General features: G+C 44.5%; 2 protein-coding genes across 4 annotated transcripts; one reads left to right on the plus strand and one right to left on the minus strand.

Moving 5' to 3' along the window:
- Nucleotides 1–14011: 14011 nt before the first annotated feature.
- Nucleotides 14012–39153, minus strand: EXOC5 (exocyst complex component 5). Its single transcript, XM_075614766.1, is given in 19 exon segments — nucleotides 14012–17855; nucleotides 18576–18791; nucleotides 19337–19445; nucleotides 19821–19878; nucleotides 19881–19906; nucleotides 20004–20124; nucleotides 20514–20622; nucleotides 26012–26159; nucleotides 26644–26853; nucleotides 27774–27856; nucleotides 28563–28703; nucleotides 28816–28860; nucleotides 29428–29537; nucleotides 29653–29681; nucleotides 30507–30571; nucleotides 32431–32625; nucleotides 34237–34384; nucleotides 36387–36481; nucleotides 38945–39153. Coding segments are annotated over 19 exon segments (2124 nt in total). The 5' UTR covers nucleotides 38972–39153; the 3' UTR covers nucleotides 14012–17666.
- AP5M1 (adaptor related protein complex 5 subunit mu 1) lies at nucleotides 39013–59838 on the plus strand. 3 transcript variants are annotated; one of them, XM_075614768.1, is made up of 9 exons: nucleotides 39015–39320; nucleotides 40503–40759; nucleotides 42153–42798; nucleotides 51489–51716; nucleotides 55388–55527; nucleotides 56792–56877; nucleotides 56956–57074; nucleotides 58713–58809; nucleotides 59702–59838. In XM_075614768.1, exons 2-9 carry the CDS (start codon nucleotides 40692–40694, stop codon nucleotides 59782–59784), a joined length of 1467 nt encoding a protein of 488 aa, XP_075470883.1. In that variant the 5' UTR covers nucleotides 39015–39320; nucleotides 40503–40691; the 3' UTR covers nucleotides 59785–59838. The 3 variants fall into 3 exon arrangements, with proteins under 3 accessions (XP_075470884.1, XP_075470883.1, XP_075470882.1); XM_075614767.1 differs by having other exon boundaries at nucleotides 39015–39284; XM_075614769.1 differs by lacking the exons at nucleotides 58713–58809; nucleotides 59702–59838 and adding an exon at nucleotides 58291–58706 and having other exon boundaries at nucleotides 39013–39284.
- Nucleotides 59839–72089: the final 12251 nt, after the last annotated feature.

Below are 72089 nucleotides of genomic sequence, written 5' to 3' on the forward strand. Positions count from 1 at the left end.
CCTTTTACAGTAGTTAGCTACCTCTTCCCAAAGGACCATGTTTCAAATGCTTGTCACTGTAGTAACAAAACAAAATCCATGCTGTCTAACATCCCCAAGCATCCACAGTACACCCCCAAACCTTAATAGATCCATCTGTGCGGCTGGACCATAATCAGGCCCACCCTTAGGGTATGTGCTGCCTTTAGGCAAGCCCTATTAATGATGCCCCCTCCTTCCCCCCCCCCCTACATAGGAAGCATGGAATCTCCAGATCTGAACCCCGTCAATTTCACCTCCAGGGACCCCCTGCTTCCTGAGATACTTAACGCCTTAGGGGGTGCCGGGATCTCAGCGCAGGTGTAGATGTCCCATCACATGGGCCAATAGGAAGCCGTGACGTCATATGCTTCTTCTTATTGCCCCATGTGACCGGGGCTTTAAACCTGAGCAGGACATCCCAGCACCCCCTAAGGAGGTAAGTATTTTAGGAAGCAGGGGGTCTCTGGAACTGAAATTAGCGGGGTTCAGCTCCGGAGACCCCCTGATTCAATGCTACATAAATTAAAAAAGTAAAGCAGCAGCGCTGTTACTGTCTCCCACTTGCCGCCCCCTGAGTCCTGCCGCCGCCCCTAGGCAGTGCCTTACCTGCTTCCCCCCTAGGGACGGCCCTGCCCATACTCCCTCCTGAGACACACTCCGTCCCACAATGAGCAGCCACTCTACCTCTTGTTTCAGCATGGCCGCTTATCCCCTCTAGAGTGTAAGCTCCCAGGATCGGGGCGCTCATTACCTTCTATATCTGTTTGCCCTTATTTGTATTGGTAGGTCATTCTGTTTTATGTAGCATACTCTGAAAAAAACCATGTACAAGCTCTAAAGAGTGACGGTCAATGTTGCTGGCAGCAGTCATAAATCATTTTAAAGTCACAGGAGTGTACACCGGATAGTGCGGGTTGAAGGGGTGCACGCAGTGCAGGATAACAGGGAAAGCAAGGAGGGCTTAACGGAACACATTACAGGGGACAATGCGTGAGAAAAACCACTCACTCAGTCTCCCTCGGTTCACCCGGCTGCGCCCGGTGTGGAGTACACGTTACTCACAATCATACACCGCCTGGCTCCCTGGAAGTCCCTTGATACGGGCTGTGACCCGTGCCTCAGGGCCAACTTAATCACACTTTGTGGGCCTATACCAACCATCACACTGTACAATAGATTGCATGTTCACATCACGGTTGTTATTTTGTATCTTTAGTCTAGCTATAAATTTGCTAGTCTGATCCCTGTGATGTGTACCGAGTGTTTTCTTTAATTCTGATTACACTTGATTGTAGCACGGAGCGCTCAAGCATTATGACTGTTAGCCTAGATACCTGTTTAATTGAACACAGGTCTTTTAATTAGTGCTGGAAAAGAGACCTGGTGTATTATATCACTGTGAGCTCTTCTCACAACCATTGAGTACTTACCTATAGTCTCTCAATAGTCTCCTTCTCCAGTTATTGTGTGTATATATATATCTGTGATTGCTGATTCATTGTATTTTTATGATCTCGATCAATTTGTTTATGGAATTATTTTTAATCAAATGAAATAAAATAATAAGTATTAATTCTAATAATCATATCAATTATGACACCGAGTGCAAGTTAAAGGGTGTTTCCTTTTTCCATGATCTATCGTTTGTTATAACCACAGATGAGCATATAGATGACATGATCCGTATTGCACGTGATACATGATAAAATATTGAATACCCTATTATCATCTGTGCCTGAGAAAGTTTTGGTTTTAATCAGATATCTACACATTTTGCAATGATGACAAGGGTAGCAACCATTAAGATTAGGAAAAAATTCCCTGATAGGCTTTTGAGTCAATCTAGGCACACTTGGTGATAATAGGTTACCCATTGTAGTTGACCTTTGAAAAACTATTCTAGGATCATGGGCAACCATATCTTTGAAAAAAGGATCTGTGGCCAGGATGGACCAGTACTTTTTGATTATCCTCTTAATGTCGTAAGCCTGATTGCTAAACCTTGTAATAAAGAAAGGCGGTAAATTCTTGTTCTCTTTTTGATTTTTTTGATCTCGTGAATTTAGAGTATATTTCCCATTCTGTTTATGTAATTGATGTCACTCTGTACCTCCCATTGTACCGCGCCGCGGAATATGTTGGTGCTTTACAACTAAATGATAATAATAATAACTATCTCTGTTATAACATAGATATCCTCTCATTGTTCTTTTGGTTTCAGTTGTAGGCTGCCATGGAGGGATTAGTAACAAAGGTGCCACTGCCGGGACTGTTCCTTTCAGTAGAAATAAAACAGAGGTTTAAATCTCCCATGTCCCCCGGAACAGCAGGAAGGCGCCACACCATCCACCGCAGCTTCTTGCTGGCCCGCGTGACGCAGAGGATTTAAACCTTTATGAAGTCCCGGCCGCCCCTTCCCTCGTAAGTATGGCGTGGTCCCCGATGCTGATACGAATGCAGTTCAGCTCTGGAGACATCCGGCTTCCTATACATGTTAAAAAATAAATTAAAGGTGGTGGGTGAGGGAGTGTAACTGTTTCTTTAAAGAAAATGCATTGAGACTTATCAAGCACGGCCTTCCATACAATATCTTTTTCATTATTATTATTTTTTTTTATCTATTGGATTTTTCATTTATAATAGAATTCCTTTTCCATTGATAGCTCTTCCTATGTTATTTTAACAGGTTTTTTTTTTCTTCCCACACATTATCCTCTTCCTCAGCTATTCTGGGTCACGGGTGGCCAACACCAGTCCTCAAGGGAGGGCCACCAACAGGTCAGGTTTTCAGGATATCCCTGCTTCAGCACAGGTGGCTCAATCAGTCTCTGCACAGGTGGCTGAGTCAATCCCTGCTTCGGCACAGGTGGCTCAATCAGAGGCTCAGTTGACTGAGCCTCTGATTGAGCCACCTGTGCTGAAGCTGGGATATCCTGAAAACCTGACCTGTTGGTGGCCCATGAAGACTGCAGTTGGTCTGCCCTGTTCTGGTGAGTTGACCCCTCACAGAGTTGAGATATTGCCGCTATGCCTACGTTTGACATGCTTTTTATATGGGTGTTTGTTTTAAATGTTTATACATATTAATGAATCAGCAATAGAAAATAATCTTATCTTGTACTTGTAGTTCTCCCTAAAGATTTATTCAAACTAATTATGCAGCCCTCATTAGCCAAACAAAACAAAGGGGGGAAAGTCTGGATCAATCATTTAGCAGAATACACAACAGTTTACAAATAGTCTTAGGTTAACATGGATATAATAAACGCTTCAAAAAGATATTTAAAAAGACTTGTAATGGTCTCATTTGTTTATAAATGGACCACCCAATTAAGAGGTGTCTTTAGGGTATTCTTTCCCCAGTTTCCCCTAATTATTTAACTTTGTGTATCTCCTTAATATAGAGAGGTCAACCCCTTCTCAACTATGGTTTCAACTGAATAAACATGCCACTGCCATTAGCTCACTTGGGTTCTGTCCCTTTAACTGCTGTGGCTTCACATCATACATTTGGTGATTAACATTTTGTTTTTATTCTTTACAGTGAGTATCTACTATTGTGCCGTGTTCAGTTTCTGGGCACCATGGCCCACATGCTATAGTCTTTTAATACATTTTAAACACAAGCAAATGGAGATGGATGGTACACTTATAAATTCAGGATTAACATAATATTGAATAGCTCTTGAATGTGCCGTGATTTAAATTGTATTGAATGCACTGCACTTCTGTTGCTACCAACAAAAAGCATTTTAATTGTACATTTGGCTGCTGGAAGTGGATCTTAAAATTACAGAGAAAGGGGAAGATGGATTCAGAGCGTTCAGTAATCTGTAAATAGGCCCATTGGTCCAGGAGATATCTATAAAACGTGGCATCAATTGCACACGCTCCCATGAAGTTTTCGTTGAATAAAGCCATACTAGATACACAAATAACATCAAACTTGCTGGATTAGAGAGGGGCAACTTGTACTTTAAATCATGATTGTCAATCATCACCCAGGATTAAAGGATATAGTGTAAAAACCTAAAAGCAAGCACTTCCTTTTAGCTTTCGCCTACTGGGCATTTTGGATCCGTGCCCAGAAAGAGAATTACTTGAAACAAGACTGCCTCCCTTCTACCATGTAAGAGTATTGCATTGGTGCCATCTGGTAGTATGTGCTTGGACTGAAACCAGCAAGACATACAATTTACGGTTAAGATCCCAAGGCCGCCGGTTGCAATAATTACGATTCGTGTTTCACGTGCAAACTTGTTATTTTTATTTGTTTAATAAGTGGTTACTAACATACTACACCAGAGGTGGCCAACTCCAGCCCTCAAGGGCCACCAACAGGTCAGGTTTTCAGGATATCCCTGCTTCAGCACAGTTGGCTCAATCAGTGGCTCAGTGGAAGATTGAGCCACCTGCGCTGAAGCTGGGATATCCTTAAAATTTGACCTGTTGGTGGCCCTTGAGGACTGGAGTTGGCTACTCCTGCTCTAGTCGGTTTATTACTACTCTGAGATATTGCCGCTATGCCAACGTTTGACATTGTTTTTATATGGGTGTTTGTTTTAAAGGCTGATACATATTCACGAATCAGTAATAGAAAGTAATCTGACTTTTTGTATTGATAGATTACTGTAGTACACCTCCCTGGTACACAGGGACAGACAGTTATTCACAAAGCAACTATTCTATATTTTGTGGGCAGGCACCCGTGATGTAAGACGTTATTTAAATGTAGACATGTCGTCTCAGACAGGTCGTCAACCCTGCCCTTCCCCATTATCTCTTAGCATACACTGTTTCCACTGCAGCCAGGGATTCTGGGAAATGACATGCAAATGAGCACACAGTGTCACCTTTAACTTTATACCCATTTCACCAGACTGCACAAGACACTTTTTTCCTTTTGTTTACACTGCTGGTCGTGTTTGTAGCACAACATACAGAATTTTGCCAGCACCGTGAGTACTTGCCTGAAGAGCTTACAATTTATTGCCGATGCCTGGGGCACAGGAAGAAAAGGTGATGCTGGGATGTGGACTGGGGATTCATCTGCTTCTAAGGCCGTGATTAAAGTGCCTGCTGCAGGGTGCGCGCAACCGCGTGACGTCACTTGCGCGAAACCAGCACTGTAGGCAGGGGGGCAACAGGGTGGCGTGGCCATGACATCACGCGAGCGGTTTGCCCTCATTGGCTGAACCGCTTCACGTGATGCTGATATCACGCGGCCGTCGCTTGGAGAGACCAATTCATTTGTCGCTCCTGGATTCTGCCTCCCCATCGCGCCTCCGCTCAGTCGCGCGCACCTTCAACAGAAAGCAGGTGTTTGTTTTGGAGGCACGCGCCATTGCGCCGCCCGCCCCGGGCACTATAATCACGGCCTAAGGCAACATTCTTACAACTAAGCTACTCCACTTACTCTTCAGAAAGAGTATTAAACCTCAAAGCATTAGTACACTGTCGTCCGGATCTGAACCTTTAAATGCTATTGTTGCTTAAGGAAAAATAGTTCTGGAGGCGGGAAATAGAGATAAACAGTCTTAATACACTAGTGCTTGTTGGTTTTAAAGCAGCAATTCCTTCCAGAAACCTATATGAGCTTAAAAAGAGAAAACCCAGTGCATTAAAAAAAAAACGGGGACCCCCTGCTTCCGGAGATACTTACCTCCGTAGGGTGCGCCGGTAGCCGCTCCGGCTAAGCTAGCTGGGGTTTAAAGTTTAAAGCTCCTGCATAATGTGATCCAATAGGAAGCCAAACCTAATGACATCACAGCTTCCCATTGGCCCGCAGGACGCTGGAGCTTTGAAAAGCGCATTTATATGAACCCTAGTGGCCGAGCACCTACCCGCACCCCTTATGGAGGTAAGTATCTCTGGAAGCAGGGGCTCCCCGAAACTGATATTAATAAGGTTCAGCGGCAGACACCCCCTGCATCAATCCTGGGTAAAAATACATGAAATAATAGAATGTTGGTATCTTACCCCCCCGAGCGTGCCATTGCTAAGGGAAGAGCTCCATTTTAACCTCCCAGACAAATAACATTTCGAACGCTTATATCTCCTGATTAAGCATCAGATTTTCTTAAAATAAAAACAGCGTTGCAAAGGGCAAGAAGAGACCTCTTCAAGTAAAACAATAACATGCACAAAACTAAAAATGGCGCTCAGCGCGGGTTGCTGCTGTAACAATAAGAACGCCATCTTCATCACGTGAAACGTTCCAAGAATGCAGCCGTCCGTAACACTCGGAAACATTTCAGATGTAGATTTCCCAGACAACGAAGACAATACACCCGGGCACTTTGTGTTCTAATATTTCAGATCTAATCTTCAAGAGAAAAATAAGACTATTGAAACAATGTGTTAATTTCTGAACAGTTCAGCAAAAACAACGCCATAAATTACAACCCAACAGGTAGCTTTGTTGAATTCATAGAGGCGCTCTTGGCGAAGGCATTCCAAATTTAAACTTAATTAATAATCCTACTTCTGGTTTCCATAGTTTCTCTTTAAACATGAGTACCGGTATAAACTGGCAGTAACTTTACGCATATTCTCAGCCATATACCCCCTCCGGCTGTCAATATGTACGAAAAGAGAAACATATTCTGCATACCCGGAACAAACTGTCAATCTAAGGCCTTTTATCAGAAATATGTTGCCGTTTTTTCCCCCCCTTCCACAGTCTAATGCAGGGGTAGCCAACGCCAGTCCTCAATGGCTACCAACAGGTCGGGTGTTCAGGATATCCCTGCTTCAGCACAGGTGGCTCACTCAAGTGGCTCAGTCGAAGGCAGCCACTGATTGAGCCACCTGCGCTAAAGCTGGGACGGATTGAGCTACCTGTGCTGAAGCAGGGATGGATTGAGCCAACAGTGCTGAAGTAGCAATACCCTGAAACCCTGACCTGTTGGTGGCCCTTGGTGACAGGAGTTGGCCTAATGGGTTACCCTTGATCGTTACGTTCTTCAGGCTTTGCACTGATTGAGATCGGTTACTGAATGCGGCCATAAGCCATCGTGCTGTGACACGTGCAGTGACAATGCATTGTGGGTCACAGTCATCAAGTGCAAAACATCTTACAGACCAATCACTTGAGTGGGTTATATAAGGAGTCTCAGAACTTGACAAAAAAGAGGGTGCAAAGCTTGCACACACCTTTACCCCTATCCATATGCACGGGAGCCGAGGCGTGCTAAAGCTTAGCTCACCCTTTTGGGGATCTGGGCCTAAGAAGAGACTTGAGCGTTACAAACCCTTCTCGTCATGAAGGCTACAAAAAAAGAAATGATGGATTTCAGCCCGAAACTCAATTTTCCTCCCATTTTGTCTGCCACCTGCCTTTTGCAGTTCAAATTCAAATGTCTATTTGCTCATTTTCAAAACCAAACCTAGTAAATGAGGAGGTGGACAGAGGGTAAGAGGCTGGCACTGGGCCTCATGTTAACAATTGTGCTTTGGGGACGGGGGGCTCAACTCAAGTCCTCAAGACCCCCCTCAACAGGTCAGGTTTTCATGATATCCCAGCTTCAGCACAGGTGGCTCAATCAGTGGCTCAGTCGAAGAGCCACCTGTGCTGATGCTGGGATATCCTTAAAACCTGACCTGTTGGAGTGGAGTTGAGTACTGCTGCTTTAGGGGGAAAAAAAAGAGAAACAGGAGACTCTCAAAAATCTGATTTGGAACTGCACAAAAGTCTTACTTAAATCATACGCTGCACCAACAGCTTTAAGAGCACTTAATCCATCATCCCAGCGCATTTTATTGTACAGGGTTTTTTTTAGAGTAGGTGACAACTGCAGGAACCTTTTTGGGTCTTAACTATGCATCATGCTATTTTATTGTTCCTGCTTTCACTTTACATGTTGACATTCATTGCTCTTTACATTGTTTGACGTTTCTGTACGTTTTTTTTTACGATGGTGACCTGTGGTAATTATGGGATTAATGCACACGATATTATAGTCATTCCATTACAGAGAATAGAGTTCTGACTTTAGTATAGGGGATCCACAGGAAAAGTGTGTGCTGCCCCCGTATTGTTTGGACTAATCATTACTTTGGAAATGTAGAAAATAAACTTATAAAGATTAGTCACGAAGAAAGCTAGAAGCTCATATTATAAGAGTAACATGCGTACGGGCTGCCTGAATTGTGAATTGCAATTGTCAGAGCAACCTGTTGTATTTTTACCACCTTACTTATTGTAGGGACTATCTATTAACAGCTAGTCTCCTGCATTCTACCCATAGCTGTCGCCTTTCCACCCCTTTCACCTCTACTGCTCTCTGTCACCTTAAATCTGTTCCCCTCACTGCCCCTTCCCTGTGGAACTCCCTCACACTCAATATATTCCAAGCACCCTCTCTCCCCACCTTAAAACTCAACTTACATGAAGCGCTCTAATAGACTAGACTCAAGGCTACTGTCCCACACCCACAGTCACAGTCACTCCTACCAACCATTGTGGCCAAGCACGCCATCTACTGCATTTATTTCCTTACCTGCTGTCTCTGCCAGTCTCCCATCATACCACATAGATTGTAAGCTCTTCGGGGCAGGGATTTCCTTTCCTATTGTCTGATCTTATTTGTTGCACTTACTGTACTGTCTCTCCTTTAAAGCACCAAGTACAGCTGTGGGCAATATATATATATATATATATATATATATATATATATATATATATATATATATATATATATATATATATATATATATATATATATATATATATATATATATATACAGTGTACGACAAACCTATACATTTGCTCCCCCCGGGCGAGTGGATTTAACCCCCAGGCGAGTAAATATTGGCCCAAGCAGCACACGTTTGGTACTAGGTGGCGAGTAGATTTTTTGGTGATTTGTCAACCACTGTAATATATATATATATATATATATATATGTTTTACCAGGAAGCAATACATTGAGTTAGGCCATGATTATACCCAAAAAACGTGCCCAGCGTTGCATGTAGCGAGGTTGCGTGGGGCCAAAACAAGCAGTGTAATTCCAATGAGTCCTCATACCGCAAGCGATGGTCGCGATGTGCCGTACTGCAAAGCAGACGGCTGGGGAAGAAACCGAGAAAAAAAATTCTGGCGTCAGCCGTGTCACGTGAGTCGTTCAGCCAATGAGGTCCCTTGGGTAAGTAAATAAAACGTAGATCTCAGACATGAAGAAAAAAATGTCCTTATCCAATGAATGCAAACTTGTATGAAAGGCCATTTTCATTGGTATTAATACCAGATCTAAATATGGACATTGGGCTCACTACTTGGTCACACACACATGGCTTCAGAGTGGCCCTCATCTTGTCATCAATCATCAGGTACATTGTATGCATGTCTCAATATTGAACATAACACAGGAATTAGAAAATAACAAAGTTCAGGCAGCCTGGCCTCTGTCACATCAAATCTTACCCATCTCCAACATATGTTTGTTTCATTAGGAAGGACATTAATGAAGTGAGGGAGCACAAAACGCATTGAATTTGGATTAGGACTGGACAAGATTTGGGGACACATATACCAAGACATTCCACTTCAGTCCTCAAGGGCCACCAACAGGCCAGGTATAAGTAATACCCCTGCTCAATCAGTCCCAGCTTCAGCACAGGTGGCTGTCTTTGACTGAGTCACTGATTGAGGCACCTGTGCTGAAACAGATCTTCTTAAAACCAGACCTGTTGGCCACCCCTGTTCTATACATAATACACCTTTCCCCACCAGAACTTATGGACCATTTAAGTGGTATAGAAATGCATGTAGATAGGGGCTTCGATGCCTTATCTTTGTACTTTTTGTAATGTGCTAATAAGCCTGAAGAAGACACCAGCATTTACTGAAATGTAATGCAACTGATCCAAAACTCAACAAAAAACTAAGCCCTCTTCTTTAACCAACAATTTTTGTTCATTTTGGTATGCAAAAACTTGGTAAAATGTACCCTCGGGTTAAAGCTATGCAAATGTAATTTCTACTAAAGAAATTGAAAAAAGTCGTTTTTGTTCAAAATATTGTTTGCAGCTATATCAGCAAATCAGTGAATATAAAGGGGAAAAAAATAATTTTAATTGGAACAAATAACAAAATATTAGGTTGTTTTTAGTTCCGTCAGGTGTCCCTATAATTATTTAAAAAAAGGCAATCTAGTAAGGTTTTTGTTCTATGTGCTTTTGGCGGAGCATTGAAATATAAACACTGCTATCTCTGGTAAAATGAATTATTGACAATATTTATACATGTTGCATTGCACATATTAATTTAGGAAAATGCATGTTATCAGCATTTTAATGTTGACTGTGTACTAATCCATTCCACCTGCTCAAATATTAGTGCAAATAATTATATAATATTTGTAATGCATCATTGCCGTCTACTTTGAACCAATGCTTTTAAAGTAAATGTTTCTTCTCTGGATTTGTTTGCAGTTATGAGTGAAACGTTATGTATTCATACACAGATTGCTTCTTCTACTTTCTGATGCATCGAGCCAATCTTCACAAGCTACCTGGCTAAGACTTAGCAATTTATATTAATTAATTTTGTGCAGCCACCAATAAAGACCCACAAAATGAGAACGAATGTTTTTCAGTGGAGGATCAGCATTACCTAAATCTCTCTTATGTTGGTATTTATTTTCCATCACATTTTTTACATGTAGAGACTGTTTCGAACACTTTGCGGATCCTGTGCATGTGCAACAAAACAGTAAGCTGCTCATTACAACGCAATTACCTGGTAACCTTTTACTTTTAACGACTTAATTACTTAGGGAGAATAGAAACAAACCAGCTGCTTCAACCTTTACATACGGGACAGATACTCAACTGTCCCGGAAGTAACACACTGTAAAACACAGGTACAGTTGTGTTTCCAGCTAAGTTTACATGGAGAGCAAACAAAAAAATCACAAACTTTAGTGGACAGGGTAGTACTGTCTGCTAGATCTCTAGACTTTTACATTGCAAGAGTTGGATTCACACCATCGCATAAAGCCCGTAATATAGTGCGAACGCGCGTGCACGTGACACACGCTTTTTGTGTGTATGCTGCGAGCGAGTCTTGGAAGGGTGTGTGTGGTGTGTGGTGTGTGGTGTGTGTATATGTACTTGAGAATGTAAATGTGTTTTTACCCCAGCATGAAAGGATGTATTTTATTAATTTTACTTTATTAAACCTTTCTAAACAGCACACACATACATACAGATACACATACAAACACACACATACACACACACAACAGCGGCGCGAAAACGTTTTTTCCCAATCTTCCCCCGTTGTCCGGTTCCGCGCTCACAGCCGTGCGCACGGCCCTATTATAGAAAGGCTGACTAACCACAGCCAACTATAACTGCCGCGCTCACGCACGGCGCAGCAAGCGCACACAGTAGAACAGCCCTAACACATGGTAAACCAACCAGATTGGTTGATATATCAGATTGCTGCTCATACTGTACCAATGACCTCACATGTTGCTGGGCCATTTTTCTCTATGTGACACCATCGTTAAGAGAAAATATGTGGCAAATCAACCAATCTGGACACATGGACATCTACCACGTTTATGTGATGGTGACATGCTCTGTATCGGGGTTGAGTCCCTGCATAACACCTCAGTCAATGTAAGGGATGTGACAAAGGGTATTGGATAGGGGGGCTGAAGATATATATATATATTTTTTTTCTTCTCAATATGGCCAATTATTTTATAAGCAAGACAAGACAATGAGCTTTAAGCAACATTGAGGATCGGTAATCAAGGGGCATGGATGGTGGCAGATAACAGCAGGCCATCACACTGGGGATTAGGCCTCAGGTTTTATTTTTAGTCATGTTATTTATTTCCCTTTCATTTTGTCTCTGAGCCTTTAAGTAGAAAACACTATATATATATATAATATATATATATATATATATATATATATATATATATATATATATAGTTTTTGTTTTTTTAATATAACTGGTATTTTGTGGGGACCTTTTATTTTATGGTTGAGCATTGGCCCATTGGATTATCAATGGATTAGTCCAAGGGGGTTATTGAACCTGAAAGCCACGGAGGAACAAAACATGAATGGAGTAATTGGTTCCATTTTATTATTAACCCCTTTGGTGAGGCAACCTAGGCTCTCCTTCAAAAAGGGCTTTGGTTGTATCACTGGCCCTCAAGGGGTTAATGACCACTAATAAATATCTACATTAAAATGTATACTTTAATTAGAGGTGATTGAGCCTGGATTGTGGAAATCTATCCCCCCCATCCCCCAGAAATTCCACAATCCAAACAATTTAGCGCCCGACTCGGATCTGCACGCTAAGCCCAAACGAGGCATCGGCTCTCATACATTTCCCTATACCAATAAAGCGGCCCCTCCATTTTGTGTCGATGTCGGAAGGGAGAAATGGGGTGCAAAGGTGGGTACAGTTGCAAAGAGAGGCCGAGAAAGACCTAGGCACACAGGTCACCAGCTGACCTGTCTCAGCCAATCCATTCGGGTTTTATGAACTGGGAAGGGGTATTTATATTATTTGTTTTATTCAAATTACAATGGGTTAGTATAGAGACACCTAGTACCATCTGATCTGTTTCTACCAGTAATATTATACCAATCAGTTCCAGTTGAGTAACACCACCCTTATCTGCCGGGTAAATGAGGACGGACACGTTTATTGGAGGTAGGATTAGAGAAGGCGATTGCACCATCGGACCAATCTCTACTCTACCAGTGAAAATGTCTTCCTCATACTACTTATTAATCCATCTTATTCATCATAAAATCACGTTTGCCAACTAGTGAGCATACTTACACAGGAAACAAAACCATACAGATTAGATCATTTACATTTTTACATAGTCAGGGTTCTGTCAAAACCCAAAACCCCTTTTTTAGACCCAATCACGAAGTCAAGTGCACATCTTGGTTTTTTTTTTTACTACATTTTTCATTTGTACAATGACCCACAGCAAATCTTCAACTGGTTCTCCAAAGGGACCAGACTAGAAAAAAAACATTTAGGAGTAGACGGGCCACTAGCTTTATTCAAATGCAAACGTCAAATATATTTAAAATACTTACAAATTATATTTCAACATTTTGCCGGCATTTATAACATCTATACCATATATATTTACAGTACCTCAACTTACAAGTGACTTTCAGTGTAAAAAAAAATTGCACTTTGTTAATTTCCTATTAGTTGCTAGGACAGATGAGTCCATTTAGGCTGCCCAGAGCCATAATAATAATTATTATTTATATAGGACTTTTCTCCCAATGGGACTCGAAGCATTTCACAGTTGCAAAAAAGGAAAAAGAAGAAAACATTTAAGGTTATAAACAAGGCCAAACATAAGGAAAGGTACAATACAGGATGGGACAGTAATAGAGTTAGTCAATGCCGGACAGGTTGTAGGTTTACATTAAATGCCTGGGTAAACAGGTAGGTTTTGAGCCTGTTTTTATAGACTGATCCAAAGAGTGAGAGCAGCGTGGCTAAAAGCTCGGATGCCAAAGGAAGACACAGATTCTGGGAACGGTTAGGAGTCCTTCACCTGCAGATGGAAGTGTGCGAATAGGAGTGTAGGGAACTAGAAGCTCTCTCTGCTAGCTGGGGCCCTGGGCATGTAGTGATTTGAATGTCAGCAAGCCAATCTTGAAATAAATTCGCCATTTCACAGGCCGTTAGTGCTGCAGGCCAGGGCTCCTCAAGCTATTAGCCAGCTTTGGCCAACAGGGCTGTAAATAATTCTTATGAACGTTGAGTTGATAAAGGTATGCATGTAAAACTATACATTTCCCACAACTTTTATTATTTCTGATAACATTGCAGACTATACCTTCTTCCCAGCTCTACATGCCATGGTTATAGACAAGCCATAAAGAACCTTCACATATGTATACAAATGGTCACATAACCAGGAACAGCCAAGCCAACAGCGCACAAGAGTCAGAATACGATGAAAGTAAGAGCGGACATGGAGGCAATTAGTTTATTGAACGAAAATGTTTACAGGTCTGAGCTCCAGGGTTAAATTTGCAGCTATTGTTTTTATTGGACATAATGAAAATATTGCACACAAAAAACCCAACTCATGCACAGAAAACAATAGCTAAATATTTAAGAAAGATACAGTGATTGGTACAATTTATACAACTTTAAAATGTCAAAACAAGATACAAAATATAAAAAATTTCAAGCACTTCTGTGATTTACAGTCTTAAATGATGTCTATTTTTATGCTGTTAAATGATTACTAAATGACACTTTATATGGTTAGCAAACCCAATGTGTTAATTTTGGATTTATTACAGAAGGTGTCATTTGAATACACATCAAAGCTTCTCGGAAATGGCATTAGTACAAGCTTTTGCCTTCTCTGGTGCCCAAAATACTTTGGGACTCTGCCATATTCAAGAACAGCAGTTATGCAATTGTCAAAAGCTATATTATTCTTGTTTACTTTGCTGCCTTTAAACTTGAAATTCTATAAGAAAACGTCCTTCCAACATGAGTTTGCTAGGGAATAATTTGGGATATTTATATTAATCCATGCAGTTCTAGAGAGACCTGCAACACACTGTTCATAAACACAAGTCCCTGTAGCATTTCTGGGGACATTATGTGTTCTACGGTTAGTTTAATAACGGAGCCAAGGTGGGGGGGAAAAAAGCAGATTTAATGGGGTTTAAAGCTCATACATTTTAACCCATTTAGTCCCAGAAGTCGATCAATACATGAGCTGTAGGCCTCTGACAATGGTTTAGTTTGATTACATAAGAAGAGGGGTACTCAACTCCAGGCCCCACCAACAAGTCAAGTTTTCAGGATATCCCTGCTTCAGCACAGGTGGCTGTCATTGACAGCCACCTGTGCTGAAGCAGGGATATCCTGTAAACCTGACCTGTTGGTGGCCGTTGAGGACTGGAGTTGAGAACCCCTGCATTAGAACCCCGTCTTGCCAACATTTGCTAGGGAAGGTTTCTGAAAGGTTATAGCACACTGACTTTAAATGCATATAAAAATACATACTTTTACGATCTAAACCCCCCTACTTCCTGTATACAATTCAACAATCCCCCCAAAAAAGGTAGTAAGAAACCCAAGGCAAGATCAAAATACGTAGCTTAGATCTTTACAACGTACATCTCAAAGTTCACCTGCAAAAGTTCCCCGAAGAGTTAAAAAAAAACAAAAAAACGGACACCATACATCATGAAATGAATCTCACAATCACACTTTTCACATAAATGATTTCCTATAAGTAAAATTCAGTTTAACCACCATCCTTCTTTCCTCCTCAGGAGCTCTCTGATGGCCTCTTTAGCGACAGGAATCAAATGTGCAAATACAAATGGAATTGTGCAAACAGCTGTTCTTCTAGTTACGCAAACGGCATCTCGTTTGCAAGGAAATCCCTCCCATTTTCTATGCAACACAATTCCACTTTTCACCTCTGAAAGGCAGAGGGGGCAGAGTTAATACGGAAGAGAGATGTCGGCTGAATTAAAATCGATGCAACTTTATAGCGACTGTTCCCGTAAGTGAAAACCCTCAAAAACAAATAGGAAAAACACGGAGGAAAACAATTTAAATTATTTACAACCAGGCAGATTTAACATTCGAGTTCACTGGGATCACACATGTGTACTGACACCCACACTTAATTGGCGAAGAGGACCTTGGAAATATACATATATTTTTTTAAAGGGCGGTGATCTAATGATCTATGCTTCCTGCAAGTTGTTTCTTGCTGTCTGATAGTAAGGTCCATGTGTGCTAAGCCAGCGGTGCTCAACTCCAGCCCGCAATGCTACTTTTGTATATTTGTTTTCTTATTTACCCAATTTCCGTGGGGATTGCTTTTTTTATGTTACTAGTTCAAAAATAAATGTGCTGTTTGGTGTTTAGCACTTAATGAAGTTTCCCCAACTTCTCAGCGCTGAAGGGTCCTGCACATATTGTTTAGTGAGGTGTTTAAACCTGTTTGGCACTGCAGAGGATTTGCGTTTTAGGGCATAGCTGCTCAACTGCAGTCCTCAAGACCTCTCCCTGGCGCGCCCCCTCCCCCCCCCCAGGTCAGGTTTCCACGATATCCCCGCTTCAGCACAGGTTAATACATTGGTCCCAGCCTAGGCGGCTCAATCAGTGGCTTAGTCTTCGACAGCCAACTGTGCTGAAGCAAGGATATCCTGAAAACCTGACCTGTTGGTGGGGTCTTGAGGACTGGAGTTGAGCACCCGTTTTAGGGGACTAAGTTTTAGGTTGTTGCTCAAAACGCAGTAAAAAGGAAAATATTTCTGAGATCTTCCCGTCAACTAGTCAAATCAACGAGTGATGTCGCGCTGTGTTTCACCGCGGGCAGACTCGTTCATCCCGAACTGCCACATCCAAGCCATCTACAGTTAAAAATATAAATCAGAGCTTTAATGATGTGTAAAGAGTATTATGCTCATCATTAAATTGAGGCCACATATAAAATGGACAATTCCGAATCACATGGACACGTTCTGTGCTGCTCCTGAACATTGCCGGCATACAAGTTGTACTAATTTAGCTTAAAGACCTGTACAAATAAATTAACTCTTTCCTAGGAGGAAATGAGACAGGACCACTCATTTGAACAGGACACATTTTTCAGAGGGAGATATTGTGGCTAATTTGAGAAGTGTACTACCAACTGAAAGCAGAGTGACTATGAAATAACTGAGCACATCCGCTTTCAGAAGCGGAGAACAAAAGAACAAACGCCCATTGAGAAAAGTGAGCAAGGGAAGCAGTACAGCGCTCCATCTTAACTGTGCAAACAGACCACAAACTGCAGCTCTGGCACTGCTCCCAACGCTGTCGTAGCTAGCAATAAGCGTCTTCCAGGAAGCTCCGCAGAGGCAGGGGGGTGCTGCTTTAGTTTCTCAGAGCCCACACTGCAGCCAGGAGTCCCGGGAGAGTCGCCGGTTTTAGGCTGCCCAAGTTTAGATTAAAAAAAAAAAAAAACCTATACTTACTCGGCCACTTATCTGTAAACATTACTTCGACTTGAGAAATAAAAGCGATGAACATGCTGCAAGTATTTGCTATTTCCCCCTTGCAATAATTATCGGTTCCAGTACAAAAAGCGTTGATATATATTTGTTGCAAAAAAAACCAGAAGATTAAACTTCTTTGCTTCCAATATTCTAATAAAGCCTATTTTAACCCTGCTGCTGTTAGAGGGGACTGCAACACATTGACTGCGAAAGGGTTAATGATGGCCTCATTGTGGTCACTGTCCTGTAAAAAGTAGCGCAGCCTCTGTGTCAGGGGTGGACAACTCCAGTCCTCAAGGGCCACCAAGTGGTCAGGTTTTCAGGATATCTATCCCTGCTTCAGCACAGGTGGCTCAATCAGTGGCTCAGTCAAAGACTGGGTCACCTGTGCTGAAGCTGGGACTGATTGAGCCACCTGTGTCTAGGCTGGGACCGATTGAGCCACCTGTGCTGAAGCAGGGATTTCCTGAAAACCTGACCTGTTGGTGGCCCCTGAAGACTGGAGTTGGCCACCCCTGCTCTATGTACTAAGGAGCAACTCACTGTGCTTTCTAATAGCCAAGGCTTGGCTTTGGGGTAGCTCATTGCAGCTCTGGCGGTCGGAGCTTCAGCTGAAGTGCCGGGCGAGGCGTGCAGATCTGTAGTCCACTCGCAGCTGCACAAAGGAATGCAGGATGTTCTTGTCCAGGTTGGCGAGCTGTTCTCCTGAGCAAACCTGCTTTAAATTGTCGGGGGCCACCACCAGCAGATTGCAAAGGGAGTGCAATGTATCAAAAAGCTGCAAAACAAGGGGAATCTGCAGGAAGACACAAAAACTGGAGTCAGCAACATGCGCTACTAATGAAATGAAGCCTCTGGAAACCATGGTAGGAAATGTGTTATGGCCTTTACCCACTTGTACTAAATTAAAATGCAATCATACAGGTGTCAGAAGCAGTAAGCGAAAACCTTGCACCTGACATCTCAAGGTAAGACCAGATACATTGTAGGTCTTCACAAATGTCAATGAGTAAAACAGAAAATACACATGTGAAGTCAAATAAATTCTGTAATCACAATATTAAAAAAATAAGGTATTAACCCCTTTAAATAAATGGTGTCATATGTTCAAAGCTTGATCGCTGATTTGGCACTTATTTAGGCCAGTCCCAGGTTGTGATATGCTTTGATAGTAGCCAACAAGAGAATTCTTCACGGAAGTCAACGTGCAAACCATATCAAGGACAGGGCAGGATACATAGAAACCTAAACTAATACAGGGGTGCTCAACTCCTGGACAAGACCCCCGCCACACATCCCCAACAGGTCAGGTTTCCAGGATATGCCTGCTTCAGCACAGGTGGCTGAATCAAAGTCTTTGACTGATCCTCTGAGCCACCTGTGCTAAAGCTGAGATATCCAAAAAACCTGACCTCTTTTCACCCATGAAAAATTAGCATTGGTCCAAATCAAAAAAATCTGCACATTTATCCAAGACCAATGTGCTACCAGATAGCACCATTATGTATCCACCAACCTTGAAGTCTTTGGCACACTTTCTGTATTCAGCAACATCACAGATGGCGAGCATGCCTCCCATAGAGCTGTAGGAATACTGCTGGAGATGCTCATAAATAAGTCGATGGAAGCGCACCCCCAGTTCCATAAGTACGGTGTCCACATTCTTCCCATCCATTGAATTCCTGATCTTCTCCACTTGCTTTCGGATGTAAAGGCAGACTTTGGAGCAGGCCTGAAAAAGACGGGACTTCAGGCTTGGGCTCATGAAGTTTTATTTGGGGGGACGCATTTTTTTAGAACACAGTTAGCGGTGAATCAATTTTCTTAAAGCACCTGTACCTTTAAGGAAAACCAATAACCCTCCACCCTACCCCCCCCCCCCCCCAGTAGGAAGGGGTCTCCGGTGCTGAACCACTTTAGGTTTCTGCTCCCTGAGATAGGTACTACTAAAGGTGCTGCCTGTATCTTGGTTCAGTTTAAAGGTCTCACGGGCCAATAGGAAGCTGAACGGGATGATGTTGCGGCTTCCTATTGGCCTACGGGACCGTTAAACCTCCATATTGAATGCCCAGCCGAAGCTGCTACGCGGCAGCACCTTTTGAAGTTAATTATCTCGGGAAGCAAAGGGGGGGGGGGGGGGGTGAGGGAAGAGGAGGGGGTCCGAGAGCTGAAATAAAAGCGTTTCAGCTCCGAGGACCCACAACTTCCTACCAATGCTTCTTAGATACTAAGAGGTTAAAAAATAGATGTAAAAAAAGCTTGGAGTATATCACTTACATTGGTGTACTGAATCAATACATTGTCCTCGTTTTCAGGTTTGAAATCAGTCTTTTTTTGTTCAGCAGCCAAGATCTGCTTCATCTGCCCAACCATACAATTTAGTGTCCTTTAAACAGGAAAAACAGGTGACGTTCCCTCTTGCAGATAGAGGACATACAGTGCATTGCTCCTCAGCACAGGGCTAAATATTATTAATAGAAGGAGCAGCCCCCTCATACTTCCCTTTAAAAATAATAAAGAATTCACATTCGGTCGCCTTCAAATGTTTTCTACATCAGGAGTCTATTTTTTGCTGCACCCCACCCATAGACATTGGCTTGTAAATTCACTGCTATTTGATCTTAACATGTAGCCGTTGCCTCAAAAATAAAAAATTATGGCCTCAATGATTACAATATTGTAGAAGTCAGTGTAAATGGCAAATAGGCACGCGAGTCACACCCCCGCCCCCCTCTCCTCCAATAGTCTTGCATTATCTTACCGGTCAATGCCGGTGTCCAGTTTCACCTCCATCTGTTCAATAATATCCTTTTTTTTTGAAGACACTCTGTCAGTTTTGGAGAGGAACTACATAAAAGGAAAAGGGACTGTAGAATTAACATGACAGTCGCTGCATCCTGGTATGCAGCATGAGTTAAGACAGACACACACACACACACCTTACCTAATTAAGGGCATGAGATGATCGTTAAACTGCTTATCAAACAAATGGAAAATTGTATTGGCCTGATGCACAACATCAAAGAAATATAAGTTGGCATTCTTCGAATCAGGAGAAGGAATGGCTGAAAAAGACAAACAGTTACTGTTTTACCTGCCAGGACATATTTTATTGTATTACACGGTCCCTAGGTTTCTATACTATTGGAATTAGTGTCACAAAACACACTCTATGAACACACTTTGTTGACTTTGCTTAAATCAGAAGTGGCCTACTCCAGTCCTCAAGGGTCACCAACAGGCCAGGTTGAGGATATTCTAGCTTCAGCACAGGTGTCTCAATCAGTAGCTTGGTTGTTGACAGCTACCTCTGCTGAAGCAGGGATATCCTCAAAACCTTACCTGCTGTTAGATCTTGAGGACCGGAGTTGACCACCCGACTCATACACTACCAAGAGTTTATTTTTTTTACCATTACTAGTACACAGTGAGAAGAGAACATGTGAAGTCTTACCTACGAGTCCTATTTCCAAGGCATAATCAATGTGCTCAACGCACAAATAGTCCACGAGAAGTAAAAATATTCGAAACGCATTCTTCGGGAGATCCGACAGATCTGAAAGCTAAAAGAAAGGAACATGCAGTGATTATGTGCCAAGGAAGGAGCCACACGGCAGCTCTGCTGCTCGAGTTACTCGCTTCTTCAAGTTCCTGCACCAGAGATCTTACAATCTCATTTCGGTCCAGAAGCTAGGAAAATAATGTCATTTTTCCAATGACAAAAGTATTTATTTATAAAATGTGTTACCAGGAAGTAATACATTGACAGTTACCTCTCGTTTTCAAGTATGTCCTGGGCATATATTTATGACAGATACATGGTTACAAATACAGTTACATTAAGTGAACAGGGGTATCTACTATATATTTCTGAAAGCACTGTATGTCTGCGTCCCTAGCGGCAATCTCATTGGTCCCTTGGTCCCTTGGCCCGCCCGCCCCCGCACACCTCTCATTGGCCTGAGGCGGAGTGACGGGCCAAAGGGGACACACACACACACACACACACACACACACACACACACACGTGTGTAGGGGGGTGTTACCTACATTAGCGGGGCTCACAGTGTTAGCAGCACCCGCGCGCACCTCCTCCTCTCCCCGTGTGTCCCGCGCTTTCACCCCGCCCCCCCCCTCCCCCGGCGCCGCTACAGTCAGCGGGACACACACACTATTACCCCTTCAGCGCCCCCCCCCCCCCACCCAGTGTCAGCGGCCGTGCGAGACCCCCTTCTATATCTCCCACCTCTCCCCCCCCCCCACACATATACATGCCCCCCCCTCCCCGGCGCTACAACTCACCCCTTCCCCGGCGGGGGAACAGCCAGTGGCCAGGCAGGCTGCCTCGCGGCGCCGAGTACCCAAGATGGCGGCGCCCGGGACACAGCGGGGGAGCGGCCACAACACGCTGCCTCCCGCCTCAGATCCACGTGGGAGCTGCCGGATGGGTGAGTGAGCGGCCTTCACCTCCCTTCCACCCCCCTTCACCTCCCCTCCACCCCCCTTCACCTCCCCTCCATACCCCCCTTCACCTCCCCTCCACCCCCCCTCCCCTCCAGTGTCAGTGCCTCCCCGATACCACCCCCGGCGCCGCTACAGTCAGCGGGGGAGCGAGCGAGCGCCCGGGACACTGCGGGGGAGCAGCCACAACACGCTGCCTCCCGCCTCAGATCCACGTTGGACCTGCCGGACGGGTGAGTGAGCGTCCTCCACCTCCCCTCACCCACCCCTCACCCCCGTTCACCTCCCCTCACCCCCTTTCACCTCCCCTCACTCCACTTCTCCTCCCTTCCACCCCCCTTCCCCTCCCCTTCACCCAGTGTCAGCTGCCGTGTGAGACCCCCCTTCTATATCTCCCACCTCTCCCCCTCCACACATATACATGCCCCCCCCTCCCCGGCGCTACAACTCACCCCTTCCCCGGCGGAGGAACAGCCAGTGGCCAGGCAGCCTGCCTCGCGGCACCGAGTACCCAAGATGGCGGCGCCCGGGACACAGCGGGGGAGCGGCCACAACACGCTGCCTCCCGCCTCAGATCCACGTGGGACCTGCCGGACGGGTGAGTGAGCGGCCTTCACCTCCCCTCACCCACCCCTCACCCCCGTTCACCTCCCCTCACCCCCTTTCACCTCCCCTCACCCCCTTTCACCTCCCCTCACCCCCTTTCACCTCCCCTCACCCCCTTTCACCTCCCCTCACCCCCTTTCACCTCCCCTCACTCCACTTCTCCCCCCTTCCACCCCCCTTCACCTCACCTCCACCCCCCCTCTTCACCCCCCATTCACCTCCCCCCCCCTTCACCTCCCCTCCACCCCCCCCCTTCACCTCCCTTCCACCCCCCCCTTCACCTCCCTTCCACCCCCCCCTTCACCTCCCCTTCACCCCCCCCTTCACCTCCCCTTCACCCCCCCCCCTCCCACCGCCTCCCCCACCCCTTCACACCGCCTCCCCCACCCCTTCCCACCGCCTCCCCCCCTCCTTCCCACCGCCTCCCCTCTCCCTCCCACCGCCTCCCCCCCCTTTCCACCGCCTCCCCCCCCCTCTGCCTTTCACCCACCGCCTCACAGCCGCTGCACGCACTCAACAGACACCCACCACACTCGACACATACCTGCCGCCACACACACCAGCTGCCTCCCGCCCCTACGCACCGACATCACTGACCCACCGCCTCACACCCTAGCAGGACCCCCACTCACAGACAGCACTCACAACCCACGCGCCACCCGCCGCCTCACACCCTAGCAGGACCCCCACTCACAGACAGCACTCACAACCAACGCGCCACCCGCCGCCTCACACCCTAGCAGGACACCCACTCGCAGACAGCACTCACAGCCCACGCGCCACCCGCCGCCTCACACCCTAGCAGGACACACGCCTCACATTTTTACATCACTTATAGCACCAAAATATACATTGTACTGTGGTGTGGTTACAATAAACCATTTTTATACAACATCGTATTACATTTTCTTCCATCTTTCTTTTCAATATTATTATCCAACCTTTACAACAAATACTCACCTATTGTTCCGCAATTTATAAATAATACTACCTATTACGCATTTACATCCCGGGCAACGCCGGGTCTCTCAGCTAGTACATTATATACAAGACATTGCATGCACAGTTAGAGATAGTATATGTTATAGGCGTATGTAACAGTTACAGACCCGATTACAATGTGACAGGGGATTGAAAGCTCGTGGCTGGACTATTAAGACTGCAGGTGTGCAAGCCACAAATATTTTTGGTGGGGTCCATCAATACAGTAAAGTTAAAGTCTTCTGCTTCTGCCCATACAGTTTGGAACGCACAAAAGCAATAAACTGATTTAGTGTAGAACCACAATGTAATCTCACAGTTTGTATGAAGTTCAATGGAATACGAGCCCCATACTAACTGCAGTAAAGACTGACATTAAATCCAATTTTGCAGCAAGTAACTTAATTCACTGAACAAGGACAGTAGTAGAATAGATATGAACAACAATTACTGTGATTACAAATGACTGCGGTCATAGATGTTAATATGTTTTCTCTATATTCTGTCTTCATAAATACAGGTAATTTCATTCAATACTTTGGCCAAAATATTTTTATTTTTTTCGCAAACATTTTTATTGGGCAAAAATAGTCAAACAACATGACAAAATATATACATAGCCTAAAATAAAAATTTTCCTTTTTAGAGCATCGCTGAGAATGGCGAGGCCTCTAGACCACTTAGTGGACCTCGACTGATAAGGGGAAGGGAGGGGAAGGGGGAGAGGTGGGGGGGAGAGGAGAGGGGGGGGGGTGTAAAGTGTTAGCTCGACTTTATATCTTTAGAGTACAAATATCGTGGTAGGGGGCAGGGGGGGGGAAGATATAGGGAGTTCAGTCGAGAAAGAGGCAGGAGAAAGAAGAGAAGAAAGAGAAAAGATGGGGGGGGGGGGGAGGAAATAAGGTAACGTCACCCCTCAACCGCCAGGCACCCAAGCTTGAGTGTCAGTGAACAAGGTGGCTAGATCTAAATAGCTTCTGCCGACGGATAGTCCCATAACTAGGTTCTGAGCATTAGCCACGGCTCCCAAGTTTGGTAAAAGTCCGGTAAGGACTGTTTTAGAAACGCGGTCAGTTTTTCCATCAGCATGACCTCGTTGATTAGCCTTTTTACCATTTGTTTGGCAGGCAGGGACACCTTGTTCCAAAAAGCCGCTGTCGCGCATCTAGCTGCCATAAGAATGAAGGAGAATCATTTCCTTATTGGTCTGCCAATATCCTCGATTGGCTCTGCCAATAGGTAGGTCAGAGGATCAATGGGGATGGTGAGGTCCTTAACTTCTTTTATAAGCGTTTGTATAGAGGACCATTATTTCCGAATTTTTGGACATGACCACCAGATATGGGCCATATCCCCCCTTTGTCCGCAGCCTCTCCAGCATAAAATCAGAAACCAGGGGGTAGATTTGTTTCAGTCTCACTGGGGTAAGACACCAGTGAAATAGGATCTTGTAAAGATTCTCCTTCGTAGTGGTGCATATGGAAGTCCTTGCCGCAAATTCCCAAATATCTTCCCAGTCCTCTCTGTCTATATCGGTGCTCAATTCTGTCGCCCATTTAAGCATGTACTCATGGACCGGCAGGTCCGCTGATATCTCCAATTCAGCATATATTTTGGTAATTGGACCTTTTTGGTGAGTGCTATTCTGGCATAACTTCTCGAACCTTGTGAGAGGGGAAAATTCCAATTTTGGGGATATTTTTTGAAGGGAGTATCGAATTTGGAGATATTTGAACATGTCCAATTCAGGTATTGAGTATTTGGTTCGTAGATTTTGGAAGCTCAAAAGCTTTCTATCGCTCAATAGGTCGGCAATCATCTCAATTCCCCTCAGTTTGAGTTGGTCGAATTGCTTATATTCACATCCAGGGGGAAATTTGGGGTTATTAAAAAGTGGGGTGAGCTGTGAGCTAATGGACGAGAGGCTGAACTTAGACCTTGATTTCGTCCATACTTCCCAGGTGAGTCTCATTGCTCCAAGCTCAAATCCCTTTGTTTGCACCTCCCACTTATCAGTACCCCGAAGACAGGCCGGCAGAGAAGGTGTTTTTGCATAATAGGACTCAATAGCCAGCCAACAATTTAGAGTTGGTTCAGCTTTCCATAACACTGCCTGTCTCAATTGGGCTACCTGATAATATTTTGAGACATCTGGAACACCCATCCCTCCTCTTGCTCTCGAGGACAATAACACCGACCTAGCTACTCTGGGCTTCTTGCCTTGCCAAATAAAATGAAACATTTTGTTTTGGATGTTTCTCAGTTCGGAGCCTGGGACACGGACTGGGAGAGTCTGAAAGTAATATAATAATCTGGGGAGTATATGGCCAAAATATTTTAAGCCCACGGCCAACATTTTACTGTAGCTCATATAGTCCTTTAAATGCTTCTCAAATTGTAACCCATTAGGCACTGCATGAATGCCACACTCTCCGTGCTGTAGCGTTGGTTTTCCCTACTCTCTATGCAGTGGAAGAGATATAAGACAGTATAATATTGGGAGTGTAGGACCTACTGAATGGGGTAACCCGTGGCATGGTTGTCGGCTTAAAATATTTTGGACAAAGTATTGAACTAAATAACCAATATTTATGAAGAATATAAACAAAACATTAATGTACTAAATGTTTTGTCAAATTGGATGTCATATTGGGGCCCTTTGTCAGATTTATTTTACCCCATCTTAACACAAAGTGTATTATTTTCAGAAATTAAGTTTACAGAGCTAATGATTCGAACTGCAGTAAAGACTATGACGGGTGGGGTGCTGCTGCGCTAGCTACTAACATCTCATCACGTGTAAGGTGGGGTGCTGCTGTGCCAAGTACCAACATCTCATCACGTGTAAGGTGGGGTGCTGCGCTACAGCACAGAAATAACACAGAACATGATGCTGGATCTCACCTTATGACATCTTTCAAAGGCATGTTTGGTTTCTTGCAAAAGGTTAACCACCACTTCTTGTGCCAAAAAGGTCTCTCCGTGGGTATCAATACTAGGTCCCAGAGGAAAGTTTGTACGCTGCCTTATCCTCTCTTTCAGGTCTTGAATGCTACCATATAATATACAAACATAAATCACATGAATGTGGGTTGGTCTAACCTAAAGTTCAATCAATCAAGATTGTACCACATTTTGTGCAATATTTCTCCTACAATGTTTTACCGTAAATTTCAATTATTTTTTCACCTCAAGTTATTCCGGTAACACAGAAATCCCCCAATGCCATGTATTTAGAAAAACTGGCAGATAATTCAGAAATGGTGTATCCCCAAACTGGGACCAAAGCCACTTCGTCATCACTGGATCAGCAACTTGCTGGATCGTAGTACCGCAAGAGACCCCTCAATTAATGTATGGGGACCCATATTAAAGCTTTCTGTTAAGTCATTAGTATTAACAAAAGATGTGTGGTATTTTTAAAGCATAAACAGTGGGGGGAAGAAATAATGGAAATAAAACGCACTATTGTAGTTTCTAAAAGTAATGTTATACAAGGTTACTAGGATATTAAAGAAAGCCGTTAAAACACCTACCCGCCGGTTCCAATAGGCCTCTTCTGGTGGTTCTTGGAATCATAGTAACGCTGTAAAATCATTGAACTGCGGCTTTTCAAGTAAGCCGTCTCAACGTCAATATAGTTATCCAGGTAGGTGATGAAAATGGATTTGATCAGCTTTGACAAAAAAGTCTGTTTATCCGTTCCCAAGTTGAACTCCATCAGTTTACTAGAGAGGCTCGTAGTTCTTTATAAAATAGAAATGTGTATTGTTACCTTAGAAAAAGGTTACCATCAATTAAAAATATCCTTCATACCTTAGAAACATACAGAACTTCCTCTTAAAACCAGTGTGGTTTGTACAAACGAAAAGATGAAGCTTTTAAGTGTAATGGGCCGTAGCGGGTCTTCCAATGCCCAATGGTGTCGTATCAAATAGCACCGTTTGGCAGATATGGGCCTTCACACTTCCCTGCACGTTAAAGTGAAGGCGCGCAAAAATGGGTTCCAATAACACGGTTACCACGTTTCCAGAGTAACACAGTTATCGGTTTATTCTATATCCTCCAAAGCGATGGATTGGGCTGTTTTTTGGGCGAAATCCCCTATGGACTTCAGTGAGGAATTGCGGGTTAAAAACAGCGCAATCGGTTAACAAACAATAAAGCCCCATCAGGCTGTAAGGGGTTAAATATTTACAACATGGCCCTACTTTGCAGTGTAACTGAATTCCTTTCCAAGACTTTACCAGATCATTAATGTGCCATAGGGGAGCTACCAAAGTGCCCTGGCTATGCCAGATATAAAAGGGTAGAAAACGAAGGAATTCTAGGACCTACGTGCCGTTATGGCAGCGGTGGGAAACTACAGTCACCACGGGCCACCAACTGTTCAGGTTTTCAGGATATCCCTGCTTCAGCACAGGTGGCTCAATAAGTGGCTTAGTCAGACTAAGCCACCTGTGCTGAAGCAGGGATATCCTTAAAACCTGACCGGTTGGGGGTCCTTGAGATGTGGAGTTGCCCAACCGTGTTACGGCATACTAACATAGTGCACTGTTACAGTGTCTTCCTTTATTAGATGCCACAAAAATACCCTCCGAGTATTTCATCTCCTGTGCACAAGAGTCCACAAAAAAAACAAAAACAGAAGCGTTAAACACAGTACCTTGTGTACAGATCGTAGAGATTTTTGAGGTACTGTTCTGCATCACGTTTTCGACTTTCTTCCAATTGGTCTTTTACAAAACTCTGAGAAGAAAGAAGAGATATTAACAGCTGGCGATAAGATTATTATCTGCAAGTTTGTCACGCCCAGCGTCAACAAAATCCAGAATTACGTTTTTTCCTTTTCATCTCCGTGTAAACAACTTATCATTGGATCTTACAGATTTAAATCAGTCTACCAAGGATACGTTCCAGTCATAGTTAAAAACAAACCGTCGCATTAGACAATAAACAAAGTTATTTTTCCCAAGCTGCCAATAAAATGAAGGATGAGATGGTGTACATAGCAAAGTTAGACCAGGGGTGGGCAACTCCAGTCCTCAAGGGCCATCAACAGGTCATATTTTAAGGATATCACTGCTTCAATACAGGTGGCTCAATTCATCCCAGCTTCAGCAAAGGTGCTCGCTCAGTTGCCCAGCCTTCGACTGAGCCACTGATTAAGCCGCCTGTGCTGAAGCAGGGATATCCTAAAAACCTGAATTGTTGGTGGACCCCTGAGCAAGACTCGTGCAACAGTATGAAAACAGTATGCAATCCATTTATCAAAGTAGAACAATAGAATTTAGACAACAACATGTTACAGCAACAATAACCTCTGCACACGTCTCAAGTTTAACCACCATGGGCAAGTGCAACCTTTATTTTGACACCTGCCCAAGCCTCATCTATGTACAGCCCCTCGTCCACTGCAGAGAATATAGGACAGAAAGGTATTACAGTTGCATACCTGCAGCTTGACTTCAAAAACATTTTGTATAAGTTTGGCCAGTACAACTTCTGGACTGCTGAAGATGTCACCGACTTCTCTATTCACACGCTGGCACAACAAAGCAGAATCGTCAAATATATCCTGTTTTATGTAAGCCCCCTAGAATACAACAGGACCGTGCAAAACAAGATTTAGACCGTGCCTTATCAAATCTTAAGCAAAACACAAAGAGTTCAATAATTAGATACATTTTAAATGTGCAATACATTACCTCCTGACACTGATTAATGTACACATCAACACAATGGGAATAGCCCTAGGAAAAATAGGAAATACGCATTCAATATGGAGTCATCTAGTTGTATGAAATATTGTACTTTTTGCAATGACATGGCGGCTTCCTATTGGCCGGTGAGATGCAGTGACACCTTGTTGTTTTTCCTGGAAGTTTTAAAACCGGTTCCTTCACCGCCATCACTAGAACCAGGGGATCTGGAGCTGAAAATATCCTGGTTCAGCTCTGGAGAACCCATGATTAAAAAAAACTATATTAATATCTCAAAAGTTTGATAAAGATCCCAGCAACCACCTGTCCAGTACTAATATAATATACTTTATTAATTACATCAGGGGTGCTTAACTCCAGTCAAGACCAACCAACAGCTAAGGTTTTCAGGCTATCACTGCTTCAGCACAGGTGGCTCAATCAGTGCCTGCTTCAGCACAGGTGGCTCAGAGACTTAGTCAAAGACTGAGCCTCTGATTGAGCCACCTGTGCTGAAGCAGGCCCTGATTGAGCCACCTGTGCTGAAGCAGTGATAGCCTGAAAACCTGACCTGTAGGGCGGGGGAGGGGGGGTTTGGGGAACCCCTGCCTTGCATACCTTGAAGTGGAGTAAGACTGCAGCCACTTCTCTCATACGAGAGATTTCTCCTTTTCTCTGGGCGCTGGTGAACTCCTGGATTAGCTGGTGCTCCAGATCATGGTATTTACCTGCAAAGAGTCAAAGTTCATCCTCAGTACGTAACTTGGTATAAACGACGAGGGGAACGTGATAAATTTATTATTTTTATTTATTTTAAAAAGCAGAGAAACATGTGAAACTCACTTGCGATTTTTGATTTTACTTCTGCAAACCTAAAATAAAATAGTCATAGTAAATAAAACGTATCTTGATCAAAGTGGACATCATTATATACATTTCATATATTAATTAAAACAAGAACATTCCATCAACATATAGACAGACATGGCCACAGTGCTGCCAGCATCTACCAGATTAGCAGTTAAAGCAGCAACATGTAAAAATCTTTTTATTATAATTTTTTTAATAAATCCGTTCTGTAGCATTAGATACTACGGTTCGGTTCGCATTTCTTTTTCTTTTCTTTTATTTTAACTCCTAATGCAATTTTTTATGTAGTGATCATCCTTTGGTTGCTACAGCAACCATTTAGAAAGTCATATCCTTTTTGAGCGCTGTCCTTTGGCAACAAAGTATCACAAAGATCTGTTGCTGTGTTCCAAACAGCAGACTGTCTATTACTTTGAAAGCTGTAAAAATAATGTGTTACACTTAGTAATATAATGTTACATATCAGCTGCAGCATTTCACTGACTGCAACAGTTAGAAGGCAGCCATTTCGTTAGGCACACAAAGAATTTTCAAAGATTTAGAACAGGAGCACCAAACGATGGCCAGCTGAGGTAAGAATGTACAATTATACATTATCACATGCATTACACATACATACATACATACATACATATAAAAAGGAGGGGGGGAATGTAGTATTGCTGCTTTAACACCAATTTATTTTTATCAAATTACTGTTAAAAATCTTCAATACCACCACGTGGCCCTAATGAAGTGGGCAGACTGCGTGGAACGTGGCTCTGATCTGCCATCAAACTCTGAGTAAATGTACCTCAACAAAAATAATACAAAATAAAATGTTTTACCTGTCAAATGGCAGCTCTTGAGCAATCAGATGTAATTTCTGAATGATATCAGCTGCCTCTTTGATCTGCCAAAAGAAGGGGGGGAGGAGAATGTATAATGAAGCATAAATGACCAAATACTTGTGAAAGGGTCACACTCAATACCACATGTAATACAGACAGGGACAGGTCATCCGGAAACTGGTTTGCTATTTTAATACATAGTACCAATACCAGGCAGCCAACGTGTCAATAAATTGTGGTCAAATACTTTTATCCATTAATCTGCATTAGTATTACATTCTAAATAAAAGGGTATTTTCACACGTTGAATGAATGAGCACCAAATTGAGGCACCAAGTCAAATATAAATAGTGTCTTTCAGACACCAGGAAATATTCATTGTTTTCAAAATCACCATTCATCTATTTCTGTGGTGGGCAACTCCAGTCCTCAAGGGCCAGCAACAGGTCAGGTTCTCAGGATATCCCTGCTTCAGCACAGGTGGCTCAATCAGTGGCTCGAGAATTGGAGTTACCCACTGCTTATCTATTTGATGTATAAAACATCAAGCTGAATGTGAATTTGGCACATTAAAAGTATAAAAGTAATTCTGGGTGCTTTTATATATTGTCATAGAGTGAAAAATTGAATGTATTATCAGTACACGTACAAAAGAAAGCTGCATTGTTTTTGTTTATTCTGATCATTTAAATATGTGAGAAACAGAGCCTCATAGAACTTAATATTTCATGCACGGCATCAAGGGCACTAGCATCAAAAATAGGGCGGGTGAGAACATGAGGTCTGTTCACTTGTACATGCAGGCTCTCAAGAGTCCTTTGCAATAAACAGATCAGTATGAAGATAGGTACATCTTCAAAGAAGGGTGTGCCAATTTACACAAGAAAACTATTTAATGGCGCAATTCAAGTGGGTTTTTTTGTTTGTTTTTTAACATAGGTTTGAAGCAGGGGGTTTCCGGGCATGATCCCCGCTCATCTGCACTCCGGGGACCTCCTGCTTCCCGAGATCCTTATCTTCAAAAGGGAGGGGGGCAGGTATGTCGGCAACGTTTAAAAGCTCCTGCGTCACATGGGCCAATAGGAAGCCGCACCTGATGAAGTCACGGCTTCTTATTGGCCCGCAGGGCGCGGAAGCTGTGAAACTGTGCTATTACGTGATCCATGCTAGCCGAGTGGCTACCTGCTTCCCCTATGGAGGTATCTCTGGAAGCAGGGGGTCCCTGGAGCTGAAATTAATGGGGTTCGGCTCCGGGGACCTCCTGCTTCAAACCTATGTTAAAAAAAAATTGCTAGCTTGGATTGCCTCTTTAAACCATGTATAAGCTTCACTAATTTCCTTATTGACAAGATCTGTACATTATTTGTAAGAATAACCTTAACCTTTTAGAAGCTTCTGATGTTTTTACATGCTGCTGTAAGAGAGACAATTAAGAGCTTGGTTACCATTTGGCCTAAGGGCCAATATGTTCCCAAGCGGAAAATCATAAGATTATCCAAGTTCCCATAGCATTTATATATGTCATGTCGTATTACCACCTGTTGTTACCCTGCACGCCGAGAACGTAGTTATCATCAAGTAACACCCTGAAGAAGCAGCCCTAAGGCCCTGTTGCAAAGCATTACATGACGGTAGCCAAATGCCAGCCCTGCAGCAGGGCGAAGAAAAAAAAAATAAGATTAAAAAGGCATTTAAAAAATAAATAAATGACCACATTAAGAAAGAGCCAAATAATCTAAATGCTTTATCAGCACTCGGCAGGATAATATTGTTCATTTACATTTGTGCACAATGAAACTTTAATGAGTCAGGTCTCTCCGCGGTTTCAAGTGTGACCGCAATAAGTCATAGCAACAGCCTGTAATTAGGGCAATGCTGCTTATTGCTTGGAACCCCTCCATGTCCCGCTGACAGCTCTTACCTTCTCAGAGTTGGTAAAAACATCGGACTTCAGCTCTCCGTCCAGAAACTCATTAAAATAGGTCATCAGTTTCTGAGCCTCCACCGCGCGCTGCCGTGGCGTGTTTACCCCCTCTAGCTGGTCACCAAGGTGACACACCTTCGTTGCCACATAGCTGATGTGTTCGTCCAGCTCTTGGAAATGTTGGAACGCAACCTGGAAGATTATTATTTCACAAGGTGCCCCCATAATCCACAAAACATTACTGTTGCATTAGCATGAAGCACAAGCTAGCATAACAACAGAATAACAGCGTTACGAACTGACACAACAGGTATGGAGATTGCTGCCAAGAGATAAAAGGAGATATGAAAAGCAAACTAGAGTCGAGAAGAAGACAATGTTTCTAGGACAGTGGGACGAGGGATTGGTGGAAAGGGAAGATTATCAGATGGCGGTGGAGGTGCTTGCCACTGTGAAAGTACGTAAGCAGTTGTACTCAACACCTAATGTCATTGCCAAGCTAAATGAAATCTGCCTATAGCTACATGTACAGAAGGAAATGCTTCATGAGGATGAAACATTGTGATTTATACAAAGATACAATATAAAAACAGGATCCTGTAGCACCAATCCTTTCGTTTCATAGCCAATCAAAAACGCATTTATTTTAGAAGACTCGCTTAACAACGTGGTTTTTGGTAATGAACGGCTAAATAAACTGGGATATTGTGGCAAATTGGGGGAGATTTACAGTGACTGCCGAAGATGCGACTAAGGCCTGGAACATGGTGCAGGGAGCGGCGCTGGGCAGCGCTGACGCTCATGCTCACGCAGGAGATTTTTCTTATCCCTGCATGAGCGTCAGCGAGCGCGCTTGTGTGCAGGGTGGGAGCCGGGCGGGAGGCGGGGCTAGGGCGCCACGTCACAGACTGCCATTGGCTTCCGGCAGTCACGTGACCGGCCCTGCGCTTGCATGAGTGGCAAAATTTAAACTTGCCTGTCTCCTGTATTTCCACACGCCTCCGCACGCCTGCGGAAGCGCCGTCTAAAGCCGCGCTGATAAGGATAATGTTTCCCCTCAGCGCGGCAGAGCGTGCCTCAGCACGGTCTTTTTGACTATGTCCGAGGCCTAAAGGCTATAGGCAACATTATCGTTCAGGTCATGGGACGCGGCCAGGGACACCATGTTTCTTATGTCCCAGAAACACACACTGTATAAGTTTAATAACATTTTACTGTCCTAAAACAAACCTAGCACAAATAAGCCTTCCAACGAGTTCCTGTCTCAAATACAGTACTACATTTGCATACTGTTTCCTAAAGTCAAAAACAGTCACTTTTTTCTGCTGCATAGTAACCCAAGTGAAAGGGTCTCTACTGCTCCTATGTAAGTAATACAGCACACATTATAAACGTATTTGGGGGGCTGGAAATTGGCTCCTGCAATATCCGCTTGTTAGTGCAACAATTGGGTAACTGAAACATCCATAGCACAGAGGACCAGAAATAGATGCAACCTCAACTGCATTTTACTACACTGTGGTCAGAAAACCCCTCTGGCTAAGACAAATAGAATATTAGCCAACCACTCTCCAAATACTAAAAGGAAACAATGTATTGGTTTTGCAGATATATCGTCCATCTGATATTAGGACAATGCAAGAGGATTGCAGCAGCACAATCTATATTAGGTCAAGTGAACCAAATGGCCAGTTGCACAGACACAAAACAATGAAGACTTTGCATAACGAATACTGCAATTGCTTTTGTCCAATCACAGAGTTGGGGCATGCGACAGACCGGTCACTGGGCTTACGGACTTACCTGGTTGCTCTTCTGTAACTCCTGCACCTTCTTGGCAAATTCTTTGGCTTCTTTCTGGCATTGATGCTCTAACTTCTCTACTTTCCTTTGAATCCGTTCATCCATCAACTTCAGTTCTTCAATATGATTCACAAACTGTTCCAATAATCTATAAAAGATCGGTGCAGAAATGAGCACGCTCTCCCAGTAATGACTAACCATGACGTTGTGCTCATCCGTTGCACTACACTTTCTAATTCAGTCTCGCTGACCTCATGTCCCCCACCCATACAAAATAAACATTGGAAATCCGCCATCGTTAAGAGCACAGACTAAAAACATTCATATGCGTCATATACATACACCAGGGGTGGCCATCTGTAGTCCTCAAGGGCCACCAGCAGGTCAGGTTTTCAGGTTATCCCTGCTTCAGCATAGGTGGCATGACTGATTTAGCCACCTGCGCTGAAGCAGGGATATCCTGAAAACCTGACCTGCTGGTGGCCCTTGAGGACTTGAGCTGCCCACCCCTGGCATACCCTGAACCTCAGAAAGCTTCTACATCTTCTTACAAACTCCTCGTTTTAAACTCCCCCCCTCGTTTACCCAACCTGTTTGGCAAGAACGCAATGTACATTGTGGGAGAAGGAGCGGCTCCGTGAGTAAAGACACTGACTGGCACGGAGTTTGAAGCAGGGGAACCTGGTTCAATTCCCAGTGTCTCCTTCTTGTGACCTTGGGCAAGTCACTTTATCTCCCTGTGTCTCAGGCACCAAAAAAAACAGATTGTAAGCTCCACGGGGCAGGGACCTGTGCCTGCAAAATGTCTCTGTAAAGTGCTATGTAAAACTAGCAGCGCTATACAAGGAGATGCTATTATTATTATTGTGTGCTTGGATATTATGTGAGCAAATGTATTCCTTGTACACCACTCACTTATTTTATAAAAATTCATGCATGCAAATTAATTTCCTCAGCTTGACAACGCGATTCGTAATGATCTTTTTCCATTGGGAATAGTAGTGCAGTATTAAGGAAATACAGATTGTAAGAAGTTAAAGCAGCCCTCTCATTTTTATATGTAAAGCGTGCGACAATGTATAATTCTACAGTCTCACCTAATCATTTGGTGCTTGTTATAAATCTGTAAAAATCCTGATTGTGTGGCCAACATAATGGCCGCCTTTCAATTTCAATCAATCCTGCAGTCTGTGTAACTCAGTAGCCACAATGTATCCTCACATTGCTACGGTGACATTATCTATTTATACAGTTCGCATCAAACAGCTGGGAACATTGGCAACACATGATAAACAGGAAAGTGTTGCAAAGATCTTGCACTCTAAGGCTGAGTCCATGATGACTTCAGGCATGCGGAGGCGTGCTGACGCTGAGGGAAATCGGGTGCTTTCCCTGGCCTTAGTTCGCGCGCCGTCCGGGGGCAGGCCAGTGACGCCATGGAGCTGGTTCGCCCTTATTGGGCGAACCGCTTACGTGACTGGCCCTGCGCTCCCGTGAGCGCCGAAACTAAAATTTTCCTGTCGGCTACGCTTCCAAGAGCCCCTGCTAAAGACGCTCTCATTGCGGCTGCAGGGGCTCACTGCCAAGCGTGAGCGCGGCTCAGCACGGGTCAGCGCCTAAGCGCTGACCATGCCCGCGGCCTTAGAGAGGTGGGCTAAAGCCTGCTATAGAATTCAAAGGAAGCTCAGTATATTAAAACTTATTAAAAAATGGCATTTAAGAGTTGAATAAAAAAAACATTTTTTAAATAAAAATAAATCACTATTATCTAATACTACTGAACTCATTTATTTAAAAAAAATAAAATAAAAAAACCCCTATAAGATTTCACATGTTTTGCGGCTTTAAACAGACATGCTGTTACAAGTAAAAGAAACCAACTTATAGGAAAAGTTTCCATTTGGTTTCTGAAAATAATTCAAATGAAGTTTTAACTTACTCCTGGCAAAATGGCTCCAGAAAATGATTTTCTAAAAGGAAATTATTCATATATGTATAATATTTTTAATGGCTTGGGAAGTATTAAACTATGACTAGCAGCCTATATTTCAGTTATGATACCTGCAAAATATGAAACCCTAGAGAGCAACACATGGCTGTCTCTTCTGTTACCAAACGCAAACCAGAAAAGATACGGACTGGGCCTCTACCTTTTAGGATTAAAAGCTTCGGATCCTGATCTGGAGCCTCCTCCCGGAGTTCTCCACGCCAACCGTTCAATATATTCATCCGCAACAAATGGCTCCTGGACCCGGAATAAAGATGCAAAATATTACTTATGGTTCCAGCAATGTTCACTTATGTAACCATGTATTATTTGTCATCTTAACACTGTGCCCAGGACATACTTGAAAACGAGAGGTAACTTTCGATGTATTATTTCCTGGTAACACATTTTTATAAATAAATAAGTAATGCGTTTAGTGACACACGGTTTACCCAATAAGCTCTTTTTGCATTGATTTTCTGATGAGTGTGCACTATGCCATTCACCTTCATATCTGCATTTACATAACGGAGATTTATTTGTGGGGACCCGTCTGGTCCATATAAAGCGGTATAACCATGTTCAATTTAACGACTACTTTCAACAATGTAAACAAATACTTCAGAGTGTAGATTAACATCTTTCAGTACAAATGAAGGAGAGAGGCCAGTGAAGTTTTGAAAGCTCTGAACACGGTCAATTTATATCTGGTCCATCAATAGGTAACACAGCGAAAGATATTACTATTGTGGAAGTTTTTCCACAACACTATTATCACAATCTACAACGTAAAACAGTATATGGAAACTAAATAAGAACATTAACACAATATTTAGATCAGTCCAAACGCTCCAGAAATGTATATAGCTGACCCGATGTTTCTGCAAGAACTAAAAAAAATAAAGACATTAGAAGAGTTATTTTGTACACATCACATTGCCAATTCAAATCAGAGACAGTTTACTGATTCACTTTGTACTAGTCAGAATTAGGTGAACATTGTATTTTATATCACAACACTTAAAGGCCACACACACACACACACACACACACACACACACACACACACACACACACTAAATAAAAGCACTTCTAAGTGTATGGCTGGGATGGCCAACTCCAGTCTTCAAGGTCCAACAGGTCAGGTTTTCAGGATATCCCTGATTCAGTACAGGTGGCTCAGAGCCAGTGATTGAGCCGACTGCGGAAGCAGGGATATCCTGAAAACAATACCTGTTTATTTTGGGGGGGGGGGAGGGAGTCTTGAGGAGCGGAGAACCCGTCTTTGACTCAAATCAGTGACCGAGCCACATTTACACAATCCGCTCCTATAGGAATGTATGTGTTCTACTCTTAGGAGCTCAATCTTTTAGTACCAACACATTCTGTGGCTGACTGATCAATACAATGATTGCAAAAATGTTGTCATGAAGACAAACATAGCTGAATGGTTAGACTATACAGGGCTTCTTTTTATATTCGTCAGCTATACTCCGTGTCAGAGCTTTATAAATGTATCTTATACCGGTATATTCTTTTATTTAAAATTTACTTAAGCTGTGACATTTTCCAATTTTTTTATTTTTATATCCTCAGGTTTGTTTTTTCCCAACCTGCCACAGTTTTGCTATTTCCTATCAATTCTTGCTGGTTAAAAGGTCGTGACACAGCGAAGTGTCACAAAATCCTGATTTCAACCCTTCATTTTTCCCGCAAGTCATACTGTTCTATCTATAAAATGCAACGGGCGATACCGAACAAATACATAACAAATTTACACTGATACAAAAAGGTAAGGGGTCTCTACCGTAAGATAACAAACAATAAAATTAATTCTAGCGCATTCACCCTCTTCAACATACTAAAAAAACAAACAAAAAAAATATGTCCCACTCATGCATCCGTCAAGCCTCTTACAATCATATTTATAACACGCCAAAAAGGAGGTGCGCAGGTAAAAAAATTAAATCCTCCTCCTGCGTATTTGCACACACAAACCGTAGAGAAATAGCAGCTGCACCAACGTACATACTGTATACTTATATTTTGTGTACGCAAAGATAACAGACTACAACGCTATTTTTCCTTAACCCCTCCATTGCCAGCCTCTGCAGTAGCAAAGATCTTAACATTTAAGGTTATCACTCTTAACATTTCAGGTGCACCCACAAACTTTATATTGCCTCCCCCCCCCCCCCCCCCTCCTCCAGGACATCAGGTACCTTAAGGAACGTAATGGGCTCCCTTAATATGAAATTCCCCTACATTACATTGCAGGGCATCACCCTCTTAACCCCTTGAGTGCCACAGGGAGGGGCTCCCCCATTCCTTAACTTTAGGAGAATCTCCCTTTTTAAACACTGGGTGCCCCTACACACTACAGGGGGTGTCCCTGTTGAAAATTCGGGGTCCCCCCTCCTGAGATAGGAAAGGGAACAGAACCCAGATCACTGAGGCCTGTCATGTACCCGAGAGCCCTCCGCCGTCCCGGTGTGAGGGGAGCAGGACGGGGAGCAGGCCCGGTGTGTGTGAGGGGAGCAGATCCGGTGTGTGTGAGGGGAGCAGGACGGGGAGCAGGCCCGGTGTGTGTGAGGGGAGCAGATCCGGTGTGTGTGAGGGGAGCAGGACGGGGAGCAGGCCCGGTGTGTGTGAGGGGAGCCGGCCCGGTGTGTGTGAGGGGAGCCGGACCGGTGTGTGGGGGGGGAGCCGGACGGGACCCACCTCGAAGAGTTCCGCAGTAGTGGCCATGGCGCCGGGATGTGACGCTCCGAGCACTGGAGAAACGCCGGTCACATGCCGCGCTGCGGGCCGGTTCTCAGTCAGGCCGCCGGGCGGGGATCAGAGCGTCGCTCCCATTGTCACCGAGCAGCGGCCGCGGCGCCGGAAGTGGCAGCTGTGCCGTGACAGGAAACAGGAGGCGGTGCGCTGACAGCTGCTGACCTCTGACCTCCCCGGACCGGAAGCGAGGAGAGAGGGGGTAGCAGTGACAACAACACCGGGGGGAACCGGAGAGGCTGCTGGGACAAGTCTGACCTGTTATAACGAGAAGCTACTCATTGGGGTGTGTGAGATACAGGGAGTGAGGCCTTGATACAGTGTGAGTGAGATACAGTGTGAGTGAGATACAGTGTGAGTGAGATACAGTGTGAGTGAGATCTTGATATAGTGTGCGAGATATAGGGAGTGAGGCCATAATACAGTGTGTGTGTGTGTGTGTGTGTGTGTGTGTGTGTGTGTGTGTGTGTGTGTGTGTGTTTTTTTACAGGGAGTGAGGCCTTGATACAGTGTGTGTGTGTGAGATACAGGGAGTGAGGCCTTAATACAGTGTGTGTGTGAGATACAGGGAGTGAGGCCTTAATACAGTGTGTGTGTGAGATACAGGGAGTGAGGCCTTAATAGTGTGTGTGTGTGTGAGATACAGGGAGTGAGGCCTTAATACTGCGTGTGTGTGTGTGTGTGTGATACAGGGAGTGAGGCCTCGATACAGTGTGTGTGTGAGATACAGGGAGTGAGGCCTTAATACAGTGTGTGAGTGAGGCCTTAATACAGTGTGTGAGATACAGGGAGTGAGGCCTTAATACTGTGTGTGTGTGAGAGAGATACAGGAAGTGAGGCCTTAATAAAGTGTGTGTGAGATACAGGGAGTGAGGCCTTAATACTGTGTGTGTGTGTGTGTGTGTGTGTGTGTGTGTGTGTGTGTGTGTGTGATACAGGGAGTGAGGCCTTAATACTGTGTGTGTGTGTGATACAGGGAGTGAGGCCTTAATACAGTGTGTGGGATACAGGGAGTGAGGCCTTAATACAGTGTGTGTGGGATACAGGGAGTGAGGTCTTAATACAGTGTGTGTGAGATACAGGGAATGAGGCCATAATACAGTGTGTGTAGATACAGTGAAGTTTAATTACTGTGCATGAAGTCTGAGAGTGTGTGTGTGAGGTCTTATTATAGTGTGAGATACAGTGTATGCGGTCTGAGATACAGTGAGGTCCCATTAAAGAGTATAAGGTCTGAGATACACTTCAGGAGAACCTCACTAAATGTATGAGGCCTGAGATACATTGAGTGAGGTCCCATTAAAGTTTATAAGGTCTCTGATACAGTGAAGGGAGGCCCTAATGAGGTTGGTTATGGAGTAAATAAAACTGCCTTACACAAACTAGCAACTATACACGCACAACTTGTTTTCTGGGCAGACTCTGGCCTCGAGTGTATGGTGCAAACAGACAACATTCTGACACACAAACATATGGACTTACTATACACATTATATATTTGCAGCACACAGCTGTACACTACCTAGATCGGAGATCCCAGAAGGTCCATCTCTCACTCTACAAACTTGGAAAGACCACAAGCAACTGTAGCTCAAGCCCTTTGTATATCTGGGTTCAGTGTTTCTCTTATTGTCCCTGGTAAAGTAATCTGTACAAGTCTGGTAGCTTTAAAGCCCCCCCGCCCTCCTCCAAAATGCCTATCCGTGGACTATGGCTCCTAAGTCACAGGCAGGAACAGTGTGGCATGGTGAGGTTCTCAAGGTAAATATGTTCCTTACTGTTCAGTTTATGTATACACCTGTACAATGCTTTTCAAGACCATCACTTTCACTCCAGAGACTTCATATCAGTTCTGTTTTTCTATATTAATTAAGGGCTGTAATCAACTCAGTGGGCTTGTCCGGTAAAGGAGAATCTTACGTTCCTAAACCTGTGGTTGATTTCACCTTGGTGGTTCTAATCATATTTTACGCAATTCCCAATCCTATCACAAGAACGCTAAATGTTCATTTTAAAGCAGCATTTTACATTTGATATAGTTCTCTCCCCGAACATAAATACGTGAGTCTATAGCCGTAATGAATATGATCACATACTTCCTACTACCGGAAACGTGTTTTACTTACAATGACCAGAAACATTGAAGCCCAAATTAGATTGTAAGCTCTTCGGAGCAGGGACTCCTTTTCCTAAATGTCACTTATGTCTGAAGCGCTTCTCCCCTTTGTGTTATTTGTATTATGTGTTATTTATATGATTGGCACGTGTATTACTGCTGTGAAGCGCTATGCACATTAATGGTGCTGTATAAATAAAGACATACAGTACATACATACCTCAAGAGCTGGTCCTACAAGCACACTAATGATGTCCCCTTAACCCCCTCCAAATGTGTGTGTGACAACATTGTTACGAAAATACATTTTGTATGCAAAAGTAAACGACCCGTTAGGCTTGCTGGATTACATACGCTATATTGCTGCCTTCTGCCAGAGCATTTAATTACTCAACCGTTTTCTGTAACGTGCCTTGATGCAGACATGTTAACTCGGTGGGGCTCAACTCCAGTCCTGCAGCCTCCCCTTCAGGTCAAGTTTTCAGGGTATCCCAGCTTCAGCACAGGGTGCTCAATCACTGATTGTGCCACCTGTGCTGAAGCAGGGATATCCTGAAAACCTGAGTTGTTGGGGGGGGGGGGGGGGGGGGGCTTGAGGACTGGAGTTGAGCCCCCCTGTGTTAACTCACTGATTTGATGCTGCACAAAACTTTAGATTAGATTGTTTGCCAGTCAGGTCAGTCGTCCTTGCCAAACATGGCATCATTTAGCAATGTACTGTAGGCTGGAGTTGTATACAGTATAAGTGAAAGCCCTCATCTTCCATGTAATATCTCCTCTACCACTTGTTGTGATTCTACATGGATATCATGATTCAAGATATGTTTGACTACATCTTAAGCCGGGGTTGCTCAAGCCCCCCCGCCCCCTCCCCTCTTGCTGTTGCATGTGCTTTGCATATGAAGGGGGTCAAATAAGGAAAGAGCAATTATATAGTACATTAATTGCAATATGTGAGCGTTGCTTTTTCAGACCACACTGAAGTATGTAAAATAATGTAAATACGACTAAAACATATCCGTTGTTGTTGTCCTGCAGACGTTATCCCACGGTAGAGAAGCGAGCGCAGGCCTTCAACAGAGCAAGCTATGTGAACATCCCTGGGGATGACGATCTCCTTAAAGCATTGCTTCTTGAGCTGGGACTGACAGGCGAGAATAACAACTTTGTGGAATACAGGGACAGTTGTTCCCGCATCAGTAAAACGAACGTGTACTCTGTGTCTGTAACAGCAGGAAAACTGTGGCCTGTGCTGGCTATTCAGCAAGCTGAATTTATATATGTGTGTCTTCCTTTGGTGGAACAGTCACTGACACCACCCCCGTCGCTTATAAGCATCAATGGCATCTCGGAGGCCTTTGCTCTTTTATCAGGAGTCATGTTGTTTATCAACTCTGGGCAGAATAATGAAGCCGACATTTCGTCCAAGCTGACCCAGCTTCCTGTTCTGATCACGCAGGCTTGCCCACTGGGTTCACCCATAGACACACACTTGCTTGCTTTACATGGTAATACGAACAGCTTTTCTGCGAGCCTGACACACAAGCCCCCAGCATGGAAAACCAGCAAACACAAAGGCAAAGCTCAGATTGAGGTCTGCATCACAGAGAAAGTGAAGTCGACACAGTATGACAAGAAAGACGATACCGACATGTGGCAGGTGTATGGAACTGTGTCTTGCAAGGTGAGGATGTGTAGAAAAAGTACCTTTTTGTACGAGTGAGTAATATACCTGTTGTGCAGGCAGGTGTACTTTTACATGTGCACTAAGGGTTTCCAATTTGGAAGTCCTTGTTTACCCGGCAGCCGGCTCTAAGACATCCGACCTCTCCCTTATTTAGCCGACAATTATTTTCTCCCAGATTATTAGGACTCGGAGAGTGCTGTTTAGGGTAAAGGTTACGCTGGGTTATTAGGGCACAGGTTAGGCTGGTATATTAGGGTAATGGTTACCCTGGAGTATTAGGGTAATGGTTAGGCTGGGGTATTCGGGTATGGGTTAGGCTAGTATCTTAGGGTATGGGTTAGGATTAGGGTAATGGTTAGGCTGGGGTATTCGGGTATGGGTTAGGCTAGTATATTAGGGTAATGGTTAGGCTGGGGTATTCGGGTATGGGTTAGGCTAGTATATTAGGGTAATGGTTAGGCTGGGGTATTCGGGTATGGGTTAGGCTAGTATATTAGGGTAATGGTTAGGCTGGGGTATTCGAGTATGGGTTAGGCTAATATATTAGGGTAAGGGTTAGGATTAGGGTAATGGTTAGGCTGGGGTATTCGGGTATGGGTTAGGCTAGTATATTAGGGTAATGGTTAAGCTGGGGTATTCGGATATGGGTTAGGCTGAACTGGTCTTTTATGTCATCAGCTGCCAGTTAAATACAACTGATCCAGTCCCTTATAAATCCGTCTGTCCGTTAAATAAGGCTGAACAAGTGACGTATTTAACTGGCTCGCCCGGTATATAGCCTCTACCTTACAATTATTATATGTTTCATGAATTTATTTTTTGCTCGTAGTATATACTGTACTGTATCTCATATTTAAACATTTAAAGCATAATAACTTAGTCATTTAAGAATCTAAAATTAGGTGTCGTTTGTCATTAATTAACATGTTCTATTCATTGTTTATATTGTCATAAAAGGACATTTTAAATAGTTGCATTGATGTTGTTGATTAGTAGGTAAGTATGTTGTCTTCAAACAAGCGTAGCACACTTATTAAACATTGGGAATAAGTGTGTCTCATTTCCCTTGATGTTTATGCCATGTCTAATGGGCTATCAGCATTGTAAATGAAGCCTGAGAATAATGCAGAAACCTTGAATCTAATGCATGACTTGCTATTGAGTGCACGTCTCTTTATACTGCCTCAAAGTGTTATCTGTGGAACCCTTTGTGACCACATAATACTTTCTTGCCATACCTTTTAATATATGAATTGAAAAGAGTTATTAAACAGCACACTAATATTATAAATGATATGTAACATCGAAATCTATGTATTCTCACAGCAATACCGTGTTTGTGTACATGGGGTAAGTGAAATAGAAATTACAAAGAGAAAATAAATCCTTTCGATCAGGGATGCTCGACTCCAGTCCTCAAATCCCCTCCCCTCCCCGGGTCAGGTTTTCAGGATATCCCTGCTTCAGCACAGGTGGCTCAATCAGTCCCTGCTTCCGCACAGGTGGCTCATTCACAGGCTCAGTCGTTGACTGTGCTGAAGCAGGGATATCCTGAAAACCTGACCTGTTGGTGGCCTTTGAGGACTGGAGCTGACCACCCCTGATCTAGACTGTCTTTTTGAGAAGTAAAGTGTCCCAGTTTCCATTTCTTCCTGCTCTCGAGAACTGGAGTTGCACACTCCCGGCCTAGATGGACCTACATCCTTCTTCAGGCTTAATACCCTCATGGACTTAATGAGGTTTTTAAAGTGAACAAACCCTGCTCATTTTCAATCCAATACCTATTGGTAACGAAATGGTTAAAACAGACACACTGCTCTGTATTGTGCTTTTATCTTGTGTTTTATTATGTTTTTTATTTGTTTCAGTATATCTGTCATCAGTAAATTGATTGCATTTTGACCATTGGATTCTGGGGATTTTTTGTTTGTTGCTTTTCTCTGTTTGAATTAGGTTTTTGTGTCCTCGTTTTTCATTGAATAACATCTAGTGGGTAGATTCTATGTTATTGTACAGAACATCATCTTGAATTAAATGTTTAATGATTATTGTTTCTTGACGTACATAGCAATACTGTAATGACAAAATACAGTTGAATTCTAATACGTTTTATATAGCACTTTTCTCCCAATGGGATTCTCTGTGCATAACACATGTAAAGCTAACAGATACAAAAAAAAAAGGAAAACATTTGAACTATAAAAGAAACCAATAGATATTTGGAGTGATAGCACCACCAATTAAAAAATTAATGTAATCATTTATTGGTGCAAAGGGAACAGGTAACGCAGGGTGGCTCAAGCCCCCCCCCCCCCCTCCCAAAAGGTCAGGTTTTCGGAAAATATCCCAGCTTCAGCACAGGTTCTGAGCCACCTGTGCTGAAGCTGGGATATCCTACAAATCTGACCTGTTGGGGGGGGGGGGGGGGCGCTTGAGGACTGGAGTTGAGCACCCCTGAGTTAACGGACCCCTTATAATCCCGAAGATATGTATACATATGGGGTTCCCCGCACTCAGAATGTTGAAATATAAAGCTGTAAAGAGATGCCAAAAATATAAAGATTTTAATATTTAGAGAAAAAAAACCTCATACAATTCGTTGTGATATATACACAAACAGTGCGATAATAAACAGAAAGCAAAACGCAGAGACAATGTATCAAAATGGTGTGTGCGTCCCCACAGAAAGAAACCAGACACAAGATACAAATATAAAATAGGATGAATGTAATGATTCTGTAAGTAATGAATGCTGGATAGGTGGTGGCTCACTCATAAAATCCCTGGCTGAAGAAGCAATGGCGGAACTACCGCTGATTCGGCTGCACCAGGGCTCACGGCTTTCAGCGTCCCCATCGTCCCGCGCTCCGCCTGAACACCATCCCGCGCTCCGCCGGAACACCGTCCCGCGCTCCGCCGGAACACCGTCCCGCGCTCCGCCGGAACACCGTCCCGCGCTCCGCCGGAACACCGTCCCGCGCTCCGCCGGAACACCGTCCCGCGCTCCGCCGGAACACCGTCCCGCGCTCCGCCGGAACACCATCCCGCGCTCCGCCGGAACACCATCCCGCGCTCCGCCGGAACACCATCCCGCGCTCCGCCGGAACACCATCCCGCGCTCCGCCGGAACTCCATCCCGCGCTCCAGAACACCATCCCACGCTCCAGAACACCATCCCGCGCCCCGGAACACCATCCAGCGCTCCAGAACACCATCCCGCGCTACGGAACACCATCCCGCGCTCCGGAACACCATCCCGCGCCACGGAACACCATCCCGCGCTCCAGAACACCATCCCGCGCTCCGAAACACCATCCCGCGCTCCGAAACACCATCCCACTCTCCGCCGGAACACTATCCCGCGCTCCGCCGGAACACCATCCCGCGCTCAGGAACACCATCCCACGCTCCAGAACACCATCCCGCGCCCCGGAACACCATCCTGCGCTCCAGAACACCATCCCGCGCCCCGGAACACCATCCTGCGCTCCGGAACACCATCCCGCGCTCCGGAACACCATCCCGCGCCACGGAACACCGTCCCGCGCTCCGAAACACCATCCCGCGCTCTGCTGGAACACTATCCCGCGCTCCGCCGGAACACCATCCCGCGCTCCGGAACACCATCCCGCGCCACGGAACACCATCCCGCGCCCCGGAACACCATCCCGCGCTCCGAAACACCATCCCGCGCTCCGAAACACCATCCCACGCTCTGCTGGAACACCATCCCACGCTCCGCCGGAACACCATCCCGCGCTCCGCCGGAACACCATCCCGCGCTCCGCCGGAACACCATCCCGCGCTCCGCCGGAACACCATCCCGCGCTCCGCCGGAACACCATCCCACGCTCCGGAACACCATCCCACGCTCTGCTGGAACACCATCCCACGCTCCGAAACACCATCCCGCGCTCCGCCGGAACACCATCCCGCGATCCGCCGGAACACCATCCTGCGCTCCGCTGGAACACCATCCCGCGCTCTGCTGGAACACCATCCCGCGATCCGCCGGAACACCATCCCGCGCTCCGCCGGAACACCATCCCGCGCCCCGCCGGAACACCATCCCGCGCTCCAAAACACCATCCCGCGCCCCGCCGGAACACCATCCCGAGCTCCGCCGGAATACCATCCCGTGCTCCAGAACACCATCCCGCGCTCCAGAACACCATCCTGCGCTCCAGAACACCATCCCGCACTCCGCCGGAACACCATCCCGCGCTCCAGAACACCATCCCGCGCTCCGCCGGAATACCATCCCGCGCTCCAGAACACCATCCCGCGCTCCAGAACACCATCCTGCGCTCCAGAACACCATCCCACGCTCTGCTGGAACACCATCCCACGCTCCGCCGGAACACTATCCCGCGCTCCGCCGGAACACCATCCCGCGCTCCGGAACACCATCCCGCGCCACGGAACACCATCCCGCGCCCCGGAACACCATCCCGCGCTCCGAAACACCATCCCGCGCTCCGAAACACCATCCCACGCTCTGCTGGAACACCATCCCACGCTCCGCCGGAACACCATCCCGCGCTCCGCCGGAACACCATCCCGCGCTCCGCCGGAACACCATCCCGCGCTCCGCCGGAACACCATCCCGCGCTCCGCCGGAACACCATCCCACGCTCCGGAACACCATCCCACGCTCTGCTGGAACACCATCCCACGCTCCGAAACACCATCCCGCGCTCCGCCGGAACACCATCCTGCGCTCCGCCGGAACACCATCCCACGCTCTGCTGGAACACCATCCTGCGATCCGCCGGAACACCATCCCGCGCTCCGCCGGAACACCATCCCGCGCCCCGCCGGAACACCATCCCGCGCTCCAAAACACCATCCCGAGCTCCGCCGGAATACCATCCCGTGCTCCAGAACACCATCCCGCGCTCCAGAACACCATCCCGCACTCCGCCGGAACACCATCCCGCGCTCCAGAACACCATCCCGCGCTCTGCCGGAATACCATCCCGCGCTCCGCCGGAATACCATCCCGCTCTCCAGAACACCATCCCGCGCTCCAGAACACCATCCTGCGCTCCGCCGGAACACCATCCCGCGCTCCAGAACACCATCCCACGCTCCGCCGGAACACCATCCCGCGCTCCAGAACACCATCCCACGCTCCGCCGGAACACCATCCCGCGCTCCGCCGGAACACCATCCCGCGCTCCGCCGGAACACCATCCCGCGCTCCGCCGGAACACCATCCCGCGCTCCGCCGGAACACCATCCCGCGCCCCGAAACACCATCCCGCGCTCCGCCGGAACACCATCCCGCGCTCCGCCGGAACACCATCCCGCGCTCCGCCGGAACACCATCCCGCGCCCCGAAACACCATCCCGCGCTCCGCCGGAATACCATCCCGCGCTCCAGAACACCATCCCGCGCTCCGCCGGAATACCATCCCGCGCTCCAGAACACCATCCCGCGCTCCAAAACACCATCCCGCGCTCCGCCGGAACACCATCCCGCGCTCCAGAACACCATCCCGCGCTCCGCCGGAACACCATCCCGCGCCCCGCCAAAACACCATCCCGCGCTCCGAAACACCATCCCGCGCTCCGAAACACCATCCCGCGCTCCGAAACACCATCCCGCGCTCCACCGGAACACCATCCCGCGCTCCGCCGGAACACCATCCCGCGCTCCACCGGAACACCATCCCGCGCCCCGCCGGAACACCATCCCGCGCTCTGCCGGAACACCATCCCGCGCCCCGCCGGAACACCATCCCGCGCCCCGCCGGAACACCATCCCGCGCTCCAGAACACCATCCCGCGCTCCGAAACACCATCCCGTGCTCCGCCGGAACACCATCCCGCGCTCCGCCGGAACACCATCCCGCGCTCCGCCGGAACACCATCCCGCGCCCCGCCGGAACACCATCCCGCGCTCTGCCGGAACACCATCCCGCGCCCCGCCGGAACACCATCCCGCGCTCCAGAACACCATCCCGCGCCCCGCCGGAACACCATCCCGCGCCCTGCCGGAATACCATCCCGCGCTCCAGAACACCATCCCGCGCTCCGCCGGAACACCATCCCGCGCCCCGCCGGAATACCATCCCGCGCTCCAGAACACCATCCCGCGCTCCGCCGGAACACCATCCCGCGCCCCGCCAGAACACCATCCCGCGTTGTGGCAGTTGTACACTACCCCTGACTCTAGCAGTGAAAATGAACGTTGGCCTGACAGAGGACAAGAAATAGACCACCACTTTTAATTATTTTAACTTATTTCTCATCTTATAAATAAAAGCTATGTTTTCATTATGGTCGCCTTGCCTGGTGAATATGCCCGCGGGGGGGTTTATTGTAAGAGCACATTACTTAAAGGATTTGTTTTCTCTTTGTAATTTCTACTTTGTTTCTATCAAATGCTGTGGTGGCATTACCGAATCTCCCTGTCTAATACACACACAGATATATACATGCAATTCTGATTATTGTACATAGGATAGATAAGGGGACTAGTGTTCCACAAAGTCACAGTACATTTTTAGGCGTTTCCATGGAGCCACAATCCATTCCCAAAGGGTTCCACAGTTCACAAAAGGTTAAAAACCACTGCAATGTTTGGGTTTCCCAGGCAGAATGTGCAATGCAAACACACAATCCCTACAAGCTCAGAACCCAAACACACCACACACATTTGTTTTTGTGTCAAAAGGAGTGCAATTGTTTGCAGGGTTTTGACTCCTCCCTGGTTTTAATGCTGCACACAAAGCAATAGTGTGTGTGTGTGTGTGTGTGTGTGTGTGTGTGTGTGTGTGTGTGTGTGTGTGTGTGTGTGTGTGTGTGTGTGTGTGTGTGTGTGTGTGTGTGTGTGTGTGTGTGTGTGTGTAAATCAGTTCTGTGCTATGAGAAAATACTTGAAGCATTTTTTTTTATTATTTATAAACAACTCTAAATGATTGTATTTCTAATGTAACAAGCATTTTTTTGTTTCTATAGCAACCATTTACAAAATCATATCCCCTTCCTCTTCTGAAACAGGTGCTGGCACACTCCCGTTTGAGCCCTGCCCTCTCTAGCAGTGTAACAATTGTATCTAGTGACTGCCTGGTCACGTGATCTCCCCCACAGAACTTTGCATCTTTGGTCCTCTCCTGCAGCACTGACAGCCATTTAGTGAACCCCCGAGCCGAATCTTCGCCAATCAATCGGCAACTTGGCTAATTACCTACCATTGTGTGGATTGTATGGATGCACAAATTAAAGGGGAAAAAATAGAATTAAAATAACCGTCAGCTTGGACTGCGGCTTTAATCTCACCCATCCCATTTTTAAATAGCAGGTCTTATTATGCACCTGTGAATGATCAGTCTATTGAGACGTTTCTCCCTCCACTAGAGAGGCGAATAGAACGTTTGTAGGTAGTGTTAGGGCCTTCCAAAAGGGGCTGCCTTCGCTTGGCTGCAGGCTTATAACGCTTTGGCCAAAGAATTTAACTAAATGACCCTTTCTTATAAGAAGAAAAACAGATAAGTATTTAACTATACAATTTGTCGTATTTGATGTAGCATTGGGGCTTTTTGTCTTTTTGTTTCAATGCAAAGGAAACCCAATGATGCCTTCTCTATAGCAGCTTATTGTTATATTTCCACGTGGTACAGCAGCAATACTAATAATGGCCGCCTTCTGACTCCAAGCTGCCTGCTGTGAAATGCTGCAGCTGATATGTAACATTATATTATTAAGTGTAACACATTATTGTTACAGCTTTCAGAGTACTGGACAGTCTGATGTTTGGAACACAGCAACAGATCTGTTTGTGATACTTTGTTGCCAAAGGACAGCGATCAAAAAGGTGTGTGTGTGTGTAAGATTGTTTGAAAAGAGGAAGTGGATATGACTTTCTAAATGGTTGTAGCAACCAAAGGATGATCAGTACATTAAAAAAATTATTCAAAATGGCAGGAGTTTAAAAGAAATGCAGACAGTATTATCAAATACTACAGAACTGATTTATTTAAAAAAAAACCATATAGGATTTTTCATGTTTTGCTGCTTTAAGGATAGTGAACATAAATGCAGGCTTTCAGAGGCTCACACAATCTACACGTTTGCATCTGTTTCATCCAAGAATCAATGCATGGATGTTACCAAATAGCTGCACTGATTAACCAAGAATAAATGAAGTGATTGCAGAATGTTTTCAGGGTTATTTGTCTTTCTGCCAGAAAGCTTTTGCAATAAGACCAACGTTTTTAACACAGTTTGCTCATAGTTGAAATGTATAAACAGTATTTAGAAAATGGTTATGTGGGGAGAAACCCGAATTGAAGGGAGGCAGATGTTTGTGCAGGTGGTGGTCAGTGTACATGGTGGGAGTCAGAAAGATTTGGTTTGAACTCTTGTCCTGCCGATTTCTTCTTTTGTTTATCTTTGCACAAGCTACATTATCTCCCAGGGCCTAACTCATTCAGCGGTACCTAAAATAATAAATGTCTGATTGCAGTCATCCTAAAGTGGCTCAAGGACTTATTTGCATGTCCCGACCTATGTGAATTATTATTATTATGCAGAAAGTACATTTGATTGATTTAATGCCCAAATTCCACAGGGGGGTCATTTAAAGCTTGTGTTGCTGGTGTGGACATGTGGCTTAAAACCCTTATTTTAAGTATTAAAACCGATCTAATTAACCACATTTCTTTATTTTTTTCCTGAAGTGCAATTTGGAAGCAATCACTGCGAACGTCATGGTGAGCTTGAATCTTCCTGCCAACGGCTCCCCACTTCAGGATATCCTGGTCCATCCCTGTGTGACGTCCGTTGACTCTTCCATGTTGACTTCCAGCAGTGTTGGTGTCGCAGACGATTCTGCATTCAACGGACCCTACAAGTTTCCTTTCACCCCTCCCTTAGACTTGTTCAATTTGTGCTACTACACGTCACAGGTAAGAGATGCTGTATGACACCCAGCTCATAAGCATGCATTTATATGATAAATAGATAGATATAGAGAGACACAGAGACACACACACACAGATGATTGAAGCAGGTTTTTTTTCGGAGTTGGGCCCCATTAATTTCAGCTCTGGGGACCCCCTGCTTCTGGAAATACTTGCCTCAATAGGGTGTGCCGGTAACCTCTTGGCTTGGCTAGCTGGGTTCAGGAAATGGCAGCATTTCAAAGCTCCTGGGTCCTGTTGGCCTATAGGAAGCCGTTACATCATCGGGCTCGACTTCCTATTGGCCTGCATGACGTGGGAGTTTTAAACTTCGCTGAGATACTTATCGCAGGTATCTCGGGAAGCCGGGGGTCCCCGGAGCTGAAATAAATGGGGGTTTAGCTCCAGAGAGCCACAGCTTCAATCCTCCTGTATGCTAAATAAATAATTAATTCAAAAAATCATGAATTGCTCTTTTAAAGAGGCAATCCAAGGCTGAAATATATATATATATATATATATATATATATATATATATATATATATATATATATATATATATATAAATAAAAAGAAAACAGGCGCACTCCTAGTGTATTAAAGTTTTACAATTTATGTAGGACTGAAAAATATTATAAAATGCGCACTCACAAATAGAACAACAGCATTTATGAGATATAATCTCAAACCCCAACACTTGCAGCAGGGATCCAGCGCAGCTTCTGATGTATATTTGGTGCCTCACACGCTGTGTATACAGGACCGGGAGATCTTCAAACCCTCCGTATATCGGATATGGTGTTTGCACGCCGTGTGCCACTCCACTCACGTCCTTCCTCTCACAGACACCTCTCTTCTGATATGGAAAATAGCTGAAGCGCTCAAATGCAGGTATATCTCAAAATGATAATAAGCCAGACCACTGTACCAGGGTACTAACAATTGATATAGTACCTATTGTGTCATATAATGGGTACTATCCTCCTGAAGACAGGGGGTGTGTGGTGCAACCCACTCACCATCAGTCTCATTGGCAGGTTCCCCTGAAAAATATGCAAATACTCACATCCTGGTAGGGCAGGCAGGCAGGCTGTGCAGCTACTCAATGCAATACAGGGAAAAGGGAGACAAAAAAGCGCACCAGCACAAACGGAGCAGGAAGTTCCGTTTGTGCTGGTGCGCTTTTTGGTCTCCCTTTTACCTCTCTTCTGATAGGCTCAGGCCTCAGCTCACTCGCAATGTCCCGCAGAATGGATCCTCCGCTTGGGCTGCCTTCCGATCAACCGGCAATAAGTTCTAGTCTCTCCGTGCTTGCAGTAAAAATTAAGAGTTGCTGCACTTGCCACTCCAAACACACCCTACGCGTTTCGTCTGGGATGACTTCATCAGGGAATATTTTTCAGTCCTACATAAATTGTAAAACTTTAATACACTAGGAGTGCGCCTGTTTTCTTTTTGTTTTTTTCCCCAGATATCCTTGAGGGATTGGTGATCCCTAAATCCAGGCTGCAAAGTCTCTGAAGGACAGTGTACTGGGACTGGATTTTCATTTGTATTGTATTATTATTTTTAGTATCTATACACTTTTCATTTTTTGGATATACTTATTTTATGTTTATTTAATAGTTTAAATTATTTATATTTTATATTGTGTTTATATAATAGTTTGCACACACTCCAAAATAACATTTTTGGTCAGCACTAGTATATAGCCTTTGTGTTTATATATTAGTCTTCGGAATCAGGAGGCGCTACTTCATTTTTTCCCCCCACTCCTTTATATATATATATATATATATATATATATATATATATATATATATATATATATATATCTATCTATATATATATATATATATATATATATATATATTAGAAAAAGAAAAGAGAAAAAGCGCCCGATCCTTGTGTAAAATCAGATGAACATTTTAATAAATCATGGACAAGACAAATGCACACTTACAATTTGTCTGATTAAAATAAGAATTTTATGGGACCTGCCCATGCACCAATCGAAGACTCCACAGTCACCTCCGCTCTGCAATCTCACGATCAGTTCGAGACCCAGTAGTTGAGAACGCCGTTTACTCCAAGGTGTATAGATTATCATCCGTCAGGAGCTTCTCAGCAGCGTGCGTCCGCCATTACTCCCACACATGTGGTACTGGATACCGGAAGGACTTTCCTTGTGGTTCCTGTGTCTCTCTCTGGTGCCGAAGGCAGGTCAGCCACCGTAGTTGCAATGCAAACCGTCCCTACGCGTTTCTTCCGCCTTTGCTGATGAAATCCGCAAAGGCGGAAGAAACGCGTAGGGACGGTTTGCATTGCAACTACGGTGGCTGACCTGCCTTCGGCACCAGAGAGAGACACAGGAACCACAAGGAAAGTCCTTCCGGTATCCAGTACCACATGTGTGGGAGTAATGGCGGACGCACGCTGCTGAGAAGCTCCTGACGGATGATAATCTATACACCTTGGAGTAAACGGCGTTCTCAACTACTGGGTCTCGAACTGATCGTGAGATTGCAGAGCGGAGGTGACTGTGGAGTCTTCGATTGGTGCATGGGCAGGTCCCATAAAATGCTTATTTTAATCAGACAAATTGTAAGTGTGCATTTGTCTTGTCCATGATTTATTAAAATGTTCATCTGATTTTACACAAGGATCGGGCGCTTTTTTTCTCTTTTCTTTTTCTAATAGGTACTATGGGAACTTGGTGAGCCCAAGAAGAAGCAGCCTGGACCTTTGTTTTATTCATTCATGGACTTCATTTGGACTTAAGTATTATTTTTTATAGTTTAATTTTTTGTATTTTTATGCTTTTTTATATGTTCAACAGACCATTTCATTTTTTCATATTTTTTGCACATTTTTTACAATTAGATTTTGTTTGATTCATGTTGCTATAATATATTTTATTCCAATTGTTATAGGTAGGCACTAGTTGGTTCATGTAAACATCATACTCAATTTTGATATTTGGTGCAACATTTTGGCACACGTCACCAGGGGGGCAGCAATTTGGGTGTGTTGAAAAAGGAGCGCTGTCTTTAAAACTGTTCATATATATATATATATATATATATCTCCGGAAGCAGGGTGTCCCCAAAGAGATATATATATATATATGTATGTGTGTGTGTGTATATATATATATATATATATATATATATATATATATATATATATATATATATATATCTATCTTCGGGGACACCCTGCTTCCGGAGATACTTACCTGCGAGTTAAGTGCCGGTAGCCGCTCGGCTTCCAGAGATCACAATATGTCAGCTGTTCTGAGATCTCAGGCCCTGCGGGCCAATAGGAAGCCGTGATGCCATCGGTGCGGCGGCTTCCTATTGGCCCATGTGACGCGAGAGCTTCAAATGTGAAAGCCCTGCTTGCTGAGCCAGAGCAGTTAGCGGCACCTACTTCAGAGGTCAGTATCTCCGGAAGTTGTGGGTCCCCAGAGCTCTAATTAACGGGTTTCTGCTCCGGAGACCCCCCTGCTTCAATTCTAAAAATAAAAACATTTGCCAGTTTGGATTGCTCCTTTAAACACTTATATGCAACTGTGGCATGCTCTTCACCATTTAATAACGTTTACTAATTGTTTGTACACTTATAGTTTGCATTATACTGGAGTAACTTTGCAAATGTCATTTTAACATTTGTAGGTGCCGGTGCCACCGATTTTGGGATTTTACCAGTTGGTGGAAGATGGGCACCACCTAAAGTTATCTGTCAAATTAAAGCTTCATGAAAGTGTGAAGAATGGGTTTGATTACTGTGAAGCACGCATACCTTTTTTTAACAGGTAAGAATGGATGATACGATTTATAATTCTATGGTAGCGCGGAGAAACAATTCCAAATATTGTGAGTTATTTGGGGTGGGTAATTATATCCAGTGTTAGGCCGTATACCGTTATAATGAAATGATGTGCTGCCGCATTCTGCCTATCACCATCTTCATGTGTCACCCGGGAAAGGTGCAAAGTGAATAGAGCATTTCATTTGCCAGTGTACTGTTCAGTAGGACAGGGGTACTCAACTCCAGTCCTCAAGCCCCCCAACAGGTCAAGTTTTCAGGATATCCCAGCTTCAGCACAGGTGGCTCAAAAGCTCAGTTGAAGTCTGAGCCTCCGATTGAGCCACCTGTGCTGAAGCAGAGACTGATTGAGCCACCTGTGCTGAAGCAAGGACTGATTGAGTCACCTGTGCTGAAGCTGGGATATCCTGAAAGCCTGACCTGTTGGGGGACTTGAGGACCGGAGTTGGTCACCCCCTGCTGTAGAACATGTTTGTGCTTTAAAACTAGGTGAACTGCTTATTAATTTCCTGCATATCCCAAGAACAGGCAGAAGTTGCAAATATACATTTTTTTTTTGTATATGTTTGATCTGCAAATAAGTATAGCGTTAGTTATCATTCTCCGGGTTGCTATTAGTGTATACAAACAAGCATTTCAATTCAGCGCAGCATGATCCTGGTCATGTTAATGAAGTAATAATCCCAGAAGAAAGGGGCATTATTGGCCAATAATGGCAAGGCTGGTAGAGTTGAAGGCCCGACTTTAACCCAGCCAGGGCATCTCCCGCTTTCTCTCTCTTTCTCTTTTTCTCTATCTCTTTCTCTCTTTCTGTCTCTTTTTCTCTCTTTCTCTTTCTGTCTCTCTCTCAATTTGTCTCTCTCTCCCTCTCTCTCTCCCCCCCCCCCTTCTTCTCCCTAACACTCTCCCCCCCCCCCCCCCTTCTTCTCTCTCCCAATTCTCCCCTCGGCGCTCCTTTTCTTTATTATATGCAGCCGTTCTATTGGAAGGACCGCCATTTTGGAAGATACATACATTAAGAGACATTTCCCCTTTTCCAAGATGGCCGTCGAGCAGTTTGCTGTCTGTGCTGTTGAAGTGATTTGTCAGCCCACCCGTATAGGACCAATGCGGTTCTACACCAGGAAACCATCAGTTTTAATATTTTGACAAATCAAGCAGACCGGATTGCAGTTTTAAAGCAGATTATACGTTTATTGCCTCAGCTACTCTCATTTTTAGTTTCCTTACATTTTTTTTTTTATTCTTAGGGGTCAAATCGTACATTTTGAGTATAAAGCTAGCTACGGCCAACTTGAACTATCAAGAGAAAAGAGTCTTGTGGTGTGGGTCATTGGTAAGTTTTATTGCTTTTCCGTTCCATTTAAATATAATTACAGTGTATCACCATCAGTAACTATGAATTTCATTCTAGGGCAGAAGTTTCCTAAATCACTCGAAGTTTCTCTTACGGGTACAGTGACCTTTAGTGCTGGAGACCATCCGAATGATACCACAGACCCCATTTGTATTGGAAATACTGCCTACGTGAAAGTAAGTTAATGCACTTATTTCATGAATGGTCAGTTAGCACAGGGGTGCTCAACTTCATTCCTCAAGACCACCCCAACAAGTCCGGTTTTAAGTACATCCCTGCTTCAGCACAGGTGGCTCAGTCGAAGATGATATATATATATATACATATAAATATATATCTTAATATATAAAATCGAAAGGTTGGTACTAGCTGCAGTGAATCTGATTGGTCCTCCGCCTCTGGCCAATCAGATTGGTGGGTCTGACGTCACCCAACTGCCACTCTCTCCCCCCTCGGCCACACACACACACTCTCTCTCTTTCCTCTCCCCCCCCCCCCCCCCATCACACTCACCTCCCTCCCCGGCGCTCACTCACCTCCCTCCCCGGTGCTCACTCACCTCCCTCCCCAGCACTCACTCACCGTCGCTCACTCCCCTCCCTCCCCGGTGGGGGGACAGGCAGTGGCCAGGCAGCCTGCAGCTGCCTCGCGGCGCCGAGTGCCTAAGATGGCGGCGCCCGAAAGGACCCCCTTCCTCCCTCGCAGCGCCGAGTGCCTAGCCTCAACTGCCGCACACGCACACACACACCACCTCCCGCCCAAACCGCCGCCTCACACCCCTGCGCCTCCAGCCTCCCCTCCACACAGCACTACACACACCACCTCCCGCCTCCCCTCCCTCACCCCTGTGGCTCCGGCCGGGACCAAGCGGTGGAACGGACAGCCGGGAGGGGGCGGAACGGACGGCCGGGAGGGGGCAGCCCACCACCACTCACCCGTACCACACCACCCCCCTCACCCGTTCGGTACGGGACTGCGGGGGGCGGGGTCTATATTTGGGTCTGAGTAATCCCTCTAATGATAGCCACTCCCTAAAGCTGGGGAGGGCAACTCCAGTGCTCAAGGGACACCAACAGGTCAGGTTTTCAGGATATCTCTGCTTCAGCACAGATGATGCAGTCCTCGACTGAGCCACTGTTTGGCCCACCTGTGTTGAAGGCCAAGACCTGTTGGGGGTCTTGAGGTCTGGCATTGAGCACCCCTGAGTTAGCACAGGCTGATCTCACAATTTCAGTATGCACGATAAATAAAACGAAACAAATAATGCCATTGTATTTTTAGCCATTTTCGCCAAACGCTTGATTTTCTATATATGTGATGTATTTGAGTACGGATCTATCTTCCTTCTGGACCAAACTCCAAACTAACATCCCCCCTCCAAAATCTTAACAGAACCAGCTGTGCGGTGGGACCAAACGCCACCCTGATGCATACTCCGCCCCACAAGGAGCAGCCACTTTGCCTTTTATTTGAACTTTTCCTCTTATTCCCTCTAGAGTGTAAGCTCTCGGAATCAGGGTGCTCATTTCCTTGCGCATCTGTTTGCGCTTGTTTGTCCCTATCTGGAATGTCATTCTGTTTATGTAATGCATATCACTCCGTTTCCCCATTGTACTGCGCTATGGAATATGTTGGCGCTTTCTAAATGAACGATGGTAATAATAATAGCCGTGGGAGAAGATGCAGCCATGGCTGTTGCACTGCCGGCTATACTCATGACACAGGTTTGTCAAAACCACAGCAAACATCTGTCACCAGGACGAAGAATTGAGCTACATTTCTATTATTATGCTATTTCTCTCATATGTCTCCAGCTTTACTTCAGGATTCCAGATTACAGCCTCACCGGATGTTATGCAGACCAGCATTCGGTCCAGGTTTTCTCATCAGCAAAGCCCAAAATTATTACATGTGAGAGAACTTGTTACATTTACTTCCAATTGTTCTTTCTTTTTTTATTATTACATATTAGAGGATTCCGCAGCATAGCAAACATTATAATATCAGTTTATCCACACAAATTCGCAATATGGAAAATAGCTGAAGCGCTCGCATTGGATGGGTCTTTTGTCACATTAAAGTGCCCTTTTAATCATTTTTTTTGTCCTGGGTTCTTCCTGCTCCGTTTGTGCTGGTGCGCTTTTTGGTCTCCCTTTTCCCTGTTATCCACACAAATTCCCCCACCCCACCCTCTCCTTTACTTTCAGTTACTACACATCCTTTTTAGCTATATTCTTCTGTCAATACTTTTAAAGCAACACCCCCCTCTGCCCCTCCTTACATCTCACCCTAATTTCTCGCTATACAGCTGTCTGCTATCTACCCCTTTTGTATATAAAGCCCTCTTCCCCCTAAAAACTTTCTCACTCACTGCCCCACACCTCTGGAATGCCCTACCCCTCAATATCCATCTAGCACCCTCTCTCCACCTTTAAGGCCCATGTTAAAACACTCCTTTTTAATGAAGCATATGGGTAGCTCCATGGGCTCATACTATAAATCTCATGGATTTTACCATAACACCCCTCTACTATCTCTGCAAGTTCTCCAGGGGTTACCACTTAGATTGTAAGCTCTTAGGGACAGGTACTCGTTTTCCTAATGTTACTTTTATGTATGAAGCGCTAATTCCCATTATGTGTTATATTATAGAAAAGACAACATTAAAATGTGATTCAGCCATTGAAACGCTGTAAACAAACATACCTTGGTTATTTATATACTCTTAGTTAGAATGTTTACTGTTGATACTCCTTATTACAATAGGGTTGTGTGTAATGTGTATTTGTGTCTTTGTTTTTAGCTCGGGGGCTCGTGTCTTCCGACTATTACATCTGGAACTCCAAAGCACCGGCGCCAGTTGTGTGCAGGACGCTTTTTGTATAATGTATAATAAATCAATGTGTAATAAAGCTTAAAATAAACTGCAATTTTTCTTAACCTATATAGATTTGTTTTATTTGGCATGGTACAGCTCATACCATTGCTCACCTGGCTTACTTGCAAGGCCCAGTAGTCAAAACTTTATATTGAGTGCTAGATGGGACATGTGGCTTGTGCCAATGACCGGTTTACTTCCTCTTTTATGATGACATCACTGCTATGTGCACGGGTACACAGACGGTTACAAATCCCCCACAGGAAGCGAGCAGCACCAATAAGTGCAATGGAAAGTTCAAATAAAGATGGAACTTTTGCAAACTTTTTTTTTTTTTTTTAACTTTCCTTTGGATTAACGAGAAAAACAAGTAATTGCTGGAGTCCTAAGCGTAATGAAGATATACTCACAAAAATATTTTGCTTCTCCGGTAAATTGATGCACTTTGGACTCCGTATTTGCCAAATATATAAGTACCCTGTTATTACAAAGTGGAAGATATAAATAACCTAGTTACTCAGCCATATGGCTGTTAAAAATTAGCATGTTACCTACATCTGTTAAATACCCAAACTTCTTACTTATTGTGGCACAACTCTTTCAGTGTCACTTCCAATCATTTTGTCTTCTGAGGGCAGGAAAGAGATTCCTATTTGAACTACATTCATTTCCCCTTTAAGAAGAAATAGAAGTGAAAGCTTATGAATGAAAAGTAGTGATACTCTGTACTAAGAGAGATCCCATATGCAGTGATGGATATGAGACAAAGTGTTGTATATGCCAGGGGTGCGCAAACTGGGGGACGCAAGATTTTCTGGGGGGTGGGTGTGGTGCTTATAGCGGCCCTGTGCTCTTCCCCAAAGCATTTAACTTAAATTCCGGGGGAGCGCGCGCAAGAGAGAGGCCTCTGTAACTCACCTGGTTTCCGGCGGCTTCGGTGACAGTGTCAAATGATGCCGCGCTGTCACATGATGTTGCAATGTCAGAAAACACCGGGGAACAGGTAAGGGAGGGGGGGAGAGAAGGCACGGGGGCGCAGACTAAAAGGTTTGCGCAGCCCTGGCATATGCAACCCTGGTACTAGATAATGCTGTACACTTTTACGGCTATACCCTTTTCTGCCCCTCCTTACATCTCAGCCCTAGTCTCTCACTACACACGTGCTCGACTCTTGCGTTCTGCGCAAGGATGTCTTCTATCTCCCCCTTTTTGTATCTGAAATCCTCTCCCGCCTAAAACCTCTCACTCGATGCCCCCACCTCTGGAATGTCCTTCCCCTCAATATCTGACTAGCGCCCTCTCCACCTTTAAGACCAAACACACCTCTTTAATGAAGCATATGGGTAGCTTCGCTGGCTGATGCTATACATCTCAGATGCACTGCCCCCATGCAGACGCACTTATCATAACATCCTCTTACTGTCTCTGTAAGTTCTCCCTAATTACCACTTCGATTGTTAGTTCTTCAGGGCAGGGATTCCCTTTTCTATTGTTACTGTCATGCCTGAAGAGCTTATTTCCACTATGTATTATATTATTATGTCACGTGTATTACTGCTGTGATGCGCTATGTACATAAATGACGCTGTATAAATAAAGATATACATACATAGTGACGAAATATGTTTGTGCATTGTCTATAATAAAACATACTTTGTACCGAAGTGCCAAGTAAAATGCACTTTGTTCCCCCTTGGTCTTTATTGCATTTACCCAGATATCCAGCAGGTAGTATGTAGCAAAATAACTTCTTCATCTTTTGCTGTCTTTCCAACCTTTTATGACTCAGGAGGCCTGCTAGACTTCTGATGCCATCTCTGGAATGGCGTCTCTCATGACAAACGTACCAACTGTGACTCAATACTTCGGTGGATTTTTCTCAGCGACAGAGTTAATTTAAAACACAGCCAGTTGGCCGCACTACTAACAAATCCAATGTGTTCCACCCGTCTTTTAATCAAAAATGTGATGAGCATCATCACACGCAGTGAAACTAAACCCACAATCCTCGTCCTGTATGGGGCTATCTTACTCTACTTCACACAGTTACAACAACAACAACAGTCTGGTGCCATCTTCAGGCAACCCTCTTCTATCCTACGTCTACGACACTAAAAACAACTGTTTTTCTCCCATTGTTCTCATCCCGCTGAAAAGCTTTTGATTTTGTCTCGAAATCTGTCACTTCAAGATACATTTTTGAAGACAAAGTCTGTTTCTCCAGTTTAGTAGATGACCTGTTTAATGTTCTCCCTGTGTCTGGGAACGCCTTGGTGTAATTAGTGACCTTTGAACTCCGCCGCTAATCCCGGGCTATTTTGTATTCCTTGCTCATCTTTAAGGCTGGACCTTTTCTTTTCTTTCGAGTCCACTGCCACAATTAAAGAAGAAACAGCTGCATTTCAAAGGGATTCCGATTCCAGAAGCTTAATCGTGATTGACAAGTTCTTATACTAAGCTATACGAAAATAAGAGCGTCCTTTCTTGGGTTAAAACTTCAATCATTTTCTTAAAAAAAATGATCTCAATATGGGTTTTATTAATTTTCTTTGATAACTATTCTTTGCATATATTTAACTTGAAAGATACTATAAGTCTTCAATGTGGCTAATAGTGCCTTTGAAGGCTCGAATGGTGTCAGAATTTCCTTTGTATCAGGAAATATTGGCAGTGGGATGAAACCTGTATGCTGCCGTGTTGCAGGACATGGCTTCGTGTTTAAAAGGAGGAGACAAAGAACTTTGGAGATGGGTATGGAAGCAGGTGCAGGATCGAAATATGCATTGGTATCACATTACAAGTGGTTCATGGCATATTAATGCAAAGAGGGCTCTCATCAATTTCTCATTGGATTATGTAAGAATGTATGATCCCCACTCATATCGCTTAGGTATAGTTTGGTAGTACTGTGTATGCCAAATACATGCTATGTGCACAGGACCAATCCATGCAAAGCCAGTACAGTTTAACTACTTCCATGAAACCACGAGTACTTGTTTTAATGACCTTTACTTGGGCTATTTTTGCAGCCAAGGTTAAAAAATACATCCTCTGGCAACGAATAGAGTTAGTGACGTATTCCCCTGTGAAATTCTCACTACCTACTGTTCTTTGGCCAAAATAAACGTGCAGTGTTTATTGTAGAGTTCATTGTCTGGCCAGCGTTATGGCTTTTGCTGTAACTTTTCTGTTCTTCTTACTGCACCACTGAATGTTTAGCTGTGTTTTCTCAGTTGCTGCATGTGTGCGTTTGAGGATGTATATACTGCTTGTGTGCGTTTGGGGATATATATACTGCATGTGTGCGTTTGAGGATGTATATACTGCATGTGTGCGTTTGGGGATGTATATACTGCATGTGTGCGTTTGGGGATATATATACTGCTTGTGTGCGTTTGAGGATGTATATACTGCATGTGTGCGTTTGGGGATGTATATACTGCATGTGTGCGTTTGGGGATATATATACTGCATGTGTGCGTTTGGGGATATATATACTGCTTGTGTGCGTTTGAGGATGTATATACTGCATGTGTGCGTTTGAGGATGTATATACTGCATGTGTGCGTTTGGGGATGTATATACTGCATGTGTGCGTTTGGGGATATATATACTGCTTGTGTGCGTTTGAGGATGTATATACTGCATGTGTGCGTTTGAGGATGTATATACTGCATGTGTGCGTTTGAGGATGTATATACTGCATGTGTGCGTTTGGGGATGTATATACTGCATGTGTGCGTTTGAGGATGTATATACTGCATGTGTGCGTTTGGGGGATATATACTGCTTGTGTGCGTTTGAGGATGTATATACTGCATGTGTGCGTTTGGGGATGTATATACTGCATGTGCGCGTTTGGGGATATATATACTGCTTGTGTGCGTTTGAGGATGTATATACTGCATGTGTGCGTTTGGGGATATATATACTGCTTGTGTGCGTTTGAGGATATATATACTGCATTTGTGCGTTTGGGGGATATATACTGCTTGTGTGCGTTTGAGGATGTATATAATGCATTTGTGCGTTTGAGGATGTATATACTGCATGTGTGCGTTTGAGGATGTATATAATGCATGTGTGCGTTTGAGGATGTATATACTGCATGTGTGCGTTTGAGGATGTATATAATGCATGTGTGCGTTTGAGGATGTATATACTGCATGTGTGCGTTTGGGGGATATATACTGCTTGTGTGCGTTTGAGGATGTATATAATGCATGTGTGCGTTTGAGGATGTATATACTGCATGTGTGCGTTTGGGGATGTATATACTGCATGTGTGCGTTTGGGGATATATATACTGCTTGTGTGCGTTTGAGGATGTATAAACTGCATGTGTGCGTTTGGGGATATATATACTGCTTGTGTGCGTTTGAGGATGTATATACTGCATGTGTGCGTTTGGGGATATATATACTGCTTGTGTGCGTTTGAGGATGTATATACTGCATGTGTGCGTTTGAGGATGTATATAATGCATTTGTGCGTTTGAGGATGTATATACTGCATGTGTGCGTTTGAGGATGTATATAATGCATGTGTGCGTTTGAGGATGTATATACTGCATGTGTGCGTTTGAGGATGTATATAATGCATTTGTGCGTTTGAGGATGTATATACTGCATGTGTGCGTTTGAGGATGTATATAATGCATGTGTGCGTTTGAGGATGTATATACTGCATGTGTGCGTTTGAGGATGTATATAATGCATTTGTGCGTTTGGGGATGTATATACTGCATGTAGGCGCAGTGCTGCTCAAATAACGGCCGTCAGATTCATTTTAGAAAATTTGGATAAACAATAAATATCATTAAAATAAATAAACAGTAAATATTACAATGTGATGATGTTTCTTAAAAACCAAAAACAAAGAGACATAATGGTAAAAAAAATGTAATTTTTTTTTAATCACATTTATTTTACTTTCATTTTCTGATTTATTTGTTGTTAAATCCTGCCGTTTAAAAAAATATATATTTATATATTTTGGGGGGGCGGGGGGAGTGGTGCTTCAAAATGTTTAGTGTGCATTCTACAACATATATTTTTTAACATAACTTAAGTTATAAAGCAAATGTTAGAAGCACAGAGAATAGGTTACATGGCTGAGTGATTTCGCTCTTGCATTTGCAAAGATGTTTTCAGATGCGACTGAGCTGCCTAACGTGAAATGCCGTCGCCTGCTCTCTTGTGATTGGCTTAATTTGGATTACGCTGGTAAAGCACGGAGGAAATGCCACTTGTGCAAGAGTAGCCTCTTACTCTTTCAAAGTCGGAAGGCCCTCAACGCAGTGCGTAGCTGAAAGAGTTATCGCTGGGTCACATTGCATCCATGGACTTGACTTTGGTTTACCAAAAAAACACCGCAACAGCAATATGTCAGCTAATCAGTGTTTTAAGACGCAAAGGTCAGAAAGTGGGGTGTTAATAAACAATCCTTGGGTTTAAGGGACTTTCTCTGAGGATTACATTTTAAATTCCAACAAATCAGATTTAGGAGTTACTGAAAGTGAAATTGATCCATCCCTCGCCCAAACTTTGGCTATACTTTCCTGTACTGACATCATTTAGATAGTTAGCTGTATTATCAGATTAGGAGCCATTGTATCGGGCTGCTGAAAGGAGAAGAAGGCGAAAAGCTAAACACAGGATGAATTGGGAACCTTTTAACCTGGCTGAAGTACGTTGGTCCCTGTTATGCAAATATCTTCAATCCTTTGCTAGGTTCAGTGGAAATCATTTTCTTGAATGACAGGTTTATTCAGCACGGATTCAGTTGGTGATTAATCCCTTCTTTGATCTAGGGTATTTCACTTAACTACCAGTTACCTCGTTCTGACAAAGTGCAACTGAGATTAGGGAGATCATTAGAACACTACCAGGGTATGCGTTTATTCTCCATAACCTTTTAAAGCAAGGGCCAAGAATGTAATCTATTTTCAGCATTCAAAGCAGCAAAACCTTTTCTGCTAAGTTAGAAAGTCAATGGAATATCTAATGAAGTTTGTTTGTGACGAATAAATATATATTTGTCACAAACTATATATATATATATATATATATATATATATATATATATATATATATATATATATATATAGCGCCTTTCAATTTTAAAGATTGACTTTATTTGAAAAAAGAAAGAATCGTCGAAATACAGAAATCTGATACACGTATTAGGCCTGGGACATAGTAGCTTCAGCCTCGCTGAGCAGATGCACTAACCCCCTGCATCTCTCATCAGCGCGGCTATAGTTTCCCCCTCCGCATGCGTGCTGATGCGTGCGGAGGCTCAGAAACTTTGCCGAGACAGGCAAATTTCAAATTTGCCGCTCGGGGAAGCAATGTGAGCGGTCAAGTGACCGCTCACATCCAATGGGAGCGAGGGACTAGCTCTGCCTCCTGACACACCTCCTCCTCTGCTCGGCATCCGCCCCGCCCCTAGAGCATGCTCACTACCTCGCCTGCAAGGACAGGAAAAAGCTCAATTTTGAGCAGGCGAGGTAGAGCAGGAGCGCGGCTCAGCGTGGTTGAACCCTCTATGTCCCAGGCCTTAAAGTGCAAATCATAGCTATGATATGGGGGAGGAGGGGTTATGGGAGGGTAGAGGTATAGTAGATATGAATAAGTTTAGGTTTTTTTCATACTTGATTTATATTATATAGATGATTTGACAGTATGGTATTGAGTGTTTTAAATATGTTATATATTGATGCACACATCATTCTACCATGTATGTTTAATTGTATTTATATTGTTTCATATTATTCAAAAACTAATACAAATATATATTTTTTAAAAAGTGCAAATCATATCACTGCTTGTGCTGAATAAAGGGTTTTTACGTTTTCATCCACACAATTCCGAAAACATGTTATTTACCAAAAAAGATCTTGTGCAATACAAGTAAATGGACTTTATTCCATTTAGAGTCGTCTGAAGATCTGTAAATAATCCGAAGCCTTAAGTCAGTGGCTCTCAACTCCAGTCCTCAAGACCCCCCCCAAACAGGTAAGTTTTTCAGGATATCCCAGCTTAAGCACAGGTGGCTCAATCAGTGGCTCGGACTTCGATTGAGCCACCTGTGCTGAAGCAGGCTCTTTGAGCCATTGATTGAGCCACCGGTGCTGAAGCTGGGATATCCTTAAACCCTGACCCGTTGGGGTGTTCTTGAGAACTTGAGTTGAGAGCCCCTGCCTTAAGTAAATTGCAGCTACAGCAAGGCCCCGCTTCTCGGCGGTACTGAGAAGGGGGCCGCCATGTCTGCGCATGCGCAGAACGGGCCGGTCCGGGATCGTGCATGCGCTGAATGGGGGTATTTGCCGATGTTGCTCATGCGTAGAACGGCGCATTGCCATTCTGCGCATGCGCACATAACGAAAATCGCCGGTTCCGCTTTCCGGCGATTTTCGCTTTGCGGCGGGTCCTTAGAACGGAACCCACCGCATGACTGGGGCCCTGTTGTATTCCCATCCTATGTAAAGTTAACAAATTATTGCAGGGGTCTCAAACTCAGTCCTCAAGGGCCACCAACAGGCCAGCTTTTATGGATATCCCTGCTTCAGCACAGGTGGCTCAGTCTTCGACTTCATCCAGGTATATGTAGTTCATCCAGGAAAGGTAGAACATAACGGCACTCCAGAGGACTTGTTATAATAAAAAAATGAATTAAACCTTTATTAAAAGGTGATCGACGTTTCTATCCACAATCTGGGCCTTTATCTTCAAATAAAAAGTAGAGGTTGGGGGCTTTATTTTATTTTTTAAGGGGGTCCTATTAAAAAACAACTTACAACATCTATCTAATTATACCGAAGGAATTGTTATTTACCTTACCGCCAGAGGGATACGCAAAGCATGGCAAACAATGTGCTGCAGGCAGCCCTGGCACCGCAAGGGTTAACCCCTTTGATGACTCAAATGTTGCATTGTTACATAAGTTACATAAAAACATGCCGGGACGTGAAAAAAATGCAGTGTAACACACCTGCGTTCTGTCCCTACACTTTAATGCAGTGTAACACACCTGTGTTCTATCCTTATACTTTAATGCAGTGTAACACACCTGTGTTCTATCTTTATACTTTAATGCAGTGTAACACACCTGTGTGCTATCCCTACACTTTAATGCAGTGTAACACACCTGTGTTCTATCCCTACACTATAATGCAGTGTAACACACCTGTGTTCTATCCCTACACTTTAATGCAGTGTAACACACCTGTGTTCTATCCTTATACTTTAATGCAGATAGTTATACCTTGTTTAAAAAAATATATATATATATTGTGACGAACAGCTTACTCCGAGGCTCCGCCATTTGTCCGGGACTGTTAGAACACGGTCTTTTAGGGTAGGTTAAATGATGAGGCGTCACGTACTGTTCCTTTAAACAGGCTATGCCTGGTTTATTCAGTCCCAGGCACTGAGACTGCCACAGTGCATACAACAGAAACACATCAAAACAAAAGCTACTCACCTGAGCGATAACTTAACTTAGATTTCCCTAACTCAGGTTGGAAGTGGCTTTTCCACTTCCAACAACAAAACAAGGTACTTTTGCAGTCTTAGACAAATGAACAGAATGATTGAACCTGTTTGGGGAAAAGCTTCTCCCCACTGTAGTTCAGCAGCCTTCCAGCCTCCAGGCTCTTGGGGAGAGGGAAGAGCAAACAGGAAATCAGTCTTACATACCTGATTTCTAATTAGCATGACATTTGACAGAAATCAGGCAGCAGAAAAACTCTGGTCTGGATCTCTCATCCCTCAGTTCCAGCGCTTGCCAAGCTGTAGGATGGAGTGCATGTATTATAAGGCTGCACTCCCAGGCCAAACAGGATATAAACTGTTCAGTATCCTGGGAGCCCTATATATGGAATTTATTACCATCCCCTGGTTTCTGTCACATATCCTCCCCCCCAGCTCAGACCTCGAGGGATGAGCGACCATGGATATTAGGGAGTGCATCCTTGACAACCTGTCAGCATTGCCATGTTTGTGCCCTGACCTGTGTTCCACAGAAAATTTAAAGAGTTGTAGGCTTAGGAACCACCTGGTCACTCTAGCATTCTTTTCCCTGTTTTGACACATCCAGGTAAGGGGTGCATGATCTGTGACCAACCGGAATTTTCTCCCCAACAGGTAGTATTTGAGCGTCTCTACAGCCCATTTTATTGCGAGACACTCTTTCTCTACTATGGAGTAATTTTTCTCCTGGGGATTTAGTTCCCTACTTAAATAAAGGATGGGGTGCTCCTCACCTTGAGACTCCTGGGAGAGTACCGCCCCCAGCCCTACCTCAGATGCGTCGGTTTGGACTACGAACTCTTTGGAAAAGTCAGGTGTGACCAACACTGGTTGGGCACAGAGAGCTTCTTTCAGGCTTCTAAAGGCCTGTTCGGTTTCGGGGGACCACTTTACCATTAGCGACCCTCTTGCTTTTGTAAGGTCGGTTAGTGGGGTTGTCTTAGTTGCAAAATTGGGAATAAACCTTCTATAGTACCCAATTAACCCCAAAAAGGTCCTTACTTGTTTTTTTGTAACTGGCCTTGGCCAATTTTGTATCGCCTCTACTTTGAGTGTTTGGGGTTTGAGTAAACCTCTGCCAATAGAATACCCCAGATACTTGGCCTCCTCCAGACCAATAGTGCATTTAGCGGGGTTAGCAGTTAGTCCAGCAGACCGAACTGCGTCGAGCACAGCTTGGACCTTTGGAAGGTGGGATTGCCAATCTTCACTATGGATTACCACATCATCCAGGTAGGCGGCAGCATACCGAGCATGTGGTTTTAAAATTTTATCCATCATTCTTTGGAATGTGGCGGGAGCTCCATGTAAGCCAAAAGGCAGCACCTTATACTGAAAGAGGCCGTCAGGGGTTGAGAAGGCTGTCTTTTCTTTTGCCCTTTCTGTGAGGGGAACCTGCCAGTACCCTTTTGTTAGGTCTAGGGTTGTGAGATATCGGGCTTTGCCCAGTCTCTCTACAAGTTCATCTACCCTGGGCATAGGATAAGTATCAAATTTTGACACCGCGTTTAGTTTCCGGTAGTCATTACAAAACCTTGTTGTACCATCTGGCTTTGGGACTAAGACTATAGGGCTGTTCCACCCACTTTGGGATTCCTCAATTACACCTAGTTTTAGCATTTTTTTAACCTCTAAACTTATAGCCTCTCTTTTGGCCTCTGGGATTCGGTACGGTTTAAGGTTAACTCGGACCCCTGGTTCAGAGACTAGGTCATGTTCAATTACGCTAGTTCTACCTGGCTGTGTAGAGAAGATTTCTTTGTTTCTTCTCACTAAATTCTGAACCTCTCGTTTCTGATGAACGGACAGGGTTTCAGCTATGCTAACCTCTGGGTCAGTTTCTTGATTCTCTGACGGACCTGGGGGTACTAGGGTTAACAAGACTTCTCTATCTTTCCAGGGCTTGAGTAGGTTTATATGGTAAATTTGCTCAGGTTTCCTCCTACCTGGCTGTCTCACCTTATAATTTACTTCTCCCATTCTTTCCAAGACCTCATATGGCCCATGCCATTTAGCAAGGAATTTACTCTCCATGGTGGGAACCAGAACTAGTACCCTATCACCTGGAAAAAAAATTCTGACCCTAGCACCCTTATTATACGTATTCCTCTGTGCTTCTTGAGCTTTCTCCATGTGTTCCCTCACTATGGGTAGGACTGCAGCAATGCGGTCCTGCATCTGGGCAACATGCTCTATTACACTTCTGTAAGGGGTAACCTCGTGTTCCCAATTCTCTTTGGCTATATCCAGTATGCCCCTTGGGTGTCGGCCATACAATAGTTCAAACGGGGAGAAACCTGTGGATGATTGGGGAACTTCCCTAATGGCAAATAACAGGTACGGTAACAAACAATCCCAGTTTTTCCCATCCTTATCGACCGGCCGCCGTAACATACTATGTAAGGTTTTATTGAACCTTTCCACTAAACCATCTGTTTGTGGATGATAGACTGAGGTTCTGAGATGCTTGATTTTCAGGAGTTTACATAGCTCTTTTGTTACTTGGGACATAAATGGTGTTCCCTGGTCAGATAAAATCTCTTTAGGAATTCCGACCCGGGAAAACAGAACTACTAACTCTTTTGCTATGTTTTTAGCAGAGGTGCTACGTAGGGGAACTGCCTCCGGATATCGGGTGGCATAATCTTATATTACCAATATATGCTGATGTCCCCTAGCAGACTTTATTAGGGGTCCTACTATATCCATAGCAATCCGGTCAAATGGTACCTCTCTTATGGGAAGGGGTACCAATGGGCTGCGGTACGCTTTGAACGGGGCGGTGATCTGACATTCTGGGCATGAGGAGCAATAATTCGTAATTTCTGCCAGAACCCCAGGCCAATAGAAGCTTCGGAGAACCTTTTCTTTTGTCTTTTCCACCCCTAGGTGTCCCCCCAATGGATGACTATGTGCGAGGTGTAATACTACGTTACGGAATGTCCGTGGTACCAACAATTGTTTAGTTGTAACTGATTTCCTTTTATCAACCCGATATACTAGGTCGTTCTATTCCTCGAAGTAGGGGTAAGCAAGTGACCTATCTGGTTGGCCAGGAGTACTATTCTGGTCCCGTATATTTCCCCTTGCTACTGCTAATGTGGATTCCTCCCACTGGGCCTTCTTAAAACTCCCAGGACTGACCTCTAGGTCAGCGAGGGTCTTATCCTGTTCTGGGGTGGTAAGTGCCTGTTCAACATCTTGATTTGGGGTATTCCCTACCAAGGTAGTGATGGGGAAGGGAATTTTACAGCCCTCCTCCTTTTCCCTCTTCTTATTTGGGCCCTCGTCAACCACTATTTCTGAAAAAGGGAAAGGATTTGTTTCTTCTGTTACTTCGCTATGGTCCGCTATTGAACTCTGGGCGCTATTCTGAGAGGAGGACCACATTTTTAGAAAATGGGGAAAGTCGGTCCCTATTAACACATCATGTGCCAGTTTGGGTACAATACCCACTTTGAAATCTAAAGAACCAAACTCTGTTTAAAAAAAAACATCAACAGTGGAATATTCATGATTATCCCCATGTATACAACAAATTGCCACTCTTTGTGAACTGTTTACCTGTTTCTTCTTAATGGGAAACAGGTATTCGGACACTAGTGTGACCATGCTCCCAGAGTCAAGGAGTGCCCGAACCCTCTTACCATTAACCTTTACAAATGCCCACAGATGGTTATTCAAGGGGTCCTCTGGGCTAGGGCCCATACATTGGGACCACAGCGAATAAGGTTCAACGCTGTTGCATTGCATGGGTTCAGCATTTAGTGGGCAGATTT

The sequence above is a fragment of the Ascaphus truei genome, chromosome 9 (genome assembly GCF_040206685.1).
Source record: "Ascaphus truei isolate aAscTru1 chromosome 9, aAscTru1.hap1, whole genome shotgun sequence".
Classification (NCBI taxonomy): Eukaryota; Metazoa; Chordata; class Amphibia; order Anura; family Ascaphidae; genus Ascaphus; species Ascaphus truei.

Bases quoted from the DNA above. Each gene is read 5' to 3' on its own strand.
- AP5M1 (XM_075614768.1), top strand. From the start codon at position 40,692: ATGCCTATCCGTGGACTATGGCTCCTAAGTCACAGGCAGGAACAGTGT. The intron at 55,528-56,791 runs GTAAGAATGGAT...TTTTATTCTTAG, and splicing joins CGCATACCTTTTTTTAACAG to GGGTCAAATCGTACATTTTG. The intron at 57,075-58,712 runs GTAAGTTAATGC...ATATGTCTCCAG, and splicing joins GAAATACTGCCTACGTGAAA to CTTTACTTCAGGATTCCAGA.